Below are 72089 nucleotides of genomic sequence, written 5' to 3'. Positions count from 1 at the left end.
GCTCACCACCAACACCACCACCACCATATACCCTCCGCTTGAGTCACAGGAATAATTTTCCGATCCATCAGAAAAATATTTCCGATGCGCAGCCATTCTTGGCATTGGATCAGGAAGAGGAGGTAGCAACAGCCGCCACTCAGCAGTCTGACGACAGTACCCAGATCAGCCCAAGGAGGTTGGTCCCTGCTGTTGCTGCCTACTCCCAGATCTCTAATGTTAGTGGTGGGAAGGTGACGTCGATGATGACGTGTCTACAGACGTCACGTGGGTGCCCACAAGAGAGGAAGAGGCTAATTTTGGGGCCTGTAATGTGCGGCACTTACTTCTGTATCCGGTGAATGCCTAATGTACCACCAGCCACAGAATACAAAGTTTTTGCTGTCAGGGGAACACCTGTGGGCTAATTTTTGGGGCCTGTACTGGCCAACACTTACTTCTGTATCCGGTGAATAGCTTAATGTACCTCCAGCCACAGAATACAAAGTTGTTTGCTGTCAGGTGAACGCCTGTCGGCTAATTTTTGGGGCCTATAATGGCCGACACTTACTTCTGTATCCGGTTTTTCGCTTAATACTTCTGGTAGGTCAGTGTCCATGTTGTGGGACTATTTGTGCACAGCTAGCAAGTATTTTGTGGCTGCAAATATGACCTGCATGTTTTTAATGTTCGCCTGCCATTAAAGTCAATGGGTTCGCGAACATTTGAGAAAGTTCACGGTTAGCGTTTGCAAACCGCCCTGTCAGATGTTCGTCCATCACTAGTCAGGACAAGTCTAATCATTAGAGGAGTTCCTAACATAGCTAGAGAACTGTCCACAGTGTGCTCTCCTGTTTAGTGTGGTCAGTTATTAACAGGAAAGCAAGGGGACTAGCAGGAACACCATGGATTTCAGATGAAGGAAGCAATACAAAGAGAACAACATACTTTCTCATACAACTAAATGGTACAGCAGCAATATGAAGTGTTGGGTAGGGATGAGCTGAACACCCCCTGGTTCATTTTGCAGCAGAACATGCAAACCCTTTAAGTTTGGTATAGATTTTAGGGGAAACCCTGCGCCAAAATAAGAAAAATTGCGTGGGGTTCCCCCCAAAAATCCATACCAGACCCTTATCTGAGCACGCAACCTGGCCATCCGCAGGAAAAGAGGGGGGGACGAAAGAGCGCCCCCCTCCTGAACTGTACCAGGCCACATGCCCTCAACATGGGGAAGATGTCCTCATGTTGATGGGGACAAGGGCCTCATCCCCACAACCCTTGCCCAGTAATTGTGGGGGTCTGCGGGCGGGGGGCTTATCGGAATCTGGATGCCCCCTGTAACAAAGGGGACCCCCAGATCCCGCCCACCCCCTATGTGAATTGGTACCATTTCACCTAAAAAAGTGTCAAAAATGGTAAAAAAAACACACACACAGCTTAGGGCGAGCCCTTTAATAAAAAAATAAAAAAATATTCCATCGATGTAATCCTTCCAAGACCCGACGAAACACGCAGCCACGATCAATTCCGTCTCCATGGGAGACGCCCGCTGAATTACGTGAGACCCGCCATGACAGCTCTTAAATAGCTGAGGGCGGGGCCACCCGTGTCGCACTGCTCCCCTTTGACGCAACTGGGTTTCCGGCAGTTTTCCTGTGGCGTCACAGGAGACTCTGGCCCCCTCTAACACCATGGGGAAACTGCTCTGTTGCGTCAGAGGGGGCGGGGGTCACTCTCACATGTCATGGGTGGCCCTGCCCTTGGCTATTTAACAGCTGTCACGGCAGGTCTCGCGTCATTCTGCAGGCATCTCCGATGGAGGCTCAATCGATCATGGCGGCGTGTATCGTCGTGTTGTGGAAGGATTACATCGCTGGAATTTTTTTTTTTCATTAAAGGACTTGTCCCAAGCTGTGTGTGTGTGTGTGTGTGTGTGTTTTTACCATTTTTGACACTTTTTGAAGTGAAATGTTAGGGAGTACAATGTACTCCGTTAACAATTCACATGGGATCTGGGGGTGCCCTTTGTTAAAGGGGGCTTCCAGATTCTGATAAGCCCACAGACCCAGACAACCACCGAGCAAGGGTTGTGGGGATGAGGCCCTTGTCCCCATCAACATGGCGTCATCCTCCCCATGTTGAGGGCATGTGGCCTGGTACAGTTCAGGAGGGGGGCGCACTCTCGTCCCCCCCTTTTTTTCTGCTGATGGCCAGGTTGCGTGCAGGGTTGTTGGTGGTATGCGGAGACTTCAATATCACGCCAGATCCAACTATGGACATAACTTCATCTCCTAAGAGACTCCCACCATGCCTGAAAGCTTCTATACAGTCCCATGAACTCTATGATTCATGGAGATGCTTGAATGCCAATGAAAGGGATTATACCTTTTTTTTTTCCAATTCCCATGGTTCCTATAGTAGAATTGACTTATTTCTAGTTGATAGGCCATTACTGTTCAAGTGTACATCAGCCAAAATAAATAGTATCACATGGTCGGATCACGCCTCAGTGAGACTAACCGTGGGGAATTCCTCCCTTCAGAGCCCCACTAATTTGTGGAGAGCTGATCCCTGTTTACTCCGTCCAGGTCCTACATTGAGCAATGGCTGGTGGAGTTTTTTTACATGAACCAAGGATCAGTGGCAGACCCTCTTGTTTTATGGAACGCCCATATGGCGTACGTCAGAGGTATTATGATTCAGCAGGGGGCGAGACTTAAGAGGGAAAGGCAGCAGCTGATCGTGCAACTAATCTCGCAGATAGACTTATTAGATAGACAAAACATGACCGACCCTTCTCAACTATTGACCGACCAGATAACCCATCTCCACACAGAGCTCAGACTAAAGTTCCTTGAGGACTTCGAAAAGGCCTCCAGGAGATTGAAACTAGCTTATTTACACCAGTGGTAACAAGGCCGGGAAACTCTTGGCCAATAAAATAAAAGGGCATAGATCCAAAACCCAAATTTCACACATATTGAAACCTAAAACTCTGATCAGACAAACTCATCCTCAGGTGATAGCCGACGCTTTTATCCAATATTACGGCTCGTTATATAACCTTAAAGTGGAGCTGTCAGGGACCTGCCAATAGGCTCCGGCGCGCATGCATGCGCACACATATTAATGGCCAGAACCAGCAGCAATCATCTATGCCTGTGCGCATGCGCGCGCAAATGCTTGCAACTCTCAATTACATGCGCACGTGCACGAAGATTGCACGTGCGGCGGGAACGCGCGCGCTCGTTAACGCGCGATTGGCGCCACTCTGCCTTTAAAAAGCCAGCAGCTGCAGTGACACTTTGCTGTCTGATCTGCAGCATTGTACCTGAAAACCTGTGACCTGTTGAACCTGTTACCCAAACCGACCCGGCTCTGTCTGACCATCCGAACCTCTCCAATCCGACCCCTGGCTTGCTCTGACTCTGCTCTGCTCTCCTGCCCACCTTATGTGTGGAAAGACGAGGGTATAAATTACCTAGGCATCACATTGACTTCTAATCCAGATAATTTAGTTGCTGCAAACTACACTCCATTCCTGAACTCCTTTAAGAACAAGTTACATAAACTAGTACAATCCGAGCTATTCTGACTAGGTAGATTGGCGGCTTTTAAGATGCTAATTTTATCCCAACTGCTGTACATCTTCAGGACCCTTCCAGTCCCTCTGCCCAATGTCTACTTTAATTCTTTACAGTCCGCACTCAATAGTTTCCTGTGGCAGGGGAAAAAAGCTAGGAGTGCATTTAGCAAGATAATCAAGAGTAGGGCGGCGGGAGGGATAGGCCATGTACATTTACAGGACTATTACTTTGCATCTGTTCTAAACCAGCTTAGTCATTGGGTAAATCCCGATTCTAAAGCACTATGGAAGGAACTGGAACAAATGCAGATACCGAAGGGTAGGGAAGAGCTTCGAGTCAAACTCCTGTTTGGGGACCCGGGTAATGCCCCAGGGGACATGTATAAATGCAAAAAAAGTTTTAATAAAACGTTGTTTTTTTTTGGGTGCAGTGACTTTAATAATGCTTAAAGTAAAACAATAAAAGTGAAATATTCCTTTAAATTTTGTACCTAGGGGGTGTGTAAAGTATGCCTGTAAAGTAGTGCTTGTTTCCCGTGCTTAGAACAGTCCCTGCACAAAGTGTAATTTCTGAAGGAAAAAAAGTCACTTAAAATCACTGCTGTTTTAAAAAAAAGAATTTGCATTGATACATGTCCCCAGGAGCAGGACCCGGGTCCCCAAACACTTTTTTGGACAATAACTTGCATATTAGCCTTTAAAATTAGCTCTTTAGATTTCAAACGTTCGAGTCCTATAGGAAGGTTAAAGCGCGGGAGTTCACCCAAAAAATTGTTTTAACATTAGATTGATGCTCATTTTGTCAAGGGGAATCGGGTAGTTTTTTTAAAATCGAAGCAGTACTTACCGTTTTAGAGAGTGATCTTCTCCGCCGCTTCCGGGTATGGGCTGCGGGACTGGGCGTTCCTATTTGATTGACAGGCTTCCGACAGGCTTCCGACGGTCGCATACATCGCGTCGCGATTTTACGAAAGTAGCCGAACGTCGGTGCGCAGGCGCCGTATAGAGCCGCACCGACGTTCGGCTTCTTTCGGCTACTCGTGACGCGATGTATGCGACCGTCGGAAGCCTGTCAATCAAATAGGAACGCCCAGTCCCGAAGACCATACCCTGAAGCGGCGGAGAAGATCGCTCTCTAAAACAGTAAGTACTGCTTCAATTTAAAAAAAAACTACCCGATTCCCCTTGACAAAATGAGCATCAATCTAATGTTAAAAAAAAAATTTCGGGTGAACTCCCGCTTTAACCTTCCTATGCCAGCGGTCCAAAATATAATCCCAGACATAAATCTTACTCTCTGGAAGGAGAAGGGAATAACTAACCTAGAAGATATAATTGTTGATTCCCATATGTTGACATTCAACGTTCTGCAACAGAGGTACCATCTGTGGTGACCGATATAAATATATGCAAATATCCTAATTGTTTAAAAAGAACCCCTTAAAGGGGTTGTAAAGGTTTGTTTTTTATTTTCTAAATAGGTTCCTTAAAGCTAGTGCATTGTTGGTTCACTTACCTTTTCCTTCAATTTCCCTTCTAAATGTTTTTTTTCTTTGTTTTCTTTGTCTGAATTTCTCACTTCCTGTTTCTCCTCAGTAAGGTGTTCAGTAAGCTGTTCTAAATGACTTCCCACAGCTCGGATGATGGTGGAAAGCTTACTGAGGAGAAACAGGAAGTGAGAAATTCAAACAAAGAAAACAAACATTTAGAAGGGAAATTGAAGGAAAAGGTTAGTGAACCAACAATGCATTAGCTTAAAGGAACCAATTTGGAAAATAAAAGACGAACCTTTACAACCCCTTTAATTCTCACTCATCTCCTGGTGAAAGTAGCCCAATTTTATCAACAAACACCCAGTAAGGCCAAGGTTATATCAATTATATATAGGGGGCTGCAGGAAAAGGATACCTTGGTTAAAACTCAAAACATTATGGCGTGGGAACGAGATCTTGGGATAGAGTACACAGTTCAACACTGGGAGAAATCACTAAAATTGCAGCTCACTTCCACCAAAAGCACCAACTTGTTGGAGATGCACCAGAAGATACTCCTTTGCTGGTATCCTAACCCCGCATTATCTATCGAAGATGTTTCCAACTGCCTCCTCAAGGTGTTGGAGACTCCGCGGGGGGAGGGGTATGCCCAAAAATCAAACCTCTGTGGTCCCAGGTGGGGGGTCTATTGGCTGATGTCTCATCTATCAATCATTCACTGCAACCTAGCATGGCTAATCTGTCCCTGGATGTCGGTTCAACACCTACACCATACGTAACAGTAGTCTCACACATTCTGATGGCAACCCGCCTCACCATACTTAGACACTGGAAAAACATTGGGCCTGATTCCCAAAAGAGATACGCAGACTTAACTGCTGTTCAGTCTGTGCCTAACTTTGGAAACGATCCTCAAAAGGCTTTTTCCAAAGTTAGGCAGAAAATATGACATGTGTAAGACACTTACACGGTCAGATCTTAGGATGCAGTACCGCATCCGCCGCTGGGGGCATTTCTCATTGAAATGCAGCTTTGAGTATGCAAATGAGGACTTAAGCAGATCCACAACGCTTTTCAGCACTGTGATTTCTGCGTAAGTTCCGAATTTGCTTGCGCAAAACTAGGGCTGGTTTTATAATGTGTAAAATTAGTCACACCTTGTAAAAGCCCATTCAAGCGACGGCATTTGGTATGCATTCCTGAGGGAGAACTCCACGGCAATTTTTAAATTCAAAACCGGCATGGGTTCCCCCCCAGGAGCATACCAGGCCCTTAGGTCTGGTATGGGTTGTAAGGAGACCCCCCCTACGCCGAAAAATCGACGTAGGGGGTCCCCCTACAATCCATACCAGACCCGTATCCAAAGCACGCTACCCGGCCGGTCAGGAATGGGAGTGGGGACGAGCGAGCGCCCCCCCCCTCCTGAGCCGTGCCAGGCCGCATGCCCTCAACATGGGGGGGTTGGGTGCTCTGGGGCAGGGGGCGCACTGCGGGCCCCCCCACCCCAGAGCACCCTGTCCCCATGTTGATGAGGACAGGACCTCTTCCCGACAACCCTTGCCGTTGGTTGTCGGGGTCTGCGGGCGGGGGGCTTATCGGAATCTGGGAGTCCCCTCAAATAAGGGGGCCCCCAGATACCGGCCCCCCACCCTAAGTGAATGGATATGGGGTACATCGTACCCCTACCCATTCACCTGGAGGCAAAAAGTAAAAGTTATTAAACACACAACACAAGGGTTTTTAAAATAATTTATTATTCTGCTCCGGAGGCCCCCCCTGTCTTCTTTATTAGCTCTAATACCAGGGGGGGCTTCTTCTTCCGCTCTCCGGGGGTCTTCTCCGCTCTCCGGGGGGGGCTTCTTCTTCCGCTCTCCGGGGGGGGGTTTCTCCGCTCTCCGGGGGTCTTCCTCTCTCTTCACCGCTCTCCGCTGTTGACTCGGCGAACCCCGGTTCTTCTGCAGATGTCCGGTGCCTTCTCCTTCAGCGCTGGCTGCCTGCTATCTTTGTGTGTTAGCTCAATTACTAACAGGCAGCCAGCGCGGTCTTCTGTGACGTCAGGTTCTTCTTCTCCCCTCTTCCGATGTTGACTCGTCGCCTCTTGTCGCTGTAATGATGGAAGCGCGCCTTGCATCCCATTTATATAGGCATCACCGTCCCATCATGCTCCGGCAGGTACCCACGTGGTGGGTGCCTACCCACGTGCACCCACCACGTGGGTACCTACCGGAGCATGATGGGACGGTGATGCCTATATAAATGGGATGCAAGGCGCGCTTCCATCATTGCAGTGACAAGAGGCGACGAGTCAACATCGGAAGAGGGGAGAAGAAGAACCTGAAGTCACAGAAGACCGCGCTGGCTGCCTGTTAGTAATTGAGCTAACACACAAAGATAGCAGGCAGCCAGCGCTGAAGGAGAAGGCACCGGACATCTGCAGAAGAACCGGGGTTCGCCGAGTCAACAGCGGAGAGCGGCGAAGAGAGAGGAAGACCCCCGAAGAGCGGAGAAACCCCCCCCGGAGAGCGGAAGAAGAAGCCCCCCCCGGAGAGCGGAGAAGACCCCCGGAGAGCGGAAGAAGAAGCCCCCCCTGGTATTAGAGCTAATAAAGAAGACAGGGGGGGCCTCCGGAGCAGAATAATAAATTATTTTAAAAACCCTTGTGTTGTGTGTTTAATAACTTTTACTTTTTGCCTCCAGGTGAATGGGTAGGGGTACGATGTACCCCATATCCATTCACTTAGGGTGGGGGGCCGGTATCTGGGGGCCCCCTTATTTGAGGGGACTCATAGGTTCCGATAAGCCCCCCGCCCGCAGACCCCGACAACCAACAGCAAGGGTTGTCGGGAAGAGGTCCTGTCCTCATCAACATGGGGACAGGGTGCTCTGGGGTGGGGGGGCCCGCAGTGCGCCCCCCTGCCCCAGAGCACCCAACCCCCCCATGGTGAGGGCATGCGGCCTGGCAAGGCTCAGGAGGGGGGGGGCGCTCGCTCGTCCCCACTCCCATTCCTGACCGGCCGGGTAGCGTGCTTTGGATACGGGTCTGGTATGGATTGTAGGGGGACCCCCTACGTCGATTTTTCGGCGTAGGGGGGGTCTCCTTACAACCCATACCAGACCTAAGGGCCTGGTATGCTCCTGGGGGGGGAACCCATGCCGGTTTTTTCTTTGAAAATTGGCATGGAGTTCTCCCTCTCAGGAATGCATGCTGAGCGACGCTGTCATTTTTTTTTATAATTATTTGTTTTCCCGGCGCGTATATTTTTTTTCACCCGTCGCAACTTTAGTGTCCCGTCGCAATCCACAAAGCCGCCCGGCGTCAATTACGTTCGCGCGCTGCACATCGGGAAAATTACGTCACACGCATGCGCAGTACGGCCGGCGTGGGAGCGCGCCTCATTTAAATTTTAAACGCCCCCCGGAGAGGAGGACCGCCTTGCGACGGCGGCACTTAAGTTACACGGCCTGAAATTTCTAGGTAAGTGCTTTGTGGATCAGGCACTTAGGTAGAAATTTTAAGTCAGTGTAACTTAACTGCTGAAACTTAAATTAGGCAGCTTTTTTGGGAATCAGGCCCATTGTCCCTCCTTCATTATCAGAAGTTATTAATACGGTGCAAACACATAGTACATACGAGATACTTCATGCATCTGCAATGGGGAAATTTGAAAAAGTATCCAAACTATGGATGCCTTGGCAAAACTGGAAACTAGGTAGAAGAGATGTATGATCGTTGATGACCAAGAGTGGGTGCGTTAACTGATTAGGGAAATGATATGTGATGATAGAGGTCTAAAGGGTTCACTTTTCTTTTCTGGAGCTGGTCACTGCGACCAATTAGAGAGATCGTATGTGATTGGCTATAGCTAGTACCCCGGCTGGTGAGTTAACGGTATCCCGATTAATGTCTTGGAATGCACTACTAGATATCCATAACAATGCTACTGGACTATCTTCTGTATCAACGGAACGTGTTCTTCTCTTTATTTTATTACATTTATAAAAAAATGTTCTCTTTTCTGCACTGTTTTTATAATGAAAAACTCAATAAAATTATTCAAATAAAAAAAAAATTGCATTTTTTTTCAATTACTTTTATCTGTATTGCCAGAACCCGACAAATCATTATAGCTGCGAGTAGTTTTAAATGACTTTTTTTCCTTTAAACATATAATTTTGTGCAGAGACTGTTCTAAACACAGGTATAATGCACCACTTTACAGGCATACTATAGACACCCCCCAGGTACGAAATTTAAAGAAATATTTCACTTATGTTTCACTTAAGCATTATTAAAATCACTGCTCCCGAAAAAACGTCAATTTTTAAAACTTTTTTTTGCATTGATACCTGTCTCCTGGGGCAGGACCCAGGTCCCCAAACACTTTTTATGACAATAACTTGCATATTAACCTTTAAAATAAGCACTTTTGATTTCTCTCATAGACTTTTAAAGGGTGTTCCGCGGCTTTCCAATTTTCCCGGGAACACCACAAATTGTTTGCTATTCGGCGAACAGGCAAACACCCTTACGTTCGACTCGAACATCAGGCTCATCTCTAGCGTTGGGGTAACAAATGCTTTATAGCAGAAAATTTGGGTCACCAATGTGAAATAGTTAGCCAAGAACCTCACATATTTTTCTCTTTACCCTGATTTACTCCCTTACTTGTCATGGTTATTTATAATCAGAGCACTGAATGACTGTTTTTATGATTATTCATCCACTAGGTGGAGCAGCTACAGTATATTACAATGCAGTTTCATACCCTATGTACTGGCTTTAATACTGCAGTGTGCTCAGCATTTCAGTAGCAGTTACAGCTTCCTGAACATGTCACAAACTCTGAAGTTAGTATCCAGGGTTAGCAGTTACTATGCTTTGTTTAACTAATTTGTTAAACGTCACCTATGGAGATTTTTAAGGGTAAAAGTTTTTTATTTTTTTATTTGTTTTTTAAAAAGGGATTTTTTCCAAAAAAAGTGTGCTTGTAAGACTGCTGCGCAAATACGGTGCAGCGAAAAATATTGCAATGGCCGCTATTTTATTCTCTAGGGTGTTATTAAAACAATATATAATGTTTGGGGGTTCTAAGGAATTTTCTAGCAAAAAAACAAACAGTTTTTAACTTTTAAATACCAAATCTCAGAAAAAGGTTTGGTCCTTAAAGCGGAGGTCCCGCAAAAAAATGAATAAAAGCCAGCAGCTACAAATACTGCAGCTGCTGACTTTTAATAAATGGACACTTACCTGTCCAGCGCGACCGCAATGTCGGCAGCAGAAGACGAGCAGTCGCTCGTCTCTTTGCTGCCCCCGTGCTGCCATTCTCGGTGAGGGAATCAGGAAGTGAAGCCTTGCGGCTTCACTGCCTGGTTCCCTACTGTGCATGCACGAGTAGCGCAGCGCTTTCCCAGTGGTCCCCACTGTCTCCTGGGACCAGTGTGTTTCCCAGAAGGCAGCGGGGGGGACAGGAAGTGGAGTGACTCTTGTGGGAGTCATTCCCAGAAGTGGGTGCAAATACCTGTATTATACAGGTATCTGCACCCCCCTCCCCCTGAAAGCGGCCAAATGTGACACCGGAGGGGGGAGGGTTACGAAAAGTGGAAGTTCCATTTTTAGGTGGAACTCCGCTTTAAGTGGTTAAACCCACAAGTGCTTTATTTTTACCTCTACTATTCCTTTATACTGGCTCTTGAAGTTTACAAATGCAGAAATTTAGAAATTGGATTAAATCTTTACACTGGAAAACACATTTTGAAAGATAAATAATGCATTTTATATACTGTACTTCTCAGATCAGGAGAGGAGAGCAGCAGGCAGTCACATGAGCTCCGAGAAGGCGCTCTTAAATAAGGTATACAGCAACATATTTTTTATATAGAACATACACTGGGGCACATAACATCATTGAACAGAGGGTAATCTATAAGGTACACAAAGTGGCTTTACAACCACTTTAGGGTTGCAAAGGTATTCCTTTTTCCAACAACTTCAGAAGACATTGGCAAAGTGCTGAAACTGTCTGTTTCCACTGTCATCTATGAACATGGGCTAGCACAAAGGTACTTCAAATAAAGAGACAAAACACTATTATAATACAACACATATTTATTTAACTTGGAATTTAATATGGCCACGGTGTTATCCATAAGGGGTTAACATGAATTATTTAAATAAAATAAATAAGCCATCTTGGCTAAAATCTATTTAACAAAGAATTAAATGGTGTCCATCCAGCCAAAGCTGGACGACTCTCCCCTATTTGGACAACAACATGACTTCGAAGATAGGGAGGGATGGTGGGCGTCGTGTCTGTGAGGAACGGTCTGAGGGGACCGCCGCACCTGGTCCTTTTATTGGCTTCCTCCGCGCGGCTGTTGCTGCCCAGGGATAGCGCAACCTGCAGAATTAAAAAAAGCGGGGAAAACTGCAAGCTCTCCCTTTGCGCCAGCCCATGTTCGCCCAGCTTATTGCTGTGACCTTTCATTAGTGAAGGGAGGTTCTGTACTTAATCTGTCAGCAAAAGCTATTTGATATTCCTGGTGGCCTTCCTTTGCAATTTTTGACGCTTGACAAATTTGTGAAGGATTGAGGATATACATCTTTTCATCTCGAAAATCCAAAACCTTGCAGATCTTACAGATCCTTCCATAAAGTGCAGTCCTTGTAGCTCAGGGGTGTCCAAACTTTTTTCAAAGAGGGCCAGATTTGATTAAGTGAACATGCGTGAGGGCCAACCCTTTTGCCAGACTTTCTTTAAATCATTCAAATTTGTTTTTTTCGTCCGAGCACTAATACACTGCCCAACAAGAATTCTCTTGCCTTTGTGGCTTTGTGTGGTGAAAAGATAAGCGTGGGCGTGTTATTTGGATATACCATATTTATCGTCGTATAACACACACCTTCACTTTAAGAGGGAAGTTTAAGGCAAAAAAAGGGTCAATAAAGAACTATGAAGCAAAAAAAGGGTCAGTGCCCATCTGCAGCTCCACCACTGCCATGAATGCTGCCCCACCCTAGCCATGAATGCAGCCTCACCATTGCCATGAATACAGTCTCACCATTGCCATGAATGCAGCCCCACCACTGCCATGAATGCAGAGCCCCCATTGCCATTAATGCAGCCCACCATTTCCATGAATGTAGCACCCCCATTACCATGAATTTAGCACTCCCATTGCCATGAATGCAGCCCCACCATTGGCATGAGTTCAGCACCCTCATAGCCCTGAATATAGCAACCCCATTGCCATGAATGTAGCAGCCCCATTGCCATGAATGCAGCCCCATCATTGCCATGAATGCAGCACCCCATTGTCATGAATGCAGCACCCCCATTGCCATGAATACAGCCCAACCATTGCCATGAATTCAGCACCCCCATTTCCATGAATGCAGCACCCCCATTGCCATGAATACCGCCCCATCATTGCCATGAATTCAGCACCCCAATTGTCATGAATGCAGCACCCCCATTGCCATAAATACAGCCCTACCATTGCCATGAATGCAGCACCCCCATTTCCATGAATGCAGCACCCCCATTGCCCAAAATGCACCCCCACATTGCCATGAATGAAGCACCCCTATTGCCATGAATGCAGCACCCCCATTGCCATGAATGCAGCCCCACCATTGCAATGAATGCAGCCCCACCATTGCCATGAATGCCACACCCCCATAGCCATGAATGCAGCACCCTCATAGCCATGAATGCAGCACCCCCATTGCAATAAATGTAGCACCCCCATTGCCATGAATGTAGCCCCATCATTGCCATGAATTCAGCCCCTCCATTGCAATGCATGCAGCACCCCCATTGCCATGAATACAGCCCCACCATTGCTATTACTGGAGCACCCTCATTGCCAAGAATGCAGCACCCCCATTCCCATGAATGTAGCACCCCCATTGCCATTAATGCAGCCCCACCATTGCCATGAATGCAGCACCCCCATTGCCATGAATGCAGCACCCCCAGTGCCATGAATGCAGCCTGATCCATGCCCATATGCAGCCTCAGAGGGGACAGGGAGGGGGTGGGACGAGCGCCAACAGATTACATACAGGAGAAACTGTTTTCTCTGCGGCCTCTTTAATACAAAGTCCCGCCTCCTATGATGACAGAACAGTTGTCCAATGGCAGCACAGGAGATGGGACTTTTCCTTTTACTTTTACAGAGGCTTCATGTAAACAGAAAATTCTCCTGTATGTACGGCACTCTTCCCGCCCCCTTCCTGTCCCCTCCGAGGCAGCCACAATATATATCTCTTGTGGCCCCAGTGCTCTAAGATTCGTTGGGTGCCACAAAAGATGTGTATTTCTAAATTACCAGGTGTGCCAAACAAAAATGGAACGGACTTTGAGCATGCCTGTTGTAGGTGAACTTGATCATTGTGATGTCGAACCAGCAGTGCAGTTTATTAATGTCAACTTAGAACAATAAGGATTCTGTTCGCTTTTGAACAGATTGGACATTTCTCTATGCAACCTCCAGCTCAAAGTAACTTGTCCTTATCAATCATTGGATTAAATGTGTAGAGTGTTGAGTCCCTTTAATATGTTATTAATCTCATGTGAGTACACTTCATGTTGAATGCATTGAATGATGATCTTTTATGCGTGTGAATTTTCCTTGGTGGTGGGAGGCCCTTTACAGATGTGCCATGCACAACAACACTTTTTATGGTCCTTAGTATTGGTTGCAAATTGATGAATAACATGGATGAGCTCATACACAGAAGACTACAGAAAACCAGTTCAAATGTAGAATAGGTTGGAAGACATACGGAAGGAGAGTGTGACTACCTGCACAGAGCACCACCTAGCTACAGAGTGAGGTACGGACAAAAGGCAAATAGACAATGCATGCATAACATGATATGTACAATGTACCATTTTGGCATAAAGTAGGGAAATTTATAGTAACTTCACCACTTGTGATCACACAATGATTATATGGATCGAGGAAATTTACCTCCAACAGTTTATATTTTTATATTTATAACAAAAATGCAGAAACAGTGTAGTGTCACTTTTCTCTGCAGAATTTCCCTTGAATCCAGTAAAGCTTGATGATAGATGTACTCCCGGGTGGGGGGCTCTCAGAAAGTAGTGATGCTAAGTGTGAAGATCTGCCCTGGATCACAGAGTGGTGAGTCTGTGGGGGGCATCGCTGGGGATAAGGTGAGTATTATACTAAGAGCTGATATGTGAGCAGACCCCAATTTTCACTCAGTTGAGTGAATAATAACTTTGCCTGGTGTAATGGTCTAGTTTCTTCACAATGAGAGGCACATGCCACAAGTTATGTCCACTCCAATGTATACCCTTTTCTTAAAGTGGAACTTCACTCAAAATTGGAATTTTTGCATGTTTGCATCCTCCCCCTCCACTGCCACATTTGGCACTTTTTGGTGGGAGGGGGGAGCCGGGTACATGGTTTACACAGGTACCCCCTTCTGGGTAAGATCGCCACAGCGATCTGTGAGGATGTTCATCCCCTTTTCCTTCCCCCCCACAGCCATCTGGGACACACACGGGTCCCAGTAGACTAAGGGACCATTCACAAAGAGCAGTGTGGCTCACGCATGCGCGTAAGAAACCATCTGTGAGGCCCCTACCTAAGATGCCGACACTGCATCCAAAGCCGAATGAAGAATCGGTTCTAAATGCAGGCATCGCTGGATTCCTGGACAGGTAAGTGTCCTTATAGTCAAAGTCAGCAGCTATATTTGTACCTTCTGTCTTTGAATTTTTGGGGGGGAGACTAGAGCTCCTCGTTAAGTTTCAAAGTTAAAGGGTATTTAAAAGCATATAACCAGGCTTTTCAGCAGCTAGCACTTTCCTGACATCAAAACTCCTCTATATGATAATGGTCACTTCCCTTGTCATTAATGACCCATATGGAGATAATATTTTTCTTGTTTAAATAATGTCTAACCAGAATGTTACATGTAAAATCCAGTGGAGACTGTGGCAGTCAGTATAATCCTTCCATATGTGTTTATTGAATAACGTTGTATTGTATTTGATATGTTCGTTTATCAAGAGACCATGCAGCTCTATAGAGGGGACTTTCTCCCATTTCCAAAGGTCTTGAGTATTAGGAATGTTAAGGGAGTGAATTTTCAAAAAGGAAGGTAAACATTGTTTTATACTGAAGAGAAGAATTGCCAGGACTAGAAGAAATCTTGTTAAACATCATTAATAGGTTTTATTTTATTTGCTATGATAAGGTTTATTGCTTTGAAGCACTGCCCAAGCCAAGCTCACCTTTTAACCTCTCTTATGTCTGCTAAGCTGCTAAGTAAAATGTGTTAGTGTGAAAACACATGCTGCAATATCGACGCCAACTGGAGTTCAAACACTGGTTTGCAATTAACAGAATTTAGTAATGATGTGAATTATTACCAAATCCTAAGTGTATTTAGTGAATGAGCATCCTGCAAGGAGACCTTCACTAACAGCTAGCCAAGAATTTTTATTTTAGGAACACCAGTTTCAAAAATAGCGCTGTGAAGTAAGCACATGCATTACATGTGGGCACCAATTAGCGGCTATAAATACCTATAAGTGTCCACAAAAGCCTTGTATTACAGTACCCCCAAAAGTCATTTTGAAAAGCTTCAACACTGTGTTTAAGGTTGCCCTGGTCCCTATTTCTACACCTCTATACTGACCAATGAAGCTCTCCATCAAGATTAAGGGCTTGGTTGGAGGTGTACAGGGGGGTAGCCAACATAAGCACCGCAACATCTGTGCATTCCCATGCCTGAAAAACACAGCCCTGCACTGGGTACAGATTGAAATGCCCTATGTGAATGAGGCCTTACATGTGCTTGCTAATGTATGCAACAAAACATAAACTGACATAAAGGGAGACAAGGCATATTGCCTTGTCATGTGGTGGGACATGGCTGGAATAGCTGCCCAGTGCATTTCCACTACATATGGACTAAATGGACCATTCACACTGCCACGACCTGAAAGTCGCACAACTTACAGTGCAACTTTACCAGACAACTTTGGCGTGACTTTAAAGCAACTTCAGGTAATGTCGAATCAAAATCACATCAATGAAGATGAGGATCTGACTTGGAAGCAACTTTTATTAAAGTCTATGGGCACAAGTCAGATAGAAGTCGCCTTGAGATAGTACAGGAACCTTTTCTAAAGTCGGAGCGACTTCAGTAGTGCTAATTAAGACAGCTCTTATTGACTAAAATGGGATTTCACATGTCATGCAAATTGGGGTCTCAAGCCTCTAAGTCGGATCACAAGTCATGACAGTGTGAACCTAGCCTTAATCTACATGTTACTTTGTAGTGACATATTGATAACAGATGTACTTTATCCCGCTCAGGGCAAAGCAGCATCTATTAATCACAACAGGTGCAAGGGATATAGAAATCATGAGGTTTGTCCAGTTACCAGCCCTTCAAAAGTTTTATCAGTCTATTAAAATTGCTTTGACAATTTGAAAACCCTAATGCCGTGTACACACGGTCGTTTTTCGGCATGAAAAAAAATGTAATTTTTTCATCATGAAAAAAAACTAAGTTTTTCCAACTTCATCATTAAAAACGATGTTGCCCACACACCATCGTTTTGGAAAAATGATGAACAAAGCGCAGTGACGTACAACACGTACGACGGAACTCTAAAGGGGAAGTTCTATTCGCCTTTGGCCTGCTTTTAGCTGATTCCTTGTTAGCAAAAGACGATTCACGCTTTTTTGTCTGTTACAACATGATGAATGTGCTTACTCCATTATGAATGGTAGCAGGGCCGATCCTCGCTATAGGCTCACTATGCAAGCCGCTTAGAGCCCCGCAAAGCTGCAAAGGGCCCCCCAAATTACTAAAGGCCCCGCCTGGTGAGAAGTCATTTTCGCCCCCTGACCCTGCTTCTAAACTCGCTGGCTGAGTAATTTCCGACAGCAGAACACCCCCTCCCCCCGCTTCTCAACTTTCTTTAATGTGACATGTCACTGTCGTCATTTTTAATGTGCCATGTCATTTTGCTTAGGGCCCCAGGGAGGTCAGGATCGGCACTGAATGGTAGTTTTACCTGAACGTGCGCTCCCGTCTCATAACTTGCTTCTGGGCATGCGCGGGTTTAAAACGTTGTTTTTGCCCACACACGATCTTTTTTTAAATGACGAAAAACGACATTTTGAAAAACACCATTAAAAAATGCAGCATGTTCGAATTTTTTTTTTTTTCGTTTTTCAGAAGCCGAAAAACGATGTGAAGCCCCCACACGATCATTTTAAATGACATTTTAAAAAATGACGTTTTTTTTCATGCCAAAAAACGACCACGGCATAAGAACCTGCAAGTCCAATTTTATCAAGCATATTATAAAGGCATAATTATCAGACATGTTTATACATGCAGTTTGAACCTGACCTGCATATTGTCAAGGAACAGAAAAGGGAATTGCAGATTTTTCTTTTAGAACTTTCTATGAGTATGCTAGCTGTACTGGAGATTCCATCATTTTCATGGACCCCACACAGTGCAATGCTAATGGTTGGTGAACTCACTACTGCATAGCTGTCTACACTAAACAGGTGTTTGAAGCATTGCAGTCTGTTTTCTGAAACACAAGCAGTTATCATATTAAGGATTACTGTAGATGGAACACACTTGGCAGCCTTAGGTTTAGAGGAGGAACTGGCACTGAAATTCGTATTAAAATAACAAGTTAGACCCTGTTCCGTTTTATTTAATTGAATATTCTTCTCTGTTTTAAAGGATTGGTTGGTTTTTACTTGATTTTGGTCAGAACTCTTACATTTATATATGTACATATAGTATATAATTGATGTACTCAAGTAACAGTTTGAATTTTTTCACATCTTTCTTGTAGCCCTGGGAAAGGGGGAACTGTCTGGACCCCGAAATGTGTTGGATGTTTGTTGTCCTTTTTGTGGTCAATTACTAAACCAACAGATTATTGCTGTAAATTGTAAATGCAGGACTGTTGTGGGCGGACTTTAAAGGTACCAAAAGGAATTCACCATAATTTCAGGGGGAATTTTCTCCCAGATCCATGAGATAAGATTGTTCCTCCAGTGATACTACCTTATTTTGTTTATTTTTATATTTTGACTTTTTGATACTACTAATCTCTGTGGATGCAGCTAGTTTTTAAGAGCACTACTGAGCACCTTTTTTGGGTTGGTCCATATCCTCAGCTCCACGATGGCTGGATACCTATCAAGTCAGCTATTTTTGTTCTTGCCTTTTGGTAAAGAATTTCATTATTGTACTGTATATAAGGTGGCGATTGTTACCTGATGTCTTGGTTTCAGCCTGCTGATTCAAAGTGATGATTTTGCACGGGTGCGCACGCGTGCACTTTTTGCTCGTACTGCGCATGCGCGATGTCCGTATGGGCATAGTGCGCATGCGCAAGGTCCGTACGGCTCTACTGCGCATGTGTGATTATCGTGCGGCTCTTGTACAGAAGGGATGTCATTATTAGAGGCATACAGGTGATAAGGGTGATCCCTTTCCCCCCCCCCCCCCGCATTGAAGCAACTTGGTAGCGCCGCCTCAGCTGAGGCAGGATTGGAATAAGCTGCTCTGGCGCCAACTTCCGGCTCTATATAAATCCTTTACCTGGCTAATAGTATCAGAGGTGGCAAACTATCTGGATGTCTCCTGACAGGTCCATATTGCTGTGTTACGTTTGTTTCCAGCAATTGATGGTGGCATTACCTTGAATTATTAGGCTTAGACTTTCCAGTTGGTAGCTGATGTGGTTGTTTCAATTTACACTTTAAGATTAGCCATTTTTGAGATGTTATTTTTCCATAATCGTTTGGTCTGATCAATATTGGATTCCATTAAATGCTGATTAGTGTGTTCCTGGTAAGTTTTGGTAGGCTATAGAGACTATACTAGGACTTTTTTTTTAGAAATGGAATACTATAGTATTGTGTTTTCTATCTGTACTTATAGATTGTCATATTTCTATCTTCCGGCATCACCACCTGGTTATATAATTGCTACAGACATCTAGGGCCCAGATTCTCATACATTTACGTTGCTCCTGGGCAGCGTAACGTATGTGATTTACGTTACACCGCCGCAGGTTTACAGGTTTACAGCCTGATTCTCAGAACACTTACCTGTAAACTTGCGGCGGTGTATCGTTAAATCGCTCGGCGCAAGCCCGCCCAATTCAAATGGGGCGGGCACCATTTAAATAAGGCGCGCTCCCGCTCCAAGCGTACTGCGCATGCTCCGTCGGGTAAATTACCCGACGTGCATTGCGCTAAATCACGTCGCCCCGACGTCATTTGCTTAGACGTTTACGTAAATGGCGTCCAGCACCATTCACGGACGTCTTACGCAAACAACGTAATTTTTTTTCAATTCGACGCGGTAACGACGGCCATACTTAACATTGGTTGCCCCTCCTAATAGCAGGGGCAACCTTACGCGTCGCGTACGCTACGGAAACGACGTAAATTCTCAGCGACCGCGCGTATGTTCGGGAATCTCGCATAATTACCTCATTTGCATAGACAACGGGGAAAGCGACGATGCGACACCTAGCGGTGGGAAAATAAATTGCTTTTAAGATCTGACAGCGCAACAGCCTTACGCCTGTCAGATCTAATGGGTATCTATGCGTAACTGATTCTAAGAATCAGTCGCATTGATACCCGGGGCCAGATGAGGAGTTACGACGGCGCAAATGGTGTTGCGCCGTCGTAACGCCTTTGAGAATCTGGGCCTAAATGTATATTCCCCTATTGGGGTCTTTTTTTGCCCTGTTGCCAAATTAGACACTACCTTTGCTGTAAGGATGGATTTTTTTGGGAATACATTTTTAATTTTAATATAAATCTTTCTTGGTTTATTTTTTTTTTCTGGAGGAATCCAATAGTATTCATATGCTGTCCTGAAGGGGGTAGTTATGAGACGTGTTGCGCACTTAAAAGGTTTTCTGACAATTTCAGTAGGTGGTTTCCTATATATACGCATCTTTCCATCAAACATGACATTTACCTCTGACACATATGTATGCCCACTGTCCTTACATGCATTTGATTATTATTTTTCTTTCTATACAGATTCCCTCTTCTTTGATATGTGACAATAAGTCCTGAGGAAGCGACAAGCGAAACGTAGACTTATATTGTCTTATATTTATCATTAGGGAATTGTTTCAAATTGTGCGACTCCTATGGACAGTCAAATCTGTATGTTTTTAATATGGAATTTTTTAATTTTTTTATAATATGTATTAAAATGTATATATTTTCAAATTATGAAATTATGAATTATGAATTCCTTTTGGTACCTTTAAAGTCCGCCCACAACAGTCCTACATTTACAATTTATAGTTTATCTGGATGTGGTACCCCCTTGGCCCTCTTTCTCTCTTATATATAGATTATTGCTGTACTCTTAGATCATTTGTTTGGTGATCTTTGTGGTGCTACTCTATGCAAACTACTTAATTTGGGTGACCATAATTGTGAGGACCCCACGTGGCTCCATTTAGGACTATAACAAGCACCCCTCCCCCACATTTCATCTTGGTTAAAAAGCCTTTGTTTATATTGTGGGGGCGAGGACCAGAAGATGAAATTCAGCAGAAGTAAAGCGACAGCTTCGGACATGTTGGCGTTATTTTTTGTTCTTTTGGCGGGTCGTCATGCATTGGGTACCATGATTGATGGGGATCTGGATCATGGGATGACATGACTGACAGTGGATTTACATCATGGGACATTTTTATTCTAACTACAGAACTTGTCAACAATTGTTTGTGTATTTTTTTACTATTGACTTTTTTTTTATGAATGAATGGAGCTACTAAGTACCCCTTTCCTGGGGCCCCCCTTTTATTTTTAAAGGAAAATTCCAGATTCAAATAAGCTCCCTGCTTGCAGAACACCCACAACCTTTGGGCCAGGGTTGCGAGAAAGAGGTCCTTTTCCTCATCAGCCTGGGGACAAGGTGCTTTGCCAGAGGGCTCCTCCTGGCAGGGTACCCCTCATGTTATCAGTATGTGACCTGGTATGGTTTAGGAGGAAGGGAAACAAACACTCGTAGGAGACTACACTTTTTTTTCTTGTTTTTTGTGTGGGCTTCCCCTTTAAAATCCAAACTATACTCAATGGTCTGGTATGGATTTTGGGGACACTACTTTTTTCTAAACCATCCTTACTGTTTTTATTTTTTTACATTCACCACATTTACTTCACCACACCACTGGGGAATCCCCAGCTGACAGCTGAATGTCCCGGGCAGGGATAAGTCACTGGTTGTTAGGACACCTGAAGGTGCCAGCCTCCTAACAACTAGCAGAAAGCTGTCACATTTAGCAATGGTAATAATATCACTGCAAAATATTACACTGCAGCTGGAGGTCCACTTGACAGAACACCCATTTGTTCAGCAGCTCGCACAGGAATCATCATAAATGAACACAGTCTCCCTCATATTATTTCCCTGCTGATCAAATATTAGTATTAGGCTGTTTTCGCTATTGGGGAATGTTAACACTCATGATTAAATGTTCTTATGGCTATTTTTCTCTTAGGGTCAAATTTTAGGGAATGTTACATTACAGATAAGGACCCTTTCATACTGTCCTAAAGCCCAAAACGCTGCTGCCCACACACTATACTGGTGTGTGTGATGCATGTTTTATAGCACCACATAGCTCCCCCTTTTTTTCTGAATGTTATGTGAAATGTACTTCATTCATGTCACTGCACAGCACTGTCACTGCACATTGCACACCAATTTACGATCGCATTCAATTTAACAGCTTTATAGGAGTTTCTTAATTTAGTATAAAAGAGGGAAATACCCCTTTTAAAGGTGACGCTGAATCATAGAATTGCAGTATTGTGGTATCTAAGTTAGTCGTAAGGGGGATTTTCTGAGTTTTACAGAGATGTGGTATTTATATATATCTATAATGCCCAGAGAAGAGAAGATTGTAACAGAGTTGAAGCTCATTAAAGGATAGTAAGTTATGCCCCATAAATAGCTCTTTTAGCCTATATGTGACCAGAAGAAAAGATTTAGGTTTGGGATGCGTAATTCTAGATAATTCAGTAGGAGTGGATGCAGAGTGATAAAGGCAATGTCAGGATATAGTTTAATAGGGCTGCATATTTCTACCATAGTAGCTTTGATAGAAGAAGACCCATTAAGGTTGCCAAAAGAAAGATCTTTGTGTTCCTGGTTGGGAGCACTGAGGCTTCTAAGAGTGACCATATTTTTTGTCAATCAGCGTTCCACCAAAAATTCTAACAATAAACATATATATATATATATATATAAAATGTTTAGGAAAAAGGCTTGGCGTTTTATGTTTCAAATAATTAGTCTCTTGAAAAAATGTAATGTCTCTTTTTGAAGAAAGGATCTCCTTTTTGAGAGCTCTCTATTTTGATGTTTCTCAATTCTAGGCCTCAAGATGCACCAACGGGTCATTTTTGTGTTGCTTGCCATTAATTTGCACTGGTGATTTTATGAGTTTCACTGACTTGAGGACTGGAATTGAGAGACACTGCTCTATTTATAAGGAATATTGAGCCCCCTCTAATATTAATGAAGATTAGTTTAGGAGCCATGTTGATTAGGGTGCAGGCTTGAGGAGGCAGGTGTATAGTATAGGTACAAATGTAGTAACTGCAATGTGTTTGGTGCCTAAATGAAGGGACCCCAGGGGGGTCCCCTTTTACAGAGGTTCTTCGGCTGGTCCAAAGGTTGAGTCCAACACAACATAAAGTATCTAATACAGTTCCAGATGAGGTAGGTGGAGGCCAGAAACAAAAAAATAATGCTAACTTGAGAGAACAGAACAGAAATTCCAGAGATAATGTGCAACAGGAATACAATATTGCAAGAGGAGGAAGGGGAGAAAATAAGTTCAGTAGAAAAGTTGAACTTTGTAATCCGATTGCCCAAATCTGTGAGGAGGCACAATAGTAATGCGGAAAGTAGGGAGTGCCCCAATGACAGATGCAGTATATTAGTTCCAGTGCACTGGGATTTTAGGAAGAGTCGATTTGCCCATGATGGGGGCATCAAGTGACAAAATGTTTCATTCTTTAAGAAGTTATATTTCTTTCCTGAGGGAGGGAGTTTTGCCTTGTCTGGAGATCAGCCGCTTGGTGGGGTGGCCCCACTTGTACGAGATTTAATGGTTTCTCAGTGCTTTCATTATAGTCAGGAATTGCTTCCTGATTTGTATAGTGATGGCTGAGAGGTCAGCATATAGAGATATTCTCAGACAGCGCTGGGTTGCTTCTGGCAGCCTTCATCACTTTTTTTTTAGTGTGAAAGAAGCAAATTCATATGGTATATTATCCAGTAGGAAAGAAGGTTTAGGAATAAGGTGAGCTCTGTTTATGAGGAGTTCCATCTCTGAAGCCTCAAGGAGCTGCTCCAGCATCAACTGATGCCAAAAATCACAGAGGCTGCGTTACCATCTCAGCTATACCTCTGAATTTAATGTTGTTTCCATGTGACCTGTCCTCTACCTCAGCAAGTTTAGCATTGACTCTTTGAATTCCCAGATCATGCTCTGTGTGTGTATCAATATCAATCAGGTTGTTGTGAATGTGACATATATCATTGACTTTATTCTTAGCATGAGATACTGAGGCTGAGGTCTTGCACAGTAAAGGTGATATTAGTGAGCATAGGGAACATATCTATATGTAGTGATTCTCTAGTAAGGGTAGCATGTCTTTGAGTCAGCTATGGCAGCTGGCTGAGAGGATTCACGATATTCCTCTTTTGGCATCAGTGAGACATGATGATCAGAGCCTGCCATGGAGACATGATAAGAACCCTTTCCTCCCCTTCTTAGGTTTTTTAACCTTGGTTGGGCTGTGAGTGGAGGGGCTGTCAGGTCTGCTCTGTGTGCAGTGCTGGTCTGGAGAGGAAAGGACTGCAGCCTTGTTGCTAAGACCTCTCACTGGTATAAATCTGTTGGGGTCCATCACAGGGGTTGCCCCTTTCAGGCATTGTGAGAAGGGTGTGGGTACCTTGCAGATTCTGTTTGAGCCTGAGATCAAGTCATCTGTAGCTGTATAAAGTCTAGGTTTAGCCTTTTGTTACTTTTTTTTGTTTATCAATCCAACAGACCAAGACCATTAACATTTCACCTTTGTAGTTCCAGCATGCTTTATATCTTGTTTTGGAAAGATTGGGATTTAAAGTTGCCCTTTAGGCAAACAACTAAATTTTATTTTAATTGTACCTGTTTTACCTACTGAAGAATTTGTTCAGAAAAATCAGACTTGTCAGACAGTAAAACAAAGTCCTGGACCTAGGCACAGACTACATTGTAGCTACAATATAACCTGGTCCAGGAACCTCCCAGCCAAGGCTGAACACTGATAGAAAGGTAGCAAACTTATGATCTCCCCCCACCTGTAATCATTTTCAGTGATATTTGGACCATTTTGGGTGCACATACTAGTTTTGTTCAAAAATGTATTAAGAGACAGCATAACAGGAGGCAGGATACCATTCATTTATTGTATTGAATACTTAAAGTGGAACTAAACTTCATCTTAGCACCACGACCCAAAAATGCTATTTATTTAATTAATTGATAATATTCAAAGCAAGCTCACCCATTCATCCATGTCTCCATTTTTTATTTTGATGAGAAATCATGTTGAAAACAGCTGGATTGTTGATTGCTAGATCAAGTAAAGTGCTCATATTTATGGTTTGACACACATATACCAACGCAGAGTCCCAAGCAACCAGACAAATAAAAAACATTCCCTGGTTGTTTTTTGCAGTTCTGATAAGCTTGGCCTTGGCAGTGCCTTCTCTTCCCTTCAGAAATTTAAAAAGAAAAATGCTATTGTTACATTTAGGAATTATCTAGTATAATGTCTGATGATTTAAGTGTTTTTTTTAAATGTGATTACATTTATTGAATTCTTTAATTGGAGTTTATCTGTGTCAGCCATGGCTGCAAAGTGTCTGGGGGCTAATTGAATTCATGTTTCAGTTCCTGGCCATTGTGATGTGGCCAAAAGACACTATCAACAGCATTGTTCTTTAGAGTCACTTTAAAGTGGACCTGATCTAAACACTTAAAGTGGTTGTAAAGGCAGAAGGTTTTTATCTCAATGCATTGTGTTAAGATAAAAAAATACTTCTGTGTGCAGCAGCCCCCCTCAGCCCCCCTAGCACTTAACTGAGGTCCCTCTCTGTCCAGCGATGTCCACAAGCATCAGGGCTCCGTGTCTGGGAGCTGTGACTCGGGAGCCATGTCTAGGAGCTGTGACTCGGGTGACCCCATAGCAAGCTGCTTGCTGTGGGGGCACTCAATGGGAGGGAGGGGCCAGGAACCCAGGAAAGGGACTGGAGAAGAGGAGGATCCAGGCTGCTCTGTGCAAATCCACTGCACATAGGAGTTAAGTATAACATGTTTGTTATTTTTATAGGAAAAAAACAAGACTTTACAATGACTTTAAGTAATTATTACATTTATTGCCATTTATGGATCTGGTGTCAATAAATATAGGTTCAGGACAGCAGCAGATAGTTTTTCTTCTCTCTGTTTAACCAGTTAAGGACCAGCCATCGCAGTTGTACTCTGGCAGGTTGGCTCTCCTGGGCGAATCGCCATCATTGTATGTTGAGCGTGTTGCTGCCTAGAGGGGGTGCGCACCCGGCTCACCCTTCGTGATCGGATTTGTTTCAGAACCGATCAGTCACTAGGCCCAGGCCAATGATTTCTAGTCTGGTGATCGGTTCTGGCGAATGAGAGACTGTCCTCTACCTGTGTAATGTAAACACAGGCAGAGGAACTGATGTCACCTCCTCTGGTGGAGCCCTTTTTGGTTCCAGTGAGAAGAGAGAGGACATCTAACTGTGAGTTGCACCAACTTCACACTGACATCAGGACACATAGACACACTTGCCACCCCCTGATCACCCCCTGATCTCCCCCCTCCAGTTTACCATTTCACTCCCTTTCACAGTGTCGCCAAGTGCAGTTTTCATATTTTCCACTGATCACTGCACTGGTGTCACCTGTGACACCAGTCTGATCACCCCCCAGTTTACCCTTTCACCCCCTGTCACCAGAGTCACTAATATAGTGTACAGATCTCTTTTCTGATCACTGTATTTAATGTCACGGATTATGCTAGTTAGTCAGTTAGCTAGTTACTGTCACTATCGTTTTTTATAGCGTCAGGGTACACCCATATATTACCTAATAAAGGTTTAACCCCCTGATTGCCCCCAGTAAAGGTTTTGGTGTCAGTTAGGGTCAGCGTCAATCCCTCAGATTAGTGCCAGTAGCGCTAACACCCACGCACACCATAACCTCGCTTACTAGTATAGTTTTTGAACAGATCAATATCTTTGATCTGATCAGAACTATATTAGTGTCCCCAATAGTATAGTGTTCCCAAAAACTCTGCGTTAGCAGGATCAGCCCAGGCACCTGCTAGCACCTTCGTTTGGCCCCTCCGCCCAGCCCACCCAAGTGCAGTATCAATCGATCCCTGTCACTTTCAAAACACAACACACATAACTACAGCATTATCAGAGCCATGCCTGATCCCTGCAAAAGCTAACAGTTAATTTTTTTGGTAGTGAGTGAAGCAGTTGCTGACAACCAGGTACTGTTTTGCCTGTGAGTCGCACTAGTTGTACTTGTAAATTAAGAGGCCAAAATGTCCAAACAAAGGTTACACTAGTGAAGAGATCTACTTGCTGAGCATGACAGATGAGAGCGAAGGGGAAGCCTCTCTATCAGATTCAGGCTCAGTATACAAACCGGTATGGAGCAGCGGCACCCTGACAGATAGCTCTGATGAAGGAGTAGTGGGCCCTGCTAAGATCAGGCATACCCGAACCTGTTCTTCTGTTGTTGAGGTGCAACAACTGCAGGGCTCTTGTATGGAGCAGAGAGCCAGTACTAGCGCCGCTCATCCTTCTGGGGAACTGGCAAGCACCAGTGGCCTAGTACATCCTGGTCATAGACAAACCATCACTGCAGTAACACTTGACGTGTCCCATAGGTGCAGTTCAAGCTGGTGCAGTGGCTAGCACAAGTAGTGTTTCTGCAGCCACCAAGAAGACAAAGACAGGCTCATAGAGCCCATAGTGCCTTTCCGCTGCATATGTCAATCCTGATTGGGAGCCCACCACTTCTGCAGCACTTGTACTTCGCCCATTCACTGGCCAACCTGCAATTCAGCCTTGTTTATTTCCCAATCAAGTTGTCTGCGTTGAGGAGTCCCTAAATACATTTTCTGCCTGCTTGTCTTTCAAACAGTATATCCCCAACAAGCATGCCAGATATGGGGTCAAGTTGTATAAGCTCTGTGACAGGCTATACATATAGTTTTAGCAACTGCCCAGACTACATAGGAAGCTCTGGCAAGATTGTTTGTGACTTGGTGTCACCCTTATTCGGAAAGGGGTACCACTTGTCTGTGGACAATTATTGCACAAGTGTGCCACTAATTAATCACCTTTTTGATTGTGGAATTGGCGCATGTGGCACCGTGCGATCTAATCGGCAGGGCTTCCCCCAACGGCTTGTAGATCCCTGACTTAGACGGGGGGAGAAAGCCTACTTGAGATGTAAGAATTTTATTGCAGTGAAGTGGAGGGACACAGAATGTTTTCATTCTGTCCTCCCTTCACCCAGATACAGCAGTCGAAATTCCAATTGGCTCTGCTGAACACAGCGTCAGGACAAATTGGATCTTTCCTTAAATTCCAGAAAGAGGTCATCACAGCCTTTCTGTTTCCATACGTTGCTGTGGCCCAACTTCCCAATACAAATGCAGTGAGTCTCAGTGAGAGGCACTATCCAGAATTCCTCTGTGGTGACCCTGCCCAAAAAACACACCAAAGAAGATGTTGTGTCTGCAGAAAACGTGGACATAGGTGTGACACCCGATTTTATTGTCCCTCCTGTAATGACCAACCTGGTCTCTGCATCAGTGAATGTTTCCGTCACGACACACTTGTGGAGTATTAGCATAGGGTACAGCACTGCACAGTCCTAGGGCACACTAACACAGGGTCTCAAAAGATAAGATGGCCATCACATTTTGAGAGACCCTAATCTGGAACGTTTACAGGTAAAATAAAAGTGTTACCTAATATTAGTTGTTTTATTTTTCTTCTCTCTCTCTATTGTTCCCTCTCTATTGTTACTGTATTTTACGCTTAATTGTAATGTTTTATTTTTACTGTGTTTTATTGTATTTGCTTTTCAGGTATGTTATGTCTTACTGTTATACTGTAATGTTACTTTGTTTTATTGTTAACCATTATTTGCTTTGCAGGTATGCCATTCAGCTGCAGCACAGGTTTATTTATTCTGACAGCAACAGGGGTTGCTCTCACAATACGTAAAGCTGTGACTCCAGCGCTGTAGGGGGTGATTTCACCACCACAGTTAAAAAAAAGAGCATACATGCCGAAGCATGGGGGCAGGGGTGGAGGGGCGATTTGCCCCTAACATTAGGGGCGGATTGCCCCCATGGTTTAGCATATATTTTTTACTCTATTTTTGGCATGGATTGCAAAAAAAGTTGTTTTATTGAGTTAATGTTTTATTGTTACCATTGTTTGCTTTTCAGATACGCCATTCAGCTGCAGCATGGAATTATTTATTTTGACAGCAACAGGGTTTACTCTCATGATACATACATCAGCGACTTCAGCGCTGTAGGAGGTGATTTCACCACCACAGTTAAAACAAAAATGGTGCATGTATGCCCATCATTAGAAGTGGGTGGATGCAGGGCAGTATCCTAATGAACCCCAACAAAGAGTACCTTTCACTACCTATTGCTATCATAAGGGATATTTACATTCCCTGTGATAACAATAAAAATCATAAAAATGGAACAGTGTAAAAAATAAATAAAAAATAAAATAAAAATAATTAAATAAACAAATAAAGCACCCCTGTCCACCCGTGCACATGTGCAAAAGGGAACACAAGCATCGGTCTTGTGTCGTATGTAAACAGCAATTGCACCATGCATGTGAGGTATCACTGCGAACATCAGACTTTTTGGGAGCCTCATACAGGACCCCGATAACTGATCACTGCATTCAGGCTTTCTAAGGGCGTAAAATGGTGATTCCACTTCTCCACTACATATCACAGTTTCAGAGGCCCTGAAATGTCAAGATAGCACAAAAAATCCCCAAATGACCCCATTTTGGAAAGTAGAGACTTCAAGCTATTTACTTATTGAGTCCATGGAATATTTTACATTTTGCCACAAGTTTCGTGAAAATGACTTATTTTTTTTTAACAAAGTTGTCACTAAATGATATATTGCTTAAACATGGCTTTGGTATATGTGAATTTGACCCCAAAATGTATTCTACTACTTCTCCTGAGTACGGGGATACCACATGTGTAAGGCTTTTTGGGAGCCTAGCGGCATAGGACCCTGAAAACCAATCACCACCTTCAAGTTTTCTAAGGACGTAAAATGTTGATTTTACTCCTAAAGATAGCACAACCCCCCCATCCCAAATGACCCCATTTAGGAAAGTAGACACCCCAAGGTATTTGCTGAGAGGCATGGTGAGTATTTTTCTGCTATCTTGGCATTTCATGGCCTCCAAAACTGTGATAGGTAGTGAGGAGTGAAATCAAAGATGTACGCCCTTAGAAATCCTGAAGGCAGTGATTGGTTTTCGGGGTCCTGTACTCAGCTAGACTCCTAAAAAGTCTCACACGTGTGATATCCCCGTACTCAGGAGAAAGCAGCATAATGTATTTGGGGGTGTAATTCCACATATACCAATGCCATGTGTAAACAATATATCATTTCAGTGACAACTGTAAAAAAAAAAAAATTCCCAAAACGTGTGGCAAAAAAATAAAATATTCAATGGGCTCAACATACCTCTCAGCAATTTCCTTGGGGTGTCTACTTTCCAAAATTGGGTTATTGGGGGGGTGTACTGCCCTGCCATATTAGCATCTCAAGAAATGAGATAGACAGTCATAAACGAAAAGCTGCGTAAATTCCAGAAAATGTACCATGGTTTGCAGATGCCTTAACTTTTGTGCAAACCAATAAATATACGCTTATTGAATTATTATTTTATCAAGACATGTGGCTGAATACATTTTGGCCTAAAAATATGACTGAAATTGAGTTTATTGCATTTTTTTATAACAAAAAGTAGAAAATATTTAAAAAAAATCCCAGAGGTGATCAAATACCACCCAATTGGAAAAAATTACGCAAATTTTGTGTTAAAGCAGCGCAGTGCCAAATTGTGAAAAGTGCTCTGGCCATTAAGGGGGAAAATACTTCCGATCCTTAAAGTGTAAGTTCACCTTTACAGAAAAAAACTGGGATACGTTTAGGAGATTAAGCTCTGGGGATTCTAAGCCCTTGGAGCCGTGAGGCTGCTATACTCAGAATGGGCCATCATTTCTTCTTGTTGCATGTCGAAGCTCTACTTGGAACCTTGTTATGTAAAATATGATTTTTTGTCATTTTTCAAGTGGTCTTAAACTTTTGATCAAGACTGTATCATTGCAAAAAAAAGTTTTTACAACTATTGTTTTTTCAGGAGAAGTGATTTTAATAATGATTACAGTGAACCAATAAAAATGAAATATTCCTTAAATATCGTGCCTGGGGGTCCCCTTAGTCTGCTTGTAAAGTGGTGCAACATTTCTAAAGGAATACATTTTATTCGCTTGCGACTGAAATGTATTGCCGGCTCCCAACAATATAGGTGAAAAAATCAAGCAAAACACTGCGTAGGGTCCCCCCACCCCCTTTGGTCGTGAGGGTCTCCCCCAAAATCCATCCCAAACCCTTATCCGAGCATGTAGCCTGGAGGTAAGGTTAGGGGGACGAGCGTACCGGGCCACATTTCCTCAACATGTGGAAGGTGCTTTGGGGTCCCCCAAAGCACCTTTTCCCTATGTTGATGGAGACAAGAGCCTCTTCCCGACAACTCTGACCATTGGTTGTAAGGGTCTGTGGGTGGGGAGCTTATTGGAATCTGGAAGCTCCCTTTAACAACATTGTACACCTATCCATTTACCAAAAAAAGTGTCAAAAAGTAAAAACCACAACAGACAGTTTTTGACAATTCCTTTATTAAAAAAGAAAAAAAAAAGTGCCCTGCGATGTCCATCCATCTTCAATCGCGCTTCAAAAAGAAAAACTCTGCCTCCATGGGAGGCCTCCCGGCGACTGCTGTCTTTTTGATTTGACAGCTCTTATATAGACAAGGACGTGGCCACCCACTGACATAACCAGATGACCCCGCCCCCCTCTGATGGCACATGATGTCACATATTTTAATAAAGGAAATTGTCAAAAACTGTCTGTTGTGGTTTTTACTTTTTGACTCTTTTTTTGGTGAATGAGTGGAATTATAATTGGTGAATGGTAAATTTGGTGAATTCACATAGGTGGGGGATCTGGGGGTCCCCTTGTTAAAAGGGGCTTTCAGATTCCAATAAGCCCCCCACTCTTAGACCCCGACAACCAATGCCCAGATTTGTGTCGGGAAGAGGCTCTTGTCCCCATCAGCATGGGGACAAGGTGCTCTGAGGGGCACCCCAAAGCACCCTCCCCATGTTGAGGGCAAGTTGCCTGGTATGGTTCAGGGGGAGGCGCTATTATATTGCCCCGTAGGGGCTGCTGAGTGTTGTGGCCCACCTGTCACCCTGCCCAGCCCAGCATTAAATCCTCAATCACTTAAGACAATGAATAGTCCATTAGGTTTGTTTTTATTTTTATTGAGGGGATTGAACTTGGATAGGGTATAGTATGGGTTGCCCAGTGAATTTTAGAACAATCAATTGGTGAATTTGAGAACAATCAATTGCACAACTCTTACTGCAGACTATTCCTCCTCCTCTTTGCATGATCTTCCACCACGTGGTTAGGTCTGACACTGGCACAGCCAGGCTTTAGAATTTCCCTTTGCAGGCAAGGACTGTGGGCCCCTATAATGTAGCAAGATAGAAAGTCTCTGGTGCTACCTGCCCTACATGCGGCTACTGAGCCATTTGCCCTGCCAGCACTCCTGTCTGCAGCTGCCCTTCTCCACTGCTCATGATACCATATTCCATTCCTCTGGCTCTGCACCCATCCCAGACTGCATCCTCCCAGTCCTCTCAGGCGTGCCACCCCAGTTCTCTCGAGTCTGTGCATGTCACTCAATAGCTCTCATGGCTGCAACCAGTTGTTCCTCTCCCTGGAGACTTGCCTGACAGTGCTCTCTCCTGCTGTCCTCTCTTGCTCCTCCTGTGCCTCCTGTCCAGGAAACCCCTGTAGTTTGTACGAGAGTCCTGTCCACACCTGAGCCCAGGCCCAAGGTCACCAAGAACAATGTAACCCCTCACAGTTACTCTTGTTGGACGCAGGAACTGTTACATTTTTTGGAAAAAAATGAAATTACATGCCCCTATCAAACAAGTGCAGAAAAACAAGTGCCCCTATCAAACAAGTGCCTGAACAATGTAACCCTCACAGTTACTATTGTTGGATGCAGGAACGGGCCCTGCTGTTAAAAAAAATTGAAAAAAAATTGAAAAATATTGTCATTACATGCCCCTGTCAAACAGGTGCAGAAAAATTGTGCCTTGGGTGTTGGCGGTGCCTAAACACTGTAACCCCTCACAATTACTCTTGTTGGGCGCAGGAATGAGCCCAGCTGTTAAACATTATTTTAAAAATTAAAATTGCATGCCCCTGTCAAACAGGTGCAGAAAAATTGTGCCTTGGGTGTTGGCAGTGCCTGAACACTGTAACCCCTTACAGTTACTCTTGTTGGGCACAGGAACGGTGCCTGCTGTTAAACATTTGGTAAAAAATTTAAATTACATGCATCTGTTAAACAGGTGCAGAAAAATTGGGCCGTAGGTCTTGGTGGTGCCCTAAACCAAAAATATTGTTGGAAGTTAGCATAATCAAGATTCATGAATAGGATAGGCCGCATAGATAGTCTTCAAGGGATCCTGGATCCCTAGCAAATTCAGTCAGTTGTATCATCATCAGGGGCTTGATAGTTGCTGATCTAGGACTGAATTATTTTGATAAATTTAAGCCTATCAACGGAGTCTGTGAACAGGTGCACTCTTTGATCTGTTATAAACCCTCCAGCAGCACTGAATGTCCATTCAGAAAGCATGCTGGATGCAGGACAGGCCAGTAGTTCGATTGCATATTGATCAACTTCTGGCCAGTTGTCCATCCTCAAGATCCAGTAACCCAGTGAATGCTCAGTTGGAAAGGTCTCCAAGTCTGCTCTTGTCCCTAGATATTCCTGCACCATATATTGCAGACGCTGCCGATGGTTGCTTAAATCTAACAGCCCTGGGCGCTGAGGATTAAAAAATCGTTTAAAGGCATTGATCAGCCGGCCACCTTCTCCACCACTCTTCCTCTGATGTAACGAAGCCTCACATACACGTTGTCCAGGACTAGGAAATGGTAATCTACCATGGTCTGGAAAGGTGTTTCACAAAGTTTGGCCGCCTGGATGAATGGAATCTGAAAAAAGGGGGCCTTGAGAGGAAAGGAAGTCCTTTTCTTCCTCTCGCTGTTCTGCTTCAAGTGCCCTGTCCATGATTCCACAAATCAAGTGCTCTAGCAGGAACACTAGAGGGACAGTGTCACTGATAGTGTTGAGCAGAATATGCCATATTCGATTTCGCGATATATCTCGAATATATATTCGAATATTCGAGATATATTCGCTAAATTCGAATATTCGTGATATTTTATCGAAATTAATTGAATGCGATTTTTCGCTATTGCGAATGCGAAAATAATTGCGATTTTTTAATAACTGCGGTAGGAGCGCTCTGATTGGCTTAGAATATTCGTGATATTTTATCGAAATATCGCAACATGCGAATGCGATATTTATTGCGCAATTTCGAGATATGCTGGAGGAGCGCTCTGATTGGCTCAGAATATTCGTGATATTTTATCGAAATATCGCAACATGCGAATGCGATATTTATTGCGCAATTTCGAGATATGCTGGAGGAGCGCTCTGATTGGCTCAGAATATTCCTGATATTTTATCGAAATATCGCAACATGCGATTGCGATATTTATTGCGCAATTTCGAGATATGCTGGAGGAGCGCTCTGATTGGCTCAGAATATTCCTGATATTTTATCGAAATATCGCAACATGCGAATGCGAAATTTATTGCAGATATTTCGAAAACTGCTGTAGCAGCACTCTGAAATCGAATATGTATGATATTTTAACCAAAATACATATTGCGATTGCGATTTTTCGATCGCGCATGCGCAATTGCGCGAACAACACGCGACCATTTCCTGGAGCCTTGCCAGTTTCCCAATATTACAGCAACATGGTGGGAAGCAATTTCTCAAAGTCTGAGGAAAAGTTGCTGATTTGTGTAAGTATTTTGACCACTGTTATTTCATCATCTTCAACTGCATTTAAGTCTAGTTTAAAAGTTAGTATATATGATCAGATATTAGTATTTAACCAAAAATGTGTCTCCTGCTTTTACAAAACTACAAGTCCCAGCATGCCTGGACAGCTGCAGACACCCTGGTTGGCAAATGTGTATTTAGGCACTTTTCCTTGTTATTTAGCATAATGAATTTAAAATTTTTTTGGACATAGGACGTATGCGAACGTCCTGACTTCAGTGTCCTCAAGGCCCAAGGACGTTCGAATACATATTGCCCTTTAGATGTTGCAGAACTACAACTTCCAGCATGCCTGGGAATGCTGGCACTTCTAGTATTGTAAGTTCTGCAGGCCCACATTTTTCAGGCCTTTATGCACGGGTCTCTAAACTGTGGCACCCTAGATGCAGCAAAAGTAAAATTCTTAGCATGCACTGACAGACCGTGGCTGATGGGAGTAGTAGTTTTGCAACAGCTGGAGGTGGACTGGTCTTGAAACCCAGAGTTAGGTAACAAACCCGTAGTGTTTTGCAACCATTCTGCCTCCAGCTGGTTATTTTCTGTTGAAAAGCCTGTGGCGTGCAAAACACAACCCAAAAACTCCACCCGGTGCAAGGAAAAATTTGCACACACCTAAAGAGTGACATCACAAAAAACTGCGACGGTTGCATACGTCAGTGGTCCTCCGAAAAGGTCCCGTCTCTGACCCCCCGGGGCGTTAGGCTCCTGACAGGGAAAAGAGTTACTGTGGTCCATACAGCCGAAGCCATATGGACCCATCTCGGTCCAAGCAGCGCAATCAACACGCGAACAACACGCGACCATTTCCTGGACCCTTGCCAGTTTCCAACTTTATGATCGCAACGCAATCGCAGAGCAAGATGGTTGGAAGTAATTTCACTGTATCTGAGGAAAAGTTGCTGATTTGTGTAAGTATTTTGACCACTGTTATTTCATTATCTTCAACTGCATTTTAGTCTAGTTTAAAAGTTAGTATATATTCATAATTATGCAAATGATAATGGCTGCTATATTTATGTAAAAAAGGTGGCGACGGAAATGGCAGTATATAAAATCTGTCATGTTACCCCTGTCATTGATTAATAAGGCGAGAATGCTTCCAATTGTTGAATAGCATACATTTATGTCATATATCCATAAGGCTGTCAACAAAAGTATTACAATATACTTTGTTCTTCATCTTGCAGAAGTTCCTGGAAACAGGATACGATGAGCTGCGGAGGCAGCAAGAAAAACAGGGAGTTATAAGCTCCCTGATTGAGGAACTAGGCGAAGAACACACTCGCATGGCGATCCTCAAAAAGTGGTCCGACCTGAAGAGGCGCCAGATGAACCGGGTCAGGCGTATCCGGAATAAATATCATCCTGGTAAGTTATTGGTCACAGTTATGTTTTTTTTTCCCTAAAGTGTATTTTGTGCGTGTACTCGAGAGAGGAGCCGGACTGCAGGAGTTGGGAGTAGGCAGGCCTCCCCCAGAGGTAATCTGCCACCTTTCTCCATGCCCCGGGTGGCAATGGCGGGTGTGAGGGGGTCCTCCCACACAGACCGTCCTACCTGCTCCGCTTCGAAGCCCCACGGGGCAGAGGGACTCCCTATAAGGGAGTGAGAGGATTTGCCCGCTCAACCAGCCCCGTTAGTCCTTCGCCTCTCTTTTTAGAGACCGCATGGTCAGAGTGCGTGCATGTTAACCCAATTGCGAGTGCGTGTGTAAGTGTGGTGGTTTTTGTGGGAGGGAGGTGGGCATACTAAGCGCAGGCTTACCTCGCATAGCACACCCACCGGGGGCCGAGCTGAGACCACCAAACTCAATTCACATGTAGCCGAGAGCGGGATCCGAACCCCTAGCTGCAGAGGTGAATGGCTTGTCAGCGCAGTGGCAATCGCGTTGAGCCAGCCCGGGTCCCTTGGGGACAGTTATGGAAGGTCATATGTAATTAATGTAAGGTCAGATGTTGTTAACCAAGACGCCATGTTGTTGTAACATATATCACCACCAGCCAAGGTATTCATAGTACTGTTGGAAAAAAACATGGGACAGCAGACAGGAACACAGAAGTTATGTGGGAACATACTTTTCCCATTGCTTTGCATGGGACTTTAAACAAAAAGCCCGACCCTCACCAATGGGGTTAGTTAAGGGATAAATTAACGATCCTATACTTTAAGTGGACGTATAGATAACATGTGACCAAGTGTTATCGAAATATCTACAGCTGTTATGAAATAACATGTATTTCCCATAGAGTTGAATGGGACTTTAAAGAAAAACCCTGACCAAGGCAAATGGGGGTGGGTATGGGTTAAACCACCAATCCTATATTTGTGGCTGACATATAAGTAACCTGTGTGCCAAGTTTCATGTAAATATCTTTAGCCGTTTGGACGTGATGGTGGAACATACATACATACATGCACACACACGTTGAGTTTTATATATATAGATTCCCACTAAATTCCTGTGTTAGGCGTGGGGTTGTTATAGTAATCCTGTGTACTCCATCAAGTACTTTTTTTTAACATGAGATCGTCTGAACAAAACAAAGGAGACAAAAACAGCTCATTTTACCATGGTGGCAGCCCAGCTCACGCTCAGTCCCCTGTAGTGCCCACAAGACCCTTTAATATAACATTGTCCCATTGGTTAACTGTCTATATAAATTAATTTGTATTCATATACAATACAGTAGAGTACACAGAATTTGCATACGTCATTAGAAAACATTTTTATAATATATGAACATTGTGTTATTATAGGAGCTCCGCTACCAACTGTGCGCCCCAAGCGCACAAGGCGACAGGCCGCAGAGGAGGAGCAGGAGGAGGATGTGGAAGAGGAGGAGAGGGATGAGGAGGAGCAGCCAGGGCCATCCACATCACCACCCCCAGTTCCTGTGGAGGAGCAAGAGGAGGAGCTGCACCCCCCCCCCGAAACTTCTGGTGGAGTAGTGGGTGACGAGGAAGAGGAGCAGGATGAGACGGTTAATTATACCGTCAATCAGGAGGGTAAATATGTGCACATATATTAATAAAATTTCAACAATAAAATGTAGCTCTAAAAATGGACAGCATTTAAAGCAGGGCTGTGGAGTCGGTAGATAAATTTTTCGACTCCGACTCCTCAGTTTTATGTACTTCAGACTCCGACTCCCCGACTCCCCGACTCTGACTCCTCTGTATTAATATGCGAATGTATTTTATAGATTCCTTGAGGGAAAGAAACGCAAACTACCACAGGACTACTGGCTGGGAAGCCAACAGTCTACTGTATTGCACAGTTTAAGCAAAAGACAAACACAATGAAAACAATCAAGTGACTGGATAGTAGCAGCAGGCTTAAACATCAGGAACATGATCTTTAACAGTTCAAAAATACAGACCACATTATTTGGCTGTTTTAGAACCAAAACAAAGCTTATCTATAATGAACCCAAAAAAAAAAATATGAAAAACCTAGAAATGGTTTATATTAATCTTGAAATGTAGTTCTAGGCTTAGCAAATGCAAATAAATGCAATGTAGAGTTCTAAGGAAGAGAATTGCCTCTGCCAGATCCTCTTTCATAGAGTCTCTTAAGTCAGACTTTATTATTTTTATGGCTGAAAATAATCTTTCGTAACGGTCTTTGAAATCCAAATGTTTTTTTCTTATATCCTAACAGTTCTAAAAAAGCTAGAGGTGAAGCAAGCTGCCATGAAAAACCTCACGAAGAGAGTAATGGCAAATGAGCAGCAGATACTGTTTTTGATGCGCCAAAATCAACAACTGGTGCAACAACTGGCGAAAAACATGGATGAGGTGACAGAGCTTCAGAAGTTAATGTCCTAATTTTTTTTTTTTTTTTTTTAATAAAAAATGTTATATTTTGCAAAGGTTTCATTTCTTATTGAAATTGTTAGTTTTTTAAACACATCTAACTTCACATCTAACTTCACATCTAACACATCAACATCAACATCAACACATCTAGCTTAATAATAACCGAAAACATTTTATACTATTACTAGCTGAATACCCGGCGTTGCCCGGTCTTCCTATCTTAACCTTTTGGGGAGGAAAATCATAGTAATATAAATATACCCATCTTTTATATAAGGGTGTTGGTAAGGGTTAATTTAACTGTTATATATTTTTATTTGGCATATAAGTAATATGTATAGCGGGTATTATTGAAATATCTCCAGGCGTACAGAAGTTATGTGGGAACATACATTTTCCATTGATTTGCATGGGACTTTAAAGGAAAACCCCGACCCTCACAAATGGGGGTAGTTAAGGGATAAATTAACTATCAGTGGTATCAGTGAACAGCAGTGGTAATAGGAGTATATATAGAGTGGGAATTAACTTTTTACATAGGTGTCTTGACAGAGCAGCAGCAGCAGCAGTAGTAGTAGTAGTAGTAGATACAGAGTCATATCACTTGGGCAGGAGGTGCCATGATGAACAGCAGTGGTAATAGGAGTATATAGAGTGGGAAATTACTTTTGACATAGTTGTCTTGACTGAGCAGCAGCAGCAGCAGCAGCAGCAGTAGTAGTATTAGCAGTAGTAGTTGATACAGAGTCATATCACTTGGGCAGGAGTTGCCATGATGAACAGCAGTAGGAATAAGAGTATATAGAGTGTGAAACAACTGCTGACATAGGTGTATTGACTGGGCGGCAGCAGCAACAGCAGAAGCAGCAGTAGTAGTATTAACAGTAGTAGTTGATACAGAGTCATATCACATGGGCAGGAGTTGCCATGATGTACAGCAGTCTTAATAAGAGTATATAGAGTGTGAAATAACTGCTGACATAGGTGTATTGACTGGGCGGCAGCAGCAGCAGAAGCAGCAGTAGTAGTATTAACAGTAGTAGTTGATACAGAGTCATATCACATGGGCAGGAGTTGCCATGATGTACAGCAGTCTTAATAAGAGTATATAGAGTGTGAAATAACTGCTGACATAGGTGTATTGACTGGGCGGCAGCAGCAGCAGCAGAAGCAGCAGTAGTAGTATTAACAGTAGTAGTTGATACAGAGTCATATCACATGGGCAGGAGTTGCCATGATGTACAGCAGTCTTAATAAGAGTATATAGAGTGTGAAATAACTGCTGACATAGGTGTATTGACTGGGCGGCAGCAGCAGCAGAAGCATCAGTAGTAGTATTAACAGTAGTAGTTGATACAGAGTCATATCACATGGGCAGGAGTTGCCATGATGTACAGCAGTCTTAATAAGAGTATATAGAGTGTGAAATAACTGCTGACATAGGTGTATTGACTGGGCGGCAGCAGCAGCAGAAGCAGCAGTAGTAGTATTAACAGTAGTAGTTGATACAGAGTCATATCACATGGGCAGGAGTTGCCATGATGTACAGCAGTCTTAATAAGAGTATATAGAGTGTGAAATAACTGCTGACATAGGTGTATTGACTGGGCGGCAGCAGCAGCAGCAGAAGCAGCAGTAGTAGTATTAACAGTAGTAGTTGATACAGAGTCATATCACATGGGCAGGAGTTGCCATGATGTACAGCAGTCTTAATAAGAGTATATAGAGTGTGAAATAACTGCTGACATAGGTGTATTGACTGGGCGGCAGCAGCAGCAGCAGAAGCAGCAGTAGTAGTATTAACAGTAGTAGTTGATACAGAGTCATATCACATGGGCAGGAGTTGCCATGATGTACAGCAGTCTTAATAAGAGTATATAGAGTGTGAAATAACTGCTGACATAGGTGTATTGACTGGGCGGCAGCAGCAGCAGAAGCAGCAGTAGTAGTATTAACAGTAGTAGTTGATACAGAGTCATATCACATGGGCAGGAGTTGCCATGATGTACAGCAGTCTTAATAAGAGTATATAGAGTGTGAAATAACTGCTGACATAGGTGTATTGACTGGGCGGCAGCAGCAGCAGAAGCAGCAGTAGTAGTATTAACAGTAGTAGTTGATACAGAGTCATATCACATGGGCAGGAGTTGCCATGATGTACAGCAGTCTTAATAAGAGTATATAGAGTGTGAAATAACTGCTGACATAGGTGTATTGACTGGGCGGCAGCAGCAGCAGCAGAAGCAGCAGTAGTAGTATTAACAGTAGTAGTTGATACAGAGTCATATCACATGGGCAGGAGTTGCCATGATGTACAGCAGTCTTAATAAGAGTATATAGAGTGTGAAATAACTGCTGACATAGGTGTATTGACTGGGCGGCAGCAGCAGCAGAAGCATCAGTAGTAGTATTAACAGTAGTAGTTGATACAGAGTCATATCACATGGGCAGGAGTTGCCATGATGTACAGCAGTCTTAATAAGAGTATATAGAGTGTGAAATAACTGCTGACATAGGTGTATTGACTGGGCGGCAGCAGCAGCAGAAGCAGCAGTAGTAGTATTAACAGTAGTAGTTGATACAGAGTCATATCACATGGGCAGGAGTTGCCATGATGTACAGCAGTCTTAATAAGAGTATATAGAGTGTGAAATAACTGCTGACATAGGTGTATTGACTGGGCGGCAGCAGCAGCAGCAGAAGCAGCAGTAGTAGTATTAACAGTAGTAGTTGATACAGAGTCATATCACATGGGCAGGAGTTGCCATGATGTACAGCAGTCTTAATAAGAGTATATAGAGTGTGAAATAACTGCTGACATAGGTGTATTGACTGGGCGGCAGCAGCAGCAGCAGAAGCAGCAGTAGTAGTATTAACAGTAGTAGTTGATACAGAGTCATATCACATGGGCAGGAGTTGCCATGATGTACAGCAGTCTTAATAAGAGTATATAGAGTGTGAAATAACTGCTGACATAGGTGTATTGACTGGGCGGCAGCAGCAGCAGAAGCAGCAGTAGTAGTATTAACAGTAGTAGTTGATACAGAGTCATATCACATGGGCAGGAGTTGCCATGATGTACAGCAGTCTTAATAAGAGTATATAGAGTGTGAAATAACTGCTGACATAGGTGTATTGACTGGGCGGCAGCAGCAGCAGCAGAAGCAGCAGTAGTAGTATTAACAGTAGTAGTTGATACAGAGTCATATCACATGGGCAGGAGTTGCCATGATGTACAGCAGTCTTAATAAGAGTATATAGGGTGTGAAATAACTGCTGACATAATTGTCTTGACTGATCCAAAGGAGTCATGGGAGAAAATCATGTGGTCAGAGGAGACTATAATATAATTTTTTGATCATAATTTCACTAACCGTGTTCGGAGGAAGAATAATGATGAGTACCATGCCAAGAACGCCATCCCTAATGTGAAGCATGGGGGTGGTAGCATCATGCTTTGGTGGTGTTTTTCTGCACATGGGACAGGGTGACTGCACTGTATTAAGGAGAGGATGACCGGGGCCATGTATTGCAAGATTTTGGGCAACAACCTCCTTCCCTGAGTTAGAGCTTTGAAGATGGGTCGAGGCTGGGTCTTCCAACATGAGAATGACCCAAAGCACACAGCCAGGATAACCAAGGATTGGCTCTGTAAGGAGCATATCAAGGTTCTGGCGTGGCCTAGCCAGTCTCCAGACCTAAACCCAATAGAGAATCTTTGGAGGGAGCTCAAACTCCGTGTTTCTCAGCGATAGCCCAGAAACATGACTGATGTAGAGAAGATCTGTGTGGAGGAGTGGGCCAAAATCCCTCCTCCAGTGTGTGCAAAGCTGGTGTAAAAATAAAAGAAATTTTTGACCGCTGTAATTGCAAAGAAAGCCTACTGTACCAAATATTAACATTGATTTTCTCTGATGTTGAAATAGTTATATTCAGCACTGTAAATACATCAGGTCCGGGGCTTCATCAGGGAATGCATGGCAAGGGACCCTTCAGCGCCCTGAACCGACGACGGGTGCCAGAAAGTCACCGCCGATCCAGGACTCATTCATCTTTATGAATGTGAGTCTGTCCACGGACTCTGTGGACAGACGGGTCCTCTTGTCCGTGACCACCCCACCTGCCGCGCTGAATGTCCGCTCAGATAGTACGCTGGAGGGGGGGCAAGACAATAACTCCAGCGCATACTGAGCGAGCTCGCGGCAGGTGTCCAATCTGGCAACCCAGTACTCCATGGGGTCGTCGGTGCTCATACTGTCAGAAGCACCGACGGACGCCATGTAGTCTGCCACCATGTGGGCCAGCCGCTGGTGGTGACTGCTGCTGCTGCTGCTGGTGGTGGTACTGGGTCGCTCGGTTTGGAAGAACATCCTCATCTCTTCCATTAGGTCCCCTGCTCGGCTGCAGCTGGGTGCAGCCACCTGCTGGGTGAGATGAGGGGGGACAACTGGAGGCCGGGGAGTTGCCTGCTCCAACCGTCTGACAATGGCTGCCTGCAGTTCCTCCATCCGGTGCTGCCTCCGGCTGGCTGGGATGAACTGCTCCAGTTTCCCCTTGCACCTGGGATCCAAAAGGGTGGCCATCCAGAAATCATCCCTCGTCTTGATGGTCTTAACCCGGGGGTCCCTCCTGAGGCATCTGAGCATGTGGGCAGCCATGGGGAAGAGCACAGCCCGCTGTGACTCCTCAATGCTGGCCAGGTGAATGAGGTGCGACTCTTCTTCCCTGAGGCGCTGCTGGTCAAACTCAGACATGCCCAACCCCCGGACTATCGGTGCCCCCAACACCGGCTCTCCCTCCTGACCAGGCCCTGACTCCGGGACGACACCAGCAACCACCTCCTCCTCCTCTTCATCATCATCCTCCTCCTCCTCCTCCTCCTCCTGGTCCTGGCCCTGGTCTCGGTGGAGCATTGCTGACTCCTCCTGCTCCACCAAGGCACTCTCCCCAGCCTCGAGCAGGCGATCTAGTGTCCTCTCCAGCATGAACAGTATTGGCAGCACGCTATTGAGGCCAATTTGCTCACTGCTGACCATCTTGGTCGCCTGCTCGAAGGAGGACAACACTTGGCAGACCTGGTTTATCTGCCCCCACTGCGCACAGGCGATGAAAGGGAGTTGTGGTGAAGCCCTCTGAGTGCCTAGTTCCATCAGGTACTCCCTCACCGCCCTTTGCTGCTCCCACAACCTCTTCAGCATGTGGAGGGTGGAGTTCCACCGCGTCACACTGTCCACAATCAGCCTGTGAAGGGGCAGATTGTACTTCCGCTGCAATTTGGACAGGGACGCGGTAGCGGTTGGGGAGCGCCTGAAGTGGCTGGCAATCCTACGCGCCTTTGCCACAATGTCACTCAACCCTGGATAAGTGCGCAGGAACTTCTGCACCACCAGGTTGAGGACATGTGCCAGACAGGGCACGTGCGTCAGACTGCCAGCATGGAGGGCGGCGAGTAGGTTGCTGCCGTTATCGCAGACAACCATACCTGGCTGGAGCCTTCGGGGTGTCAGCCACTTCTGGACCTGAGCTTGAAGTGCTTTCAGCACTTCTTCTGCAGTGTGTCTCCGGTCCCCTAAACTAACAAGCTGGAGCACGGCCTGACAGCGCACGTGCCCCACACTTGAGTAGCTACGGGGGCGCTTGCTGGGAGGCTCAGCAGCTGCGGAGACAGTGGCTTGAGGGAGACCAGCAGTTCTCCCCTGGACACCCCGGGGCGGCACCACAAGATCGGTTGCCGACGATCCCTCACCGACGCCTCGGAGGGAAACCCAATGGGCCGTGAAGCTGATGTAGCGTCCCTGCCCATGCCTGCTGGTCCAGCCATCCATTGTCAGATGAACCCTGTCGCTGACAGCGTGATCCAGCGACAGGGTTACATTCTGAACAATGTGCTGGTGTAGGGCAGGGACACCAGTCCTGGCAAAGAAATGGCGGCTGGGGACACGCCATTGGGGTTGGGCCTGCTCCAACATCTGCCTGAAGGGGTTGCTGTCAACTATGTTGAAGGGCAGCAGATGTTGGGCAATAACCCTTGCCAGGAGCCCATTGAGGGAACGCACACGTCGGTCTCCAGGGGGGAAGGGAGTGGTGCGGTCAAAGGCGTCTGAAATCGACGCCTGGCGCCGGACGGCAGTGCGGGACACAGACGTGGAGGGTGCTGTGGAAGTAGAGGTCTGGCTGCCGGTACCAGTACCTCTACTAGAGGGAGCGGGGGGGCATGACCTGCTGGAAACAGATGAAGATGTGGCAGGGGCTGCTGTACCCTGCTCACTTGTGGTGGTGGCGCTGCTACCACCACCACGCTTCATCTCCTCATACAACGCCCAGTGGTTTATCCTGAGGTGCTGGTTCAGGGCTGTGGTACCCACCCGAGCCAAACACTTCCCTCTCTTCACCCTCACTTTACAAATCCGGCAGATGGCCACGGTAGGGTTGTCTGCCACCAGGGTAAAGAAATTCCAGACAGGTGACTTCAGCACCGCCCTCCTGTCAGATGGGGTGACGCTTACTTGCACCTGCTGGGATTCGGTGCGCACAGGTGGAGCTGCCTGCTGCTGCTGCTGCTGCTGCTGCTCCTCCTCCTGACACCTCCTGCTGCCATCACCAGTGGAGACCCTGACGATGGTCTCCCTGGTGGTGACCTGGCGCACCGTTTCACCAGGGTGCCTACCTTCCCCGTCGTCACTGACGTAGTGAGCCGACGCGTCAGATGGCAACCATGATGGGTCACCCTCTTCGCCCCCAGAGATGTCAGACCAAGGGCTGAGATGTGTTGGTCTGAGGGAACCACGTGACATGGAGCCTCTAGCCTGGCTCCGCTGTCCCCTCACCCACGCCTGGGTCTGACTAGGTGCTGCTGTTTCCTGCACCAAAACAGCAGCACCAGTTTGAAGGGATGTCTCTGGGATACTGCCAGCAGGTATCCCATCCTCCTCATCCATCCCTTCAAAAAGGTCCTGACCATCAGGACAGAGCTGGAGGTCTGCCTGATGCATGGCCTCCCCCAAGAGATCCCTATCACTGTCGCTGTCGAACAGTAAGATGCTGGACTCTTGGGGGCTGGGGGGGGGTAGTACAGGCAACGGTGTAATGGTGGTACTACTGTGAGTCGGGACCGACGACTCAGTGGCACTGCTGTGCCCCATGTAGTCCACCACTACTTGAGCCTGAGATGGCAATATCGGGCGGCTGCCCGATGGGAAGAACTCCCGGATCAGGCGTACTCCCCTTGCACCCGATCCTCTACCACTAGTAGGGGCACGAGAGGTACCCCGTGCTGGCAGCGATCCAGCACTGGGAGTAACTCCCCTACCCCTACTGCCACGGCCACGGATGCCGCTCATAATTGCTGATATGTGTGTGGGGGGGTTAAACTTTATTGGGGGGGAAAATGTGAACAAAATGTGTTTTTGTGTTTTTTTTACAAGACAGGCACGCAGACAAAGACGTACACAGACAGCTACTAAACTATAAGAAAAGTAGTACACCAGACAAGGACTACAAAATTAAAGAAAAAAAAAAAAAGCACTAAACAAACACTAACTTTTTTTTTTTTTTTTTTTTTAAACACAGACACTAAACACACACTAAGCTAAGCTAGATGAAATAAATGTACACTAACAGTGTGTACACTTACTACACAAAATTTAACTAAACTGAACACAAAACTTAGCTTTTATAAAAGCTCTTTAGGGAAAACTAAACAAAATTTGAACTGAGATGCCTATCAAATATCACTGAACAGTGAACCTGCAAGATCTGACAGTAACACAAGATGAACAAAACTTAGCTTTTAGAAAAGCTCTTTTATAAAGCTCAGATCAATATGTGTTCTGAAATCTCTTGCAAATATAACTGAACAGGGAGGATTGCAGGATCAAACAGTAACACAAATGAAAAAAACAGCACAAAACAGCACAAAACGTAGCTTTGAAAAAAGCTCTTGGGTCTATTGCTTTGAAAAAAGCAGTTGATATACTGGAAAAGATCCACTGGAATCACTAAATAGCAATGCTGGTGATGATCTAAATCAATCAAGAACAAAGACACAGGAAACCAGGAAACCAGGAACACAGAAACAGCCTCCACACTCTATAGCAAGCTTCTGAATCTGCAATGAAATGGTGCTGGGAGTGAGCTTATATAATGTCCATGCAGGCAGGTTCCTATTGGTTGCTAACCTGTGACGAGTGTGGAAGGAGAACTCTGATTGGCTCTGATGCAAAAGGGCGGAGCAAATAATCGCGCAATATTCCTATTGCCGAATATTCGCATTGCGAATATTCGGCAATATAAAATGATCGCTTCAGCTACTCGGCCCAATGGCTCTAATCATACCAGCAATGCTTTCAGACGTCTATGGAGATCACTAGGATGTGATCTGTTTTAAAAATGAAACTGTAAAAATCGCTCTGATGCGGAAGATCGGGGCGAGGAAAATAATCGCGCGATATTGCGTTTGCCGAATAATCGCATTGCGATCTTTCTGGAAAATTCAATGAACGCTTCAGCTACTCGGCCCAGGGTCTCTAATTATACCAGCAATGCTTTTAGACGTCGATGGAGATATCTAGGATGTGATCTGATTCAAAAAAAAAATTGTAAAAAATCGAATATTCGGAATTGCGAATATTCACCGCGAATTTCGAAATATAGCGCGATTTCTCGAATATGCTATATTCGAGTCGAATATTCGCAATGCGAATATTCGTGAGCAACACTAGTCACTGATGCATGCAATGTTGCTGCTCACCATCCTTGTGGCCTCCTCATGGTGACAAGACAGTGCATGCATCCTTAATCAGTAGCCACCGGCATGGCGAAAAAGAAGCCAAGCTCCCCTGAGCCTGTCCTGGTGCCATACTCACACAGGTACTCATTGATGGTCCTCTGTTATGTGTGCAGCCACTGAAGCATTGCCAATGTTGAGTTCCACCTAGTGGGCATGTCACAAATGAGGCGGTTGGCGGGCAGGTTGAATTCCCTTTGAATGTCAACCAGCTGATCATTGGCATTGTATGACCACCGGAAATTACCAGACTTTTCTGGCCTGCTTCAGAAAATCTTGTAAGCCTGGGTACCTGGTCAAGCATGGAACATGGGTCAAGTATCCCTGTCGGAAGGTGGAGAGAAGGTTGGTGCCATTTTTGCATACAACCATTCCTGGCTCAAGCTGCCGTGGAGTCAACCACCTCTGAGCATGCCTCTGCAGAGCTGACAGAATCTCTGCCCCAGTGTTGCTCCTGTCCCCTAGACAGACCAACTGAAGCACCGCAAGGCATCTTTTAGCCTGACTGCTTACATAGCCCCTTGAACACTTAGGGAGCACTGCTGGTTCAAAGGACAATTCAGCAGAAGAGACCATAGAGGAAGAAGAAGAGGAGGGGTGGAGCAGACAGATGTGGCACCGGATCCGAGGGGGACATGCAAGGAAAATAAAAAACAGCATTTTAGCTTGCACATGATTGGATAATAAAATCAGCAGAGCTTCCCCTCATTTCAAATCTACCCCTCAGATTTACAGCGACTGCACTTCCAAGTACACTTTCAGTGCAATTTCAAGTGCACTTTGCATTTGTAATTTGCACTTGTAGTGCAAAGTGGATTTGCCTTTAGTAAATAACCCCCTATGGTCGAATAATTCTGGTGACACCTCTGTGTATGATGGTCAGGCTATGGAAGGAGTAACTGTGAACAATGAGCTGGTGAAATAATCTGATTTGGCAGCTGCATTGGAAGGAAAACTAGTATGAGCCTGGGTGACAGAGGATGAGGGGGATTAGGACTGCTTAGTTATCCACTCCACCAACTCTTCTGCATGTTGTGGCTCAATAACATGACCAGCAACAGAAAGAAAAGAACAAGCATGCCCCGCCTGCAGAGGATGCACCGTGTCCATGACCACCACTTTTCACTGTAGACACAGAGGCTGCTTGCCCTCTTTTAGTGGTCTGTGAGCTTATACTTCTCCTTGGCGGCCTTCCTGACATGATTTTTTTTTAACACCGCACTACACTAAATTATGTACTGTACACCGACTGCACTGTATCTTATACTGTACACCGCCTGAAGTGTATTATCTACTGTACACTGACTGCACTGTGTTATATACTGTACATTGACTGCACTGTATTATATACTGTACACTGACTGCAATGTATTATATACTGTACACACTGTATTATATACTGTGTATACCGCCTGCACTGAATTATATACTGTACACCGCCTGCACTGTATTGTATATTGTACACCGCCTGCGCTGTATTGTATACTGTACACTGTCTGCACTGTATTATATAATATAACCGCCTGCAATGTATTATATATTGTACACTGCCTACACTGTATTATATACTGTACCGCCTGCACTGTATTATATACTGTACACTGACTGCAATGTATTATATATTGTACACCACCTGCATTGTATTATATACTATACACTGCCTGTACTGTATTATATACTGTACACTGACTGCAATGTATTATATATTGTACACCACCTGCATTGTATTATATACTATACACTGCCTGTACTGTATTATATACTGTACACTGACTGCAATGTATTATATACTGTACATACTGTATTATATACTGTGTACACGGCCTGCACTGCATTATATACTGTACACTGCCTGTACTGTATTATGTACTGTAAAAGCCTGTACTGTATTATGAACTGTAACTGTCTGCACTGTATTATATACTGTACACCGCCTGCACTGTATTATATACTGTACACTGCCTTCACTGTATCATATACTGTACACTGCCTGCACTGTATTATATACTGCACACCGCATGCACTGTATTATATACTGTACATTGACTGCGATATATTATATATTGTATACCGCCTGCACTGTATTATATACTGTACACTGCCTGCACTGTAATATATAATGTACCCTGCCTTTTCTGTAATATATAGTGTACCCTGCCTGCACTGTAATATATACTGTACCCTGCCTGCACTCTATATATATACTACATTGACTACACGTGCTATCAACTCACTTACTAAACTGCCTCCACAACACACTACATACGGCCGTCATGTAAGCAGCCTTATACAGTGCGTGGACTTAGCCCTTGAGCCATGATTGCCAAAAGGCACCCTGCCTTTTGACTAATCATAGCTCTCACAGCACATTGCGCTGTGATTGGCCAAAGCATCTACAGTAGGTCAGGTGCATGCTTTGGCCAATCAGCAGCCGTCAATGCCCTGCAATCTTGCAGTGCATTATGTGGTGCTCGAATTTGCCACAAACGCTCCATATGTTTGTTTGTTCTGCGAACAAGCGAGCACCCGATGTTCGAGTCGAACGAACATCGGGACCATCCCTAGCAATGTGCAACCTTAAGGTATAAGCTGTCACATTCGATGCCGTCGCCGCCATCTTGCTTCACCCTACCTATGCCTTGGAAGCTACCGCGCATGAGTCAAAGTCATTTCGAGCATGCGCGGGTTTCCATGGAGGCAGGTAAGTATACACACGCTCGGGTTTCTCGGCAGAATCTGCTGAGAATCCCGACGAGAAAAAAGGAGAGCAAGTTCTCTATTTTTCTCGTCGAGATTCTGGGCAGTTTTCTCGACGAGAAACCTCAAAGCCTCATACACATGCACGGTTTACTTGGCAAAAAAGCTCTGCCAGCAGTTTTCTTGCTGTTTCTGGCCGAGAAAACCGTGCGTGTGTACGAGGCTTTACCATTATTTTGCACAGGTGATTTGATCGATTTTTACTGCCTTAATAATTACCACAGCCGTTTCATGTGAGGGAAATCCTGAAAGCATGACCTGTTGGGGCACCTTGAGGACTGGAGTTAAGAAACATTGCTTTAGAGCAGTGTTTCTCAATTCCAGTCCTCAGGCCCCTCCAACAGGTCAGGTTTTCAGGATTTCCCTCAGATGAAAAGGCTGTGGTGATTACTAAGGCAGTGAAACTGATCAAATCACCTGTGCAAAATAATGGAAATCCTGAAAACCTGACCTGTTGGGGGGGCCTGAGGACTGGAATTGAGAAACACTGCTTTAGAGCAACATACTGTATATCATGTAGGGAAATTTAAAGAACACCACAAAGCAATATTTTTCATTGCTGGTTAAAGAATGTGCTTTAATGTTTATAACAAAAAATCCTTGAAACCAACAGTCTGAAGGCAAAAATCAAAGCCACATGTTCTAATCCTAGCTCAGCAGATCAGGTCCCACTTTCTATTTTTCTGAAGAAAATGTACAAAGGTCTTTCAATATACTTAAGAGTTTTCAAAGGCTAGTGCTAAAAACTGTCATTGCCTCTACTCGTGATTGCATGTTTATTGATTCCAACCCAATGGCATACCTATCATATAACAGCCAGGGTGCTGAATTTTAGTACCCCTTGTCTATGCAGCAACATTTTTTTCAGGAATAAACATGGGATTATATGAATAATAATAATAGCCAAAAAACATAAACAGGAAAAATGTTAATATCCCCTTATACTGTGCTAAGTCCTCCTACATTGGTGGTCAGTATAGGGTGTTCCTATTATGCCGCATACACACGGCATAACGTTGAATTTTGGCTCAAACTTGTCTTGCATACACACGGTCACACAAATCTTGTCGGCAATTCCAAACGTCAAGAACGCGGTGACGTACAACATTATGACAAGCCGAGAAAAATTAAGTTCAATGATTCCAAGCATGCGTCAAATTGATTCCGAGCATGCGTAGGATTTTTGTGCATCGGGATTGCATACAGACTATCAGAGTTTCCAACAAGAACTTTTGTTCCTACATTTTTGTAGTCGCAAATTACGATATCAAATGTCCGATGGAGCCTACACACAGTCGGAATTTCCAACCAAAAGCTCACATCGAACATTTGTTGTCGGAAATTTCGACCGTGTGTACGCGGCATTAGTCTAAGGTCCCCCTACGTTGATCATTCGTGTAGTGTGCTCCTAAATTGGTGGTAGTTGTAGTGCACTACTTCATTGGTGGTCAGCGTAGTGTGCTCCTACATTGGTGAACAATTTAGTGTTCTCTTACATTGGTGGTCAGTGTAGTGTCCGTCTATATTTATGGTCAGTGTACTGTGCCCCTACATTGGTGGACAGTGTAGTGTCCTCCTACATTGGAGAACAGTGTAGTGTCCTCCTACATTGGTGGTCAGTGTAGTGTCCTCTTTCATTGGTGGTTAGTGTAGTGTCCTCCTACATTGGTGGTCAGTGTAGTTTGCTGTTCTATTTATTGTCAGTGGAAATGCCCCCAAACATTGGTGATGATTATCTTTATGCTGATGGTCAGTATAGTGGTCCTTTACACTGATGCATCAGTAAAAATGTGCTCACATTGGTGTTCACAATGTCCCACACATTGTTAACTGTGATTTTATGCTGTAACCTTCTTTTAATGGACTAAGTAAAAGTAAATGTTTTCTGCATTACATTTGGGATGTGTTAATTAAACCTTTTGGATACAAAAAAGTAGTCACTGTAAGGACCCCTTGCATTAGTGGTCTTTGGAGAAGTATCCATTACATTGGTGGTCAAAATACAAATTATGGGCGATATCAGTGCCAGAATTATGCAAGTGCCAGTGCATAAAGCACAACTGTCGCCTTTTCTGTGGTATGTCATGGTTTATAACTACCCAGTGGTGGTGCGTCCATAAAGGCGCACGGGCTCCGCCCCCTCTCTCCTGCCACCCCCTCTATCACCAATAGATAGATTTATGCATTGCATGAATCTATCTATGGCTGCCACAGTGGCAGCATTTGATGGGCACAATGGGAGAATTTGATGGACCCAGTGGGAGCATTTGATGGCACAGTGGGAGCGGTTGATGGGGCACAGTGGCAGCGTTTGATGGGCACAGTGGCACCGTTTTATAGGCACAATGGCGGCATTTGATGGCACAGTGGTGGCATTTGATGGGCACAGTGGCTGCGTTTGATGGCACAATGGCTGCGTTTAATGTCACAGTGGTTGCGTTTGATGGCACAGTGGCTGCGTTTTATGGCACAGTGGCTGCGTTTGATGGTACGGTGGTTGCATTTGATAGCACAGTGGCTGCGTTTGATGGCACAGTGGTTGCGTTTGATGGCTTCGTGGCTGCGTTTGATGGCTCTGTGGCTGCATTTGATGGCTCCGTGGCTGCGTTTGATGGCACAGTGGCTGCGTTTGATGGCACAGTGGCTGTGTTTGATGGCTCTGTGGCTGCATTTGATGGCTCTGTGTCTGCGTTTGATGGTACAGTGGCTGAGTTTGATGGCACCGTGTCTGGGTTTGATGGTACAGTGGCTGCATTTGACAGCACAGTGGCTGCGTTTGATGGTACAGTGGTTGTTTTTTTTTTGTAAATTCTTAATTTAAGAAGGAAGAACATGCGGAAATACAGAGACAACTTTGAAGTACATTACAGCGAGTTTAACGTTCCCCCTGATTCCATACATATATCCCACTGAAAGTAAGAGAAATTTGCTAACCAAGGGAATTCACTTAGCATTTCAAATGAGCAGGAGTCCTCCGTACCCCACATGACCATTTTTACGGCGATCGCTTTTTTATTTTGAAAAATAGAATTTGAACCTGGTGGTGACCAGCTCTTAAATTACAGCACACACGTGCTGACATAGTAGAAACAATATAAAGAGGAGGGAAGTGAGGAACAAAAAGGTAGAGGGAGGAAAGAGAAGGGGAAGAGGGAGGGGAAAAAAAGGGAGGGGGGAGATAAAGGTAATACCACCGTCCAGCCACAGTCACCCCAACTGGGGAGCTGTTGGAGTCAACCCACTTCAGGGGGACCGGGCCACCAACTCTCCGTACTCCTCAAAATAAATGAATTTGTGCCAGTAGAACCATGTTTTGGAAAAATGTTCATTTAGGCCTTTTTCCGTGGCTACCAAGTCTTCCATTGCATGGATTTCCTCCCCTCTTTTCAACCAACCGGCCACTGATGGAGGCTGAGTCTGCTTCCAATTCAGGGGAATGCAGCCTTTTGCCGCCGTGATCAGGAGCGGCAATATGGATCTTCTATAGGTCTTACTCGGAATCCCGTGGTGGTGCAGAAGGAAGAGCTCAGGGGACATTGGTAGCTACCGATCTGTGAATTTCTGAATGATCTGATGAACCTCTGTCAAGAAGGGCTATAAGACGCGGCACGACCAGAAGACATGAAGGAGCGTTCCAACCTCCTCCCCACATCTCCAACACAGGTCCGTGCTCTGAGGGAAACATCCTGGGTATCCTTTCTGGCATGTAGTACCAACGGGTCAGAACTTTATACCCTGCCTCATGGTGCCATGCACAAATAGAGGTCTTGTGAGTGAAAAGGATGATCCGATCAACTTGTACAGTGGTTGTTTTTGATGGCACAGTGGCTGCGTTTGATGGTACAGTGGTTGTTTTTGATGGCACAGTGGCTACGTTTGATGGCACAGTGGCTACATTTGATGGTACAGTGGTTGTTTTTGATGGCACAGTGGCTGCGTTTGATGGTACAGTGGTTGTTTTTGATGGCACAGTGGCTGCGTTTGATGGTACAGTGGTTGTTTTTGATGGCACAGTGGCTACGTTTGATGGGACAGTGGTTGTTTTTGATGGCACAGTGGCTACGTTTGATGGTTCAGTGGTTGTTTTTGATGGCACAGTGACTGCTGAATTTGATGGCACCGTTTTTTTCAGAATTTTTCAGTTAGACTGCGTCCCCCAAAAAATCTTGAGCACCAGCTGCCACTGTAACTACCTAACTGTTTAAGTGGTACATAATTAATGCAACTTCAAAAAAGTAGTTAGTTGAAGGAAACTTACATTTGTGTTCAATTAGGTATTCATGGAAGGCTTCAGGAATGACCAGACGCAAGTACAATCATCTGATATACGTCCTGAAGACAGCTCATGTTGGAAAACTGCAAGAAGATACATGTGGTGCCCTCGGACAATAGATCTTGGCATTCCTGGACATCCTACAGATTTGGCCATTCATTTGAAAATAAAAATTTAAACATTGATGATCAATTCAGGGGCATTGCTGATCCACTAATTTATTTTATTTGTCATAAATTATGCATTCTGATCTTCTGTGCATAATGCAATTTTAAAACCTAAACCATATCTATAAGGCCCCTTTCACACTGGGGCGGGAGGCGCGGTGGCGGTATAGCGCCGCTAAAATAGCGGCGCTATACCGTCGGAATTGCCGCGGGATTCGGCCACCAGCGGTGCAGTATTAAGCCCCGCTAGCGGCCGATAAAGGGTTAATACCGCCCGCAATGCCGCGGTTTCCCATTGTTTTAAATGGGAAGGAGCGGCGAAGGAGCCGCGGGCTCTCACATTGAGATGGCTGGGCAGGAGTTTTTCAGGTGGTATAGCAGCGCTATTTTTAGCGCTGTACCGCCTGAAAAACTCCTTAGTGTGAAAGGGGTCTTAGGCCCCATACACACGGGAGGATTTATCCGCGGATACGGTCCAGCGGACCGTTTCCGCGGATAAATCCTCTCGAGGATTTCAGCAGATTTTAATGCGATGGAGTGTACTCACCATCGCATTGAAATCCGCGCCGAAATCCTCTGGCGATGACGTGTCGCGCCGTCGCCGCGATTATGACGCGGCAACGTGCGCGACGCTGTCATATAAGGAATTCCACGCATGCGTCAAATCATTACGACGCATGCGGGGGATCCCTTCGGACGGATGGATCCGGTGAGTCTGTACAGACCAGCGGATCCATCCGTTGGGATGGATTCCAGCAGATGGATTTGCTTGGCATGTCAGCAAATATTCGATCTGCTGGAATCCATCCCAGGGGAGAAATATCCGCGGAAACAGATCCGCTGGAGTGTACACACCATAGGATCTATCCGCTGAAACCCATTTGCTGGGATTTTTCAGCGGATGGATTCTATCGTGTGTACGGGGCCTTAGTGAGCTGTATGATTCCCTGCAGATTGGACATATATACAACTTGTGTTTACAGACATTTTTCTCTTCCTATTTCTTCATTAATATCTCATTCACAACAGAATGTTTCTCATTTAGGTTTTTCTATACCACCTCACTTCTTAACCTAACAGCTGGCACTTTTCTGACGTTATCAGTGAACTGAGGTTTAGTTTTTCCACCCAGGCTTCTAATCGGCTAACCCAGCTGCTAAGAATGACTTTCCTTCTCATTGGTCAGTTCAGTGTTGGCCCAGCTGCGTTTTTTTTGTTTTTGTCAAACTCAAACAATAAATAGTCAAATGTTTTTTTTTTTAATGGTGAAATGCAAAGATTCAGGGAAGCAAAAAAATATAAAAATAAAGTGCAGGTTATATTTTTGCCATGCAAGTAAACAAACATATTTTATGTTAGTACTGTAGCTACAAGAAAAGTATGCTACAATGAGAAAAATCATATAGGATAGAAGCTATAAATCATTGCACTTCTTTTTTATTCTGAATTACCATGTAGAAGGGTATGTAACTAAAATGTAATGCATCGATTTGGCCAGTTGAAAGCAAATGATTGCAGTCTATTTAACCACTTCAGCTCCGGAAGGATTACCGTATTTGCTGGCGTATAAGACGACCCCCTATTTTTCCAGGAAAGAAAATTGGTTTTGGGATATACTCACCATATAAGACTACCCCCTTCCTACTAGTCTTTCTGGAAGAAAGACTAGTAGGAAACAGGCTTTTTTCAAATCTCACTGTGCCATTACATTACATCACATGCCTCACTGTGCCATTACATTACTTGCCCCCACTGTGCCATCACTTGCCCCCACTGTGCCATCACTTGCCCCCCACTGTGCCATCACTCACGTTTTGCTGATTTGACTTCCAGGCCGGTGACAGTCTCCGTCTGCTGCGAGCGTCCATGATTTGAAAGCCGCGCCTTCTCCTCAGACTGTCCTGTGATAGGCGGAACACAAATTTTCCCAGCAGCGCTTCTGTTCTGTGTTCCGCCTATCACGGACGTCCTCTCGTCCAAGGATGAGAAGGCATCTGTGATAGGAGGAACACAGAACAGAGGCGCTGCTGGGAAGATTTGTGTTCCGCCTATCACAGGACACGCTGAGAAGAAGGAGCGGCTTTTAAATCATTGACGCTCGCAGCAGACAGAGACTGTCACCGGCGTATAAGACGACCCCCGACTTTGGATGCATTTTTGTGCATCCAAAAAGTAGTCTTATACGCCAGAAAATACGTCATATTCAGGCCATTTTTTTGCGATGCGGCAGTGCATTATTTTAACTGACAATTGTGCAGTGGTGTGACGCTGAACCTAAACAAAGTTTATTTTTTTCCCACAGATAGGAGTTTTTTTTTTGGTATTTGATCATCTATGATTCTATGCGATTTTTTTTGCTATAAACAAAAAAAGACAGCGACCCGGATTCAGAGACCGCGGCGTATTTTTGTGCAGGCGTAGCGCATCACATATGCGCTACGCCGACGTAACTCATCTCATATGCGCTACGCCGACGTAACTCTGAGAGGCAAGAGTAGTATTCACAAAGCACTTGCTCCCTAAGTTACATCGGTGTAGCGTAAATGGGCCGACGTAATGCCCCGTACACACCATCACTTTATGTGATGAAAAAAAACAACATTTTCTGTGAAGTAAAAAATGACGTTTTTTAAACTTCAATTTTCAAAGACGAAGTTGCCTACACACCATTGTTTTTCTCACAATGTTCTAGCAAAGCGAGGTTACATTCCACCACGTTTTTCCATTGAAGCTCGCTTCATAAGTAGCTTCTGGGCATGCGCGGGTGAAAAAACGTCATTTTAAACGACGTTTTTTGCTACACACGGTCAATTTCTGTGAAGTAAAAGTTGACGTTTTGAAAAACGACACATAAAATTGAAGCATGCTTCAATTTTTTTTGGTCGTTTTTTAGAAGACATAAAACAACGTTTTCCCCCACACACGGTCAATTAAAGTGACGTTTTTAAAAACGTCATTTTTTTTCATCACATAAAGTGATGGTGTGTACGCGGCATAAGCCCGCCTAATTCAAATTAGGAAGGTAGTGGGCGTGTTGTATTAAAATTAGCCGTGACCCCATGTAAATGAATTCCTGAACGAACGGCGCATGCGCGCGCATGCTCAGGATCACGTCGCATATACTCCCTAAGATACGTCGGCTCAATGCTTTCGACGTGAACGTAACCTACGCCCAGCCCCATTCACGTACGACTTACGCAAACGACGTAAAATCCGACGGCTGTTCCGACGTCCATACCCTAACATGACTTACCCCTGCTTTATGAGGGATCACTATACGCTGGACGTACGCCTTACGTAAATGGTGTAGCTTACTGTGACGGGCGCAAGTACGTTCGTGAATCGGCGTATCTAGGTCATTTACATATTCGACGCGTAAATCAATGAAAGCTCCCCTAGCGGCCAGCGTAAATATGCACCCAAGATACGACGGCGTAGGAGACTTACTTTGGCCGGATGGAGCCAGAATTCAGGCATATCTGGTTTCAAGAATACGGCGCATAGATACGACAGCGCATCCTAGAACTTACGTGGCGTATCAACAGATACTTCGGCGTAAGTTCTCTCTGAATCTAGCCCAACATTTTTTACTTTCTGCTATAAAACATATCCAATAAAAAAAATAGAAAAAAATCGAATTTCTTCATCAATTTAGGCCAATATGTATTGTGCTACATATTTTTGGTAAAAAAAATCCAAAATAAGCGTATATATTGATTGGTTTGCGCAAAAGTTATAGCGTCTACAAACTATGGGATTTCTTTTTTTTTTTTACTAGTAATGGCGGCGATCTGCAACTTATAGCAGGACTGCGATATTGCGGGGGACAGTCGGGACACTAACTGATGCTTTTGATACTTTTTGGGGACCAGCGACCCTAATACAGTGATTAGTGCTAAAAATATGCACTGTCACTGTACTAATGATACTGGCAGAGAGGGGTTAACATCAGGGGTGATCAAAGGGTTAAATGTGTGCCTGACTAGTACTTTACTATATTTTTAAAAGAAGACATGGGTCGGTGCCTCTGCTTAGCCATTCTGCCTGTGTACCGAGGCATCGGCGGGTGCCAGTGGACATCGAGCCCACTGTACGTGCCAATAAGCTCCTGCTGTGTCTAATCACAGCTGGAGCCGGCCACCAGCGGAGCACACGCGCCCCAAACCCAAAAGGGCAGGATCACATACTATATATATATATACAGTATTAGGTCACAATTTATTACTCTAGCATTTAACGTGCCCCACACAAGTTGATGGCAATAGAGTTTCTTCAAGAATCTGGAACCCATACCCCACTAGTACTGTGGCTTCCTATGACTGATTATTGTTTTACTCATTCTATGTCCCAGGGGCAGGTTAGCATCTAACCTGCATCTAATTTTTTATTGTTTACGCGTAGAATATGCAAATTAGGTAGATACGCCGATTCAGAAACGTACGTCCACCCGGCGCATTTTTTTACATCATTTACGTAAGGCTTTTTCCGGCGTAAAGTTACCCCTGCTATATGAGGCATAGCCAATGTTAAGTATGGACGTCGCGCCAGCGTCAAATTTTGCGTTGTTTGCGTAAGTCGTTCGCGAATAGGGCTTTGCGTAACTTACGTTCACGTCAAAACCATGGTCTGCAGAGAGCTTCCAAATCATAGGGATCTCATTGTTAAAAGGTTATCAGTCAGGAAAAGGGTACAAAAGAATTTCCAAGGCATTAGAAATACCATGGAACACAGTGAAGACAGTCATCATCAAGTGAAGGAAATATGGCACAACAGTGACATTACCAAGAACTGAACATCCCTCCCAAATTGAAGAAAACTGGGCAAGGAGGCTGCCAAGAGGCCTAGAGCAACATTAAAGCAGCTGCAGGAGTATCTGGCAAGTACTGGCTGTGTCGTACATGTGACAACAATCTCCTGTATTCTTCGTATGTTTGGGCTATGGGGTAAAGTGGCAAGACAGAAGCTTTCCCCTACCAAGAAAAACATCCAAGCCCGGCTAAATTTTGCAAAAACACATCTAAATTCTCCCAAAAGCATGTGGGAAAATGTGTTATTGTCTGATGAAATCAAGGTTAAACATTTTGGCTATAAGTCCAAAAGATATTTGTGGAGCAAGAACAACACTGCACATCACCAAAAGAACACCATACCCACAGTGAAGCATGGTGGTGACAGCATCATGCTTTGGGCTGTTTTTCTTCAGCTGGAACAGGGGCCTTAGTCAAGGTTGATGGAATTATGAACAGTTTCAAATACCAGTCAATATAGGCACAACACCTTCAAACTCCTGCTAGAAAGCTGAACATGAACATCTTTCAGCATGACAACAACCCAAAGCATACATCCAAATCAACAAAGGAATGGCTTCAATAGAAGAAGTTTAAAGTTTTGGAGTGGCCCAGCCAGAGCCCAGACCTGAATCCAATTGAAAATCTCTGGGGTGATCTGAAGAGTGATCTGGGTGATCTGACAGATTTGGCGTGTTTTTGCAAAGAAGAGTGGGCAAATATTGTCAAGTCAAGATGTGCCATCCATGCTGATAGACTCATACCCAAAAAGACTGAGTGGTGTAATAAAATAAAAAGGTGCTTAAAAAAGGTATTTGTTTAAGGGTGTACACACTTATGCTACCATATTATTTTATTTTTACTTCCCTCCACCTAAAAGATTTCAGTTTGTTGTTCAACTGAGTTGTACAGTTTATAGGTCACATTAAAGGTGGAAAAAGTTCTGAAATAATTTATCTTTGTCTCATTTTTTTACATCGCAAAAACTTGACATTTTACCAGGGGTGTGTAGACTTTTTATATCCACTGTATATGATCTGCTCTCACAGAGGTGTCTGTTTATGAAACTGTGAACAGCACAGTACATTAACGGTTTATGACACAGAGATGATAGGGTTAGAACATGTTCTCCACCGATGATCTCCACACACTGAGAAGCTGTGATTGACTGAGACAGAAACAGATAATTTATGAAGCTGCTATCTCAGCACTTCACTGATGATCTCTGTCAGAATTTTCCTTTCCAGATTCTCCAGCTCAGAGGTGGTGAATCGGGGAGTGAAGAGAGAATCCCGGGGGGAGGAGGAATATTTATGAGTTTCTCCTTCCTCGATCAGACCCCCCCGAGACACAGTATCCATGCCCCCCTGCCATGTTGCCATGTCTATTGTACATACATAGAGCTTCAACATGCAACAAGAAGAAATGAGAGTGAGACAAAACATTTTGAGCATTCAATTATTGAAAATAACGATTAAACTGAAACAGGCTGTTTTTCAGCTGATCAAAAGTTTAGGACCAAACCTCCAAAAAAAACCTAAACCCCCCCAAAACAGAAATTCAACTTCCAAACATGAACTCAGTAATGAGTAGCTCCGTCGTTATTGTTGATCACTTCAAAAATGTGTTTCGGCATGCTTGATACAAGCATTTCCATGAGGTGAGTGGGAACATTTCTCCAAGTGGTGAAGACAGCCGCACGAAGGCCATCTACTGTCTGGAACTGTTGTCCATTTTTGTAAACTTCCCTTGCCATCCATCCCCAAAGGTTCTCAATTGGATTTAGATCAGGGGAACATGCAGGATGGGCCAAAAGAGTGATGTTATTCTCCTGGAAGAAGTCCCTTGTCCTGCGGGCATTTTGTACTGTAGCGTTGTCCTGTTGAAAAATCCAGTCGTTACCACACAGACGAGGGGCCTCAGTCATGAGGAATGCTCTCTGCAACATCTGGATATAGCCAGCGGCCGTTTGACGCCCCTGCACTTCCTGAAGCTCCATTGTTCCACTGAAGGAAAAAGCGTCCCAGACCATTATGGCGCCCCCTCCACTGTGGCGCATAGAAAACATCTTAGGTGGGATCTGCTTGTCATGCCAGTAACGTTGGAAACCATCAGGACCATCAAGGTTAAATTTTTTCTCATCAGAGAATAAAACTTTCTTCCACCTTTGAATGTCCCATGTTTGGTGCTCTCTTGTAAAGTCCAAACGAGCAGTTCTGTGGCATTCAAGGAGACAAGGTTTTTGAAGACCTTTTTTGTTTTTGAAGCCCTTCAGTCTCAGATGCCGTCTGATGGTTATGGGGCTGTAGTCAGCACCAGTAAGGGCCTTAATTTGGGTCGAGGATTTTCCAGTGTCTTGATGAGAGACCCTGCTTATGCAGTTCAGCAACCTGACCACGTTCAGTCTAATCGTTACTTTCAATTAATTGAATGCTAAAAAAATGTTTTGTCTCACTCTCATTTCTTCTTGTTGCATGTTGAAGCTCTACTTGGAATCTTGTTAAGATCCAACAATGTAAAATATTTTTTTTGACATTTTTCAAGTGATCTTAAACGTTTGATCAGGACTATATATATATATATATATATATATATATATATATATATATATATATATATATATACTGTATGTATACACTGTGTATATATATATATATATATATATATATATATATATATATCTAGTGTAGGGGGACAAATATTTTATCAACTAGGTGGGCAGTCTCCTCCGGAAATGTCCGTGTACTGAGCAGTGATAATTTATTACTGCTTAATTAACGGACACCTCAAGTGTTTCAGTAAATTTCTAGTACTTTAATCTTGTTATGTCTCAGGAGATTCCAGTATCAGGGGGCGTTCTCCACTGTTTGAAGTGTTTGTAGATCGCTTCACTCCTCCAAAGGAGAAGCGATCTGCAAAGCTTCATAAACTGGCACTCAGAGGAGAACGATCTCCACTGTGAATGCCAGAGAATTGAGCAGTGAATATTTTTCCCTGCTTCATAAACGGACACCAAACTGTACTGAGGTTGTGCTGTGAAAATTAAGAACGCAAGTGTTAAAAAAAAGTTATCTAGCTTACATAGAAATGCTATCAAGAAGGATATTAGAATTTTTTGGAAAGGGAGGCACCAGAAGCTGTTAGTTGGCACAGAATGCAAATGTTTGGTATTACAAGCAGATCAGCACAAACAGTAGCAAAAAAGAGGATAATTACCATTCATCACCTAAGATAGAAGTATGAAAAATAAAAAAAATAATCTCTTACGGCTGGAATAAAAGTTAGATGAGTTGAATATCTAGCGGCTTCTTTAGTTCTACTCAAGGAATTCTACTTGTGAGTAATAAGCAGCCTGAAGAAATTTGAACTGGATAAACTTATTCTCTGTTAAGAGCAGAGAAGAATATTAAGATACAAATTATTTCTTTCTGTTTCATTTGCAAAGGCCTTACTTGTTCCCAGGACCTCAGTGTGTCCTTAATCTGATTTTTTATTTTACATTAATCAAGGTGCAATATATCAATGTATGCCTCTGGTTAAGGGTATGTTGATGTAAACAAGATTCTACAGTTGATAAGTCAACGACTATGGGATATTTATCAGAGTTGGACTAAACTATGTCATGTAGTTAAAAAACAGACAAATCTTTGTATTATATAAAGTTCAACCTTGCGCATTGGCTATAAAATAGTTTCATAGTAAAGACATTCTTTAAGTCCGCCTGTGTGAATGAGGCCTTAATGTTTAAGAGTATTTTTAAGACCATCTTTCACAGTCCTAAGATAAATAATTTCAACGTTGATGCAAAATGGTCCACTCAAGGCTTATCACGCTTACCCCTAATGCAGGTGGTCAGACACTATAGCTGGCTACTGTGTTTTTCACCTATAGCAGCCCACTTTCCCATAAGGCAAACAGGCCTACCAGTACTTGGTTGCCCCCAGGACTTATATACAATGCTATAGAGCCTGCCCATCATGCCAGGGCAATGCACAAATTGAGCAAAGCAAACAGGTACTTGCGGTTGGCAGACAGGCAGAGTGGTTCAGCGATATTCCAGGTAAAAGGCAAGCAGAGTTTAGAGAATAGTCGATATTCAGCCCAAGGTCATACATAGGGAAATCCAATCTAGCAGAGCAAGGTAGACAGGAAGCTTCAATGGTAAAACGTGGTGAACGTAACCTCACTTTGCAAGATCATTGTGAGAAAACGATGGTGTGTAGGCAACTTCGTCTTTGAAAATTGAAGTTTCAAAAACGTAATTTTTTACTTCACAGAAAGTGACGTTTTTTTTCATCACATAAAGTGATGGTGTGTACGCGGCATAAGACTGCAAGCTTGGCTATCTTGAATCAGGTTTGGTCCCCACCCAGATTCTGGCCACAATCAATCACCTTGCAGGTGGACAGACAGACAAGGAGAATGCCACAGCCAAAATCAGGATGCCGGAAACAGCAGCTACAATGGAGCAAGAGCGCACATGTTCCAGACAAGACTCATGCACATAGCACTTTTTTCAAACTCTCATAGAAGCCTTTCCTACTGGCAGCAGCAGTTTTGGCAGAGAAAAGGCCTGATGCTTGTAAAAGTGTCTAAAGCTTGTACAAGCTTTTAGGCGCATTAACAGGCGTCAAGAGCTTTGGCATTAATTCATTTCATAGTCCAGAATAATAATTTATTCTGGATATTGAAATTAATGAACACTCAAGTGCTAAAGGTGCCTACTGTTTAAGCTTGTTTAGGTGCCTTTAGGCCAGTGTTTCTCAATTCCAGTCCTCAGGCCCCCCCAACAGGTCAGGTTTTCAGGATTTCCCTCAGATGAAAAGGCTGTGGTGATTACTAAGGCAGTGAAACTGATCAAATCACCTGTGCAAAATAATGGAAATCCTGAAAACCTGACCTGTTGGGGGGGGCCTGAGGACTGGAATTGAGAAACACTGCTTTAGGCACATTTAACAGTGTCAAGCTTTTTTCTGCCAAAGCCCTGCCAAAAGCCTATATGTGCATGGACACATAGGCTAACATGCAGGAGAGTTTAGAGGCAGGAAAAATAAATGCCTGACATCCCTAGAAGCAGCTTCAGAAATATCCAGTGTGCATTAGGCCCCTTTCACATGTGCGGATCAGTTTTTAGGCATCCGCTTGCTCAGCAGGGATCGCTCCATTGATCCCCGCTGAGCAGGCGGATGACTAGTCCATCTCTGTACACTGTGCAGAAACGGACCAGTCAGATCTCCACTCTCCTCTATGGGAGGATCGGATGAAAATGAACAGTCTGTCCGTTTTGATCCAATCTGATCCGCCAGACAGATGCAAAATAGGGTTTGCATCCGTCACACTTTAGCAGAGAGGATTGGATCGGGGCTGATCGGGTGTCAGCGGACATGTCACCGCTGACATCCGATGCTCCATAGAGGTACATGGATACACCTGATAAAACTGACAGGCGGATCTGAACGGTCCGCACGTGTGAAAGGGGCCTGAGGCATTAAGGTGAAAGTCACAGCAGCATAATCCAATCAACTGGTAAGAAATTAAACAGTGTGTTATATAAAACATGGCTTTGCCTTATAGAATTTCATATCTAATGCTGGGAAATAGAGCATGTTATAGACATTTTCTTTTCTTAATATTCAGCAAAGTAAAATGTCCACTCAGCACAAATACTGTAGCTGTGATATATTTTAAGGTAACTTGCTTGTATTTGGTTAAAATTCGATTTTCCCTGTCAAAGGGATATATGTGCATTTTCTCCCTAAAATGAAGATCCTAGAAGTAAATATATCTTAATATCATTAGATGACCATTTATTATTGCTCCAAAGGTTATCTCAGTGTTTTTGGAATATTCTGAAATGCCAAATGAAACAATCTGAAGCTCTAATTAGTCTTAAACATTGTGTAATAGGTTTTTGCCATGCATAAAAATTTGTTAAATGATGCCTTAATTTCCAAAATAAATAATAAAAAAGTCATCAGCCCACTCTCTCTTTATATAAGATATGATAAGGGTTACATTTTAAGATAGACTTTTTTGAGTGTTTTAAATTGTATTAAGATAATCTATCAGTATGGACAGAGATATTATGCTTATAATAAATGTTGTTTTATCATTTTAAATTACCCTTTCTAGTTATATTTATTAAAATTAAAATTAGCCAATATATTAAATAGAATTTTTAGATACTTGCCTTATGAGTCAAAGTACTAAATCAGATGTTTTTAATGAAAAAAATTAAATACCACTCATATATCTGCACTAAGTTGTATGATATAAATCAGAAAATTTGGTGCAACAGTGAGTAAAGTATAATTTCTGGCAAGAATAGTACATTCGTTTTAAAAATTTAGAAACCAAAGAGCACTTGCTTTGCCAGGTCAGACCTCGAACATTCCAATAAATATATTTCAAACTGTTCATGTTTTAATGATATTCTTACTATAAAAGGGAGATGGAAATGCCCATATTTCTCCCAAAAAATAAATGAGGGGACTAAAGCCACAAAGAAATGAAATAGATATAATATCAACATGCAAAAGGAAAATGCAATAATGATGATATCATCAGAATACTGCCAAGAACCACTGAGCATCTTTATATAAAATATAAGACTGGGTGATCCTGCCAGAAGGCAATGTTAACGTCATTCTCTCACAATGCATTAGGAGCATCAGGATTCCTTCATTGCATTAAGGCGTTAATTATATACTGTAGGATACTCAGAGCAAAAGTCTGAATTGTGTACTCTATGTTTGAGTTTATATTTGGGGTATTGGTCAACTTTAATATATAAAAAAAAGTTACACCACTCAGAGAAACAGAACACAAACTAATTTAGCATGTATATTAAATTAATCTCAAGTTTTATAGGGTGTGTGGTTTACAGATTACAAAATAAATTACAAAATAAAAGAACCAGTGGAAACCTTCAACAAAGCTCAACAACATTTTCATGTGAATATTGGCCCAGATTCACAGCGGAGATACGACGGAGTATCTCAGATACTCCGTTGTATCTCTCAGAGTATCTATGCGACTGATTCATAGAACCAGTTACGCATAGATAGCCCTAAGATCCGACAGGTGTAATTGTTTTACACTGTCGGATCTTAGGATGCAGTACCGCGGCCGTCGCTGGGGGGAGTTTGCGTCGTAAACCAGCGTCGGGTATGCAAATTAGGAGTTACGGCGATCCAGAACGGTTTTTCGCGTTTGCTACGTCGCTGCTAGTCTAGTTTCCCGTCGCAAATGTAGTCGTCGTTTTGGATGCCCTAACTTTACACAGCACACGTATGTGCTGTATAAAGTATGGCCGTCGTTCCCGCGTCGAAATTTAAAAATCAAAGTTGTTTGCGTAAGACGTCTGGGAATACGAAAGTATGCTACGCACGTCGGCGTTCGAAAAAATTACGTCACTTCGCGCAAAGCACGCAAATCTACGATACGTTTTGCCGCCGCACTTCTACGTGAATCTGGCCCATTGTCCTTACGATGCTGGAAGACCCAGAATACAAATGATTTTCTTTTGATTGAAGATGGCTATTTTCAGACCTTAACCACTACTCCACCGCCCACCGTCATATGACAGCGGGACGATGAGTCTTTGTTCTGGGCGGACGTCATATGACCTTGCGCCTTCCAGAGCCACTAGGGGACGCAAGCGCACCCGCCACGTCACTGGGAACCTGATGCGCGTGCACGGCGGCCGCGATGTCCGCCGGGCAGTGGCACCCGCGATTGCCCAGTAACTGAAAAGGAGTGTAAACACACAGATCCACATCCTGTCAGGGAGAGGAGACCGATGGTGTGTCCCTTGTACATAGGGACACCGATCGGTCACCTCCCCCAGTCAGTCCCCTCCCCCCACAGTAAGAATCACTCTCTAGTGAACACATTAACCCCTTGATTGCCCCCCTAGTGTTAACCCCTTCCCTGCCAGTCACATTTAGTGCATATTTATAGCACTGTTCGCTGTATAAATGTAAATGGTCCCAAAATAGTGTCAAAAGTGTCCGATGTGTCCTCCATAATATCGCAGTCATGATCAAAACCGCAGATCGCCGCCATTACTAGTAAAAAAAAATAAGAAAAAGAAAAATGCTATAAATCTATCCCTTATTTTGTAGCCGCTATAACTTTTGCACAAACCAATCAATATACACTTATTGCGATTTTTTTTACCAAAAATACGTAGAAGAAAATATATCGGCCAAAACTGAGGAAAAAAATTGTTTTTTATAGATTTTTTGGGTGATATTTATTATAGCAAAAAGTAAAAAAGATTGGGCCAAATTCTCAAAAACTGTGCGTAACTTAAATTTCAGCAGTTAAGTTACACTGACTTAAAATTTCTACCTAAGTACCTGATCGTCAAAGCACTTAGGTAGAAATTACACGCTGTGTAACTTAAGTGCCGCCGTCGTAAGGCGGTCCTCCTCTCCTGGGGGCGTTTAAAATTTAAATGAGGCGCGCTCCCGCGCCGGCCGTACTGCGCATGCGTGTGACGTCATTTTCCCGACGTGCAGCGCGCGAACGTAATTAACGCCGGTCGGCTTTGAGAATTTCGACGGGACACTAAAGTTGCGACGGCTGAAAAAAAAAGACGCGCCGGGAAAACAATTAATTATAAAAAAAAATGACAGCGTCGCTCAGCATGCATTCCTGAGAGGGTGAACTCCATGCCAATTTTCAAAGAAAAAACCGGCATGGGTTCCCCCCCCAGGAGCATACCAGGCCCTTAGGTCTGGTATGGGTTGTAAGGAGACCCCCCCACGCCGAAAAATTGACGTAGGGGGTCCCCCTACAATCCATACCAGACCCGTATCCAAAGCACGCTACCCGGCCGGCCAGGAATGGGAGTGGGGACGAGCGAGCGCCCCCCCCCCTCCTGAGCCGTGCCAGGCCGCATGCCCTCAACATGGGGGGGTTGGGTGCTCTGGGGCAGGGGGGCGCACTGCGGGCCCCCCCACCCCAGAGCACCCTGTCCCCATGTCGATGAGGACAGGACCTCTTCCTGACAACCCTTGCCATTGGTTGTCAGGGTCTGCGGGCGGAGGCTTATCGGAATCTGGGAGTCCCCTCAAATAAGGGGGCCCCCAGATACCGGCCCCCCACCCTAAGTGAATGGATATGGGGTACATCGTACCCCTATCCATTCACCTGTAGGCAAAAAGTAAAATGTAGTAAACACACAACACAAGGCTTTTTAAAATATTTTATTATTCTGCTCCGGATGCCCCCCCTGTCTTCGTTATTAGCTCAATTACCAGGGGGGGCTTCTTCTTCCACTCTCCGGGGGTCTTCTTCCACTCTCCGGGGGTCTTCCGCTCTCCGGGGGGGCTTCTCCGGACTCCGGGGGGGCTTCTCCGGACTCCGGGGGGCTTCTTCCATCTTCTCCCCTCTTCCGCTCTTGACTCGGCGAACCCCGGTTCTTCTGCAGCTCTCCGGTGCCTTCTTCTTCAGCGCTGGCTGCCTGCTATGTTTGTGTGTTAGCTCGATTTCAAACAGGCAGCCGGCGCGGTCTTCTGTGACGCCAGGGTCTTCTGGTCTTCTCCCCTCTTCCGATGTTGCCTCGTCGCCTGTTGTCGCTGTAATGATGGAAGCGCGCCTTGCATCACATTTATATAGGCATCACCGTCCCATCATGCTCCGGTAGGTACCCACGTGGTGGGTGCACGTGGGTAGGCACCCACCACGTGGGTACCTACCGGAGCATGATGGGACGGTGATGCCTATATAAATGTGATGCAAGGCGCGCTTCCATCATTACAGCGACAACAGGCGACGAGGCAACATCGGAAGACCAGAAGACCCTGGCGTCACAGAAGACCGCGCCGGCTGCCTGTTTGAAATCGAGCTAACACACAAACATAGCAGGCAGCCAGCGCTGAAGAAGAAGGCACCGGAGAGCTGCAGAAGAACCGGGGTTCGCCGAGTCAAGAGCGGAAGAGGGGAGAAGATGGAAGAAGCCCCCCGGAGTCCGGAGAAGCCCCCCCGGAGTCCGGAGAAGCCCCCCCCGGAGAGCGGAAGACCCCCGGAGAGTGGAAGAAGACCCCCGGAGAGTGGAAGAAGAAGCCCCCCCTGGTAATTGAGCTAATAACGAAGACAGGGGGGGCATCCGGAGCAGAATAATAAAATATTTTAAAAAGCCTTGTGTTGTGTGTTTACTACATTTTACTTTTTGCCTACAGGTGAATGGATAGGGGTACGATGTACCCCATATCCATTCACTTAGGGTGGGGGGCCGGTATCTGGGGGCCCCCTTATTTGAGGGGACTCCCAGATTCCGATAAGCCCCCGCCCGCAGACCCCGACAACCAATGGCAAGGGTTGTCGGGAAGAGGTCCTGTCCTCATCAACATGGGGACAGGGTGCTCTGGGGTGGGGGGGCCCGCAGTGCGCCCCCCTGCCCCAGAGCACCCAACCCCCCCATGTTGAGGGCATGCGGCCTGGCACGGCTCAGGAGGGGGGGGGGACGCTCGCTCGTCCCCACTCCCTTCCTGGCCGGCCGGGTAGCGTGCTTTGGATACGGGTCTGGTATGGATTGTAGGGGGACCCCCTACGTCAATTTTTCGGCATAGGGGGGGTCTCCTTACAACCCATACCAGACCTAAGGGCCTGGTATGCTCCTGGGGGGGAACCCATGCCGGTTTTGAATTTCAAAATTGCCGTGGAGTTCTCCCTCAGGAATGTATACCAAATGCCGTCGCTGGAATGGGCCTTTACAAGGTTTGGCTAACTTTCCACATTGTAAAACCAGCCCTAATTTTGCGCCGGCAAATTCGGAACTTAGGCAGAAATCAAAGTGCTGAAATGCTTTGAAAATCTACTTAAGTCCTCATTTGCATACGCAAAGCTGGATTTCAATGAGAAATGCCCCCAGTGGCGGATGCGGTACTGCATCCTAAAATCTGACCGTGTAAGTGTCTTACACATGTCAGATTTTCTGCCTAACTTTGGAAAAAGCCTTTTGAGAATCGTTTCCAAAGTTAGGCACAGAGATACGCAGGCTGAACAGCAGTTAAGTCTGCGTATCTCTTTTGAGAATTTGGCCCATTGTTTTTTTTTTCAAAATTGTCGCTCTTCTTTTGTTTATAGCACCAAAAATAAAAACCTTAGAGGTGATACAATACCACCAAAAGAAAGCTTTATTTGTGGGGGGAAAAGGACGTCAATTTTGTTTTGGGAGCCACGTCACACGACCCCACAATTGTCATTCAAAATGAGACAGCGCTGAAAACTAAACATTGGTCTGGGCAGGAAGGGGTTGAAAATGCCCTGTATTGAAGTGGTTAAACATCTCTAAGAATAATTCAACAATTTCTATGTGAACATCTACATGGCAATCTATGCAAACACCAACTTCCCATAAGTGCCCCCTAAAATGACATCAGGATTTAGGGCGTCTATTTTAATAATCAGTGTGGTCAGAAAAGCCACAACAGTCTCCACAAGAGCTGCAGTATAGTGAGAAATGAAGACCACATATAGGGGCAGATCCTCAAAGAAGTTACGCTTGCGTATCTATCGATACGCCGCGTAACTTCTAGTTTGCTCCGGCGTATCTTTGTTTTGTATCCACAAAGAAAGATACGCCTGAAGCTGGGCTAGATCCGACTGGCGTACGTCTTAGTACGCCTTCGGATCTAAGGTGCATATTTACGCTGGCCGCTAGGTGGCGTTTCCGTCGATTTCTGCGTTGAGTATGCAAATTAGCTAGATACGGCGATCCACGAACGTACGTCCGGCCGGTGCAATTTTTTACGTAATTTCCATAAGGCTTTTTTCGACGTATAGTTACCCCTGCTATATGAGGCGTATCCTATGTTAAGTATGGACGTCGTTCCCGCGTCAAATTTTGAAAATCTTATGTTGTTTGCGTAAGTCGTTCGCGAATAGGGCTTTGCGTAGAATGACGTTCACGACGTAAGCATTGGCTTGTTGCGGGTTAATTTCGAGCATGCGCACTGGGATACCCCCACGGACGGCGCATGCGCCGTTAAAAAAAAACATCATTTACGTCGGGTCAAGACGTATTAACATAAAACACGCCCCCATCACATCCATTTGAATTGCGCGCCCTTACGCTGCCAAAGTTACACTACGCCACCGTAACTTACGGCGCAAATTCTTTCAGGATAAGGAAAATACGCTGTAAGTTGCGGAGGCGTAGTGTATCAGAGATACGTTACGCCGGACGCAACAATGCGCCACGCTACGTGGATCTGGCCCATAGAAGTTAAAGTTTTTTTTGAAAGGGTGTTACTACGTTAATCCCAAAATATATCTCTAAGGGCATTATTTAGGGGGCCATGGTAATTGTGTGTTAAAAAACTAAGGGCCAGATTCACAGAAAAAGTACGCCGGAGTATCTGCCGATACTCCGGCGTACTTTCAAATTTGCCGTGTCGTATCTTTATTTGTAATTCACAAACAAAGATACGACGGCTTTTGGCTAAGATCCGACAGGTGTACAGCTTCGTACGCCTTCAGGTCTTAGGATGCAATACTTTGGCGACCGCTGGGTGGAGTTCGCGTCGTTTTCCGCGTCGGGTATGCAAATTAGCTGTTTATGGCGATCCACGAAGGTACGCGCGTTCGTCGCATTCTCTTACGTCGTCGCTAGTCGGTTTTTCCCGTCGCAAACTTAAGCCTGCTATTTCATGGCTTAGATTTAGACCAGCCATGTTAAAGTATGGCCGTCGTTCCCGCGTCGAATTTCAAATTTTTTTTTTTTTCGTAAGATGTCCGGGAATACGAAAGGACGTAACGCACGTCGCCGTTCAAAAAACACGTTGGGCGCCGTAATTTCGTGCAAAGCACGGCGGGAAATTTACTAACGGAGCATGCGCAGAACGTTTGGCGCGGGAACGCGCCTAATTTAAATGGTACACGCCCCATTTTAATTAGGCGGGCTTGCGCCGGACGGCTTTACGCTACGCCGCCGCAAGTTTACACGCAAGTGCTTTGTGAAT

The sequence above is a fragment of the Rana temporaria genome, chromosome 7, assembly GCF_905171775.1.
Source record: "Rana temporaria chromosome 7, aRanTem1.1, whole genome shotgun sequence".
Classification (NCBI taxonomy): Eukaryota; Metazoa; Chordata; class Amphibia; order Anura; family Ranidae; genus Rana; species Rana temporaria.
This window is presented reverse-complemented; position numbering follows the sequence as displayed.